This window comes from Haliotis rufescens, unplaced genomic scaffold (assembly GCF_023055435.1).
Source record: "Haliotis rufescens isolate VD_foot unplaced genomic scaffold, xgHalRufe1.0.p SCAF_8, whole genome shotgun sequence".
In the NCBI taxonomy this organism is placed as follows: domain Eukaryota; kingdom Metazoa; phylum Mollusca; class Gastropoda; order Lepetellida; family Haliotidae; genus Haliotis; species Haliotis rufescens.
The window spans coordinates 6,301,982-6,362,929 of record NW_025964372.1 but is presented as its reverse complement, the minus strand read 5'-3'; the positions used below and the strand labels follow the sequence as shown (position 1 = coordinate 6,362,929).

The following is a 60,948-nucleotide window of genomic DNA, read 5'->3' as shown; positions in this document are numbered from 1 at the left end:
TGGAATATTGCTGAGTGCGACGTTAACAACAACAAACAAACAAATAATATGTTGGTGTTGATGCTGTCCTTGTGCAGCCCTTATATTCATTTCGTCATTTGCCTTCTATACCATTGCAGAGCAACCATACCCACGTGACATACCAGCCAGTGGTAATTAAGAACATGTTTGTATTTTTAGCACAATTCGAAACATGTTTCGGCCACTGAACTCGTGATTCTGTTAGAAGTTAGAAAACGACAGGGGAAGACGGAGGCGTTCATCGTTTATTTTGATCCTGGATAATGCTACAGATAGCGACGTGGTTACACTGCTGTGGTAACACCCTGGGCAGCTTTAGCCTGGAGAATGTACAGGATTGTGAAGAGCTGAAATATAGACGAATGTCGCTTATAAACTCAACACCATGTGAACACAACACGCCGCCACAAAATAATTCAATCCAAAGGATTGCGCCGTTTTTAGCAATATTCCAGCAATATCACGGCAAGGTACGTAATCTGTGTATTCAGGCTGTTTGTTGACAAGGATGGATTGCATGTTAAATTTTTTTTTTCAACTGTAGTATCGGATGCATTTGGACAAAAAATGATGGACCGAACTGGATATACGAATTCCCCCATCTGTCCATTCGTCTGTCTATCCATTCCTCTGTCGTCTATCCATTCGTCTGTCTATCCATTCCCCCATCTATCCGTTCCTCTGTCTATCCATTCCCCCATCTATCCATTCCTCTGTCTATCCATCCGACAGTTTCTAGATTCAAAACGCATGTTCGGTACACATACAATGTGATTCTGTGATTCTGTGATTATACTACATGCACCACCTACCTACTACCCACCACGAGTGAGTGAGTGAGTGAGTATGGTTTTACGCCGCTTTAGCAATATTCCAGCAATGTCACGGCGGGGGACACCAGGAATGGGCTTCACACATTGTACCCATGTCGGGACATCCACATTGGTAATACTTCAGAGGCTTTGAACACACTAAACATTACAATGCTTCTACATACTGCTATTTTTAACTAACGAATCACGTCACGATCTGCTTCTAGCATGAGGCACACGGGCGACTGCTCTGACCACTCGTGACGAGGTGAGCAACACGGGGCACAAAACAGACACTCGTCATCACTACGCCGTACGAACGCATGTATTCACGGGTCAAAGAGTTGGTTGGTTGGTTGGTTGGTTTGTTGTTTAACGCCGCACTCAGCAATATTCCAGCTATATGACGGCGGTCTGTAAATAATCGAGTCTGGACCAGACAATCCAGTGATTAATATCATGAGCATCGATCCACGCAATTGGGATCGATGACATGCATCAACCAAGTCAGCGAGCCTGACCACCCGATCCCGTTAGTCGCCTTTTACGACAAGCATAGTCACCTTTTACGGCAAGCATGGGTTGCTGAAGACCTTTTCTACCCCGGAATCTTCACGGGTCCGGGTCAAAGAGAAACATTGTGGATACACATCCGTGAAATATTGGCGCTGGGATGCAGACACTGAATTCTGTTTGATCAGTACATGTCCTGACATAGCCGACGTGTTTATATTTACAACTCATGTTTTATATAACATACAACGTGTATCTATATGAGGCGCCGTTTGACTATTTATTCCCTATTTTATGATATTAATATTTCATTTACTCAGATGTCAATTAAAACATTTAGAAACCCTTAAGAGATATATAAAGTAGATTTTTTTTCAATAATACTAATTGTTATCTAAAAATACATCTGTTTTATTTGTATCTAAAATGGGGAATAAATAGTGAAGCGACGCTTTACATATCTGTTTTTATGGGTCATACCGAATTCTCTACCTACCTGGGTGAAATATTGCTCAAACTCATGCTTACTGACGTTACCATCATCTGAAACAATTGATAGCAGGTGACATAATGGAGCATATTCGTGGAAACACATGTACACACACACACACACACACACACACACACACACACACACACACACACACACACACACACACACACACACACACACACACACACACACACACACACAGAGAATACTTGACAGACACACAGACCTACTCATACCCCAAAATACCCACACATACACCCACCCGCCACCCCATACAAATAAAGACACAGGCACACAGACCACCACCCCACAAACACAGACACCTACACACACACACACACACACACACATATACACACACACACACATACACACGCACGCACGCACACACACACAGTCACACACACACACACACACACATATATATACCACCCCCTTCACACACAGAAACAGAGAAGGAACCTACAACGCATATACATACATTGCCCCACCTCCCGCACACACACACACACACACACACACACACACACACACACACACACACACACACACACACACACACACACACACACACACACACACACACACACACACTACTTGACAGACACACAGACCTACTCATACCCCAAAATACCCACACATACACCCACCCGCCACCCCATACAAATAAAGACACAGGCACACAGCCCCCCCCCCCACCCCCCCCCCCACACACACACACACACACAGACCTACTCAAACCCCAAAATACCCACACATACACCCACCCGCCACCCCATACACACAAAGACACAGGCACACAGACATCCCCCCCCCCCCCCCCCCCCCCACAGACCTACTCATACCCCAAAATACCCACACATACACCCACCCGCCACCCCATACAAATAAAGACACAGGCACACAGACCCCCCCCCCCCCCCCCCCCCCCACACACACACACACAAAGACCTACTCAAACCCCAAAATACCCACACATACACCCACCCGCCACCCCATACACACAAAGACACAGGCACACAGACATCCCCCCACACACACAGACCTACTCATACCCCAAAATACCCACACATACACTCACCCGCCACCCCATACACATAAAGACACAGGCACAGAGACACCCCCCACAAACACAGACACCTATACGCACACACACACACACATATACACACACACACACACATACACACGCACGCACACATACACACACACGCACACACACACACACACACACATATATATACCACCCCCTTCACACACAGAAACAGAGAAGGAACCTACAACGCATATACATACATTGCCCCACCTCCCGCACACACACACACACACACACACACACACACACACACACACACACACACACACACACACACACACACACACACACACACACACACACACACACAGTTGATTGTATCTCACTGAACAACTTCTGATCCAAACTTGCTTCACAGATATGACCGATTAGCAATATTAATATATTCCTGGAAGTAGAAAGAATCGTATTGGGTGTTTTTTAAATTTCATGTGGAACAAAAATTAATGATGATTTGAGAAGAGACTTTCTCCTTCTCGACGAGTCTTTTAACTCATTTCATTTCAACACGTGGGCAAGAAACCCTTTGAAGAAACTATTTTGCGATCAACCGTGTTTTGGTTAACTTATTCATATCTTAACAACCGACCCTATAAGCCAGAACCATGACAATTCCGTTTTAAAGTTCCAATAATGTAAGGAAGTGTTTTCCGAAACCGGAAGTGATATACTAGTAATCCATGGTAGAAGTGCTAATATCTATTTTATCAACTAAAATAGAACCAGGCGAATTTAAGATTTAGGGGTTTAGTGCAGTCAGAAAGTATTTCTGAAACCGGAGTTAGACAATTCAAACACTAACAGCTCTGCTGCAAACCGAGCTACAACCATAGACGTTTCAGGTTCATACTAAGGACATCAGGTCTTTGAAAGACATTTAGAAGTGATACACACAAGGAAGAGATTATGTGGAGGTCAGCTTCTTTATTCTGAGGAATACACAGGAATGAGTGTTCCTCATAATAAAGAAGTTGCCATTCATATATTCTCTTCCTTACTAAAAACATGTTTTCCAAACCGCAAATGACATAATAAAAACAAGAATTACTAATAATTTTGTGATAAACTAAGCTAGACTTATGAAAAAGAATAAGAAGCCTGATTTTTCGTACCGTTCTGGTCTATCTTCTTGAAGTAAAGGTTGATGTCGGACGCGGTGATGGCCTTGCTCTTGTCCATGTCCAGCTCCAGGAAGAGGCCTTTGCCGATGACAGAGAGGCCGCCCTGGCTCCCAGAGAAGCGGGTCTGGAATTCTTGTTCACTAACTGAGCCGTCCTCTACAAGTCAGAAAACTTTTATAAAACGGTAATCATGGTTACAGATGATGTGGTTGTTACAGCTAAGATAGTTGCCACAGATCAGACACTAACTTCTGAGAAAGTTGCCTCAACGGAGATAGTTGCCATGGTTGAGGTGGTTGCCCTTACGGAGATATTTGCCATGGTTGAGGAGTTTGCCCTAACGGAGATATTTGCCATGGTTGAGGTGGTTGTCCTAACGGAGATAGTTGCCATGGTTGAGGTGGTTGCCCTTACGGAGATATTTGCCATGGTTGAGGAGTTTGCCCTAACGGAGATATTTGCCATGGTTGAGGTGGTTGTCCTAACGGAGATAGTTGCCATGGTTGAGGTGGTTGCCCTTACGGAGATATTTGCCATGGTTGAGGAGGTTGCCCTAACGGAGATAGTTGCCACGGTTGAGGAATTTGTCCTAACGGAGATAGTTGCCATGGCTGAGAAGTTTGCCCTAACGGAGATAGTTGCCGTGGTTGAGGAGGTTGTCCTAACGGAGATAGTTGCCATGACTGAACTATTGAGAGTTGCTGTGCCTGAGATAATATTCATGGCTTCGACAGTTGAAGTAACTAAAATAATGGGTTATACGGTTGTATAACGGCTAGTGCTGACATTATATGAATTTGCTAGTGATGTCAGTACATAGCATATAATGGCTAGTCAATAACATCTGACAAGTACTGTTATAACGTCTAACGAAAAGTTACTGTAATACCGCCTAATGACAAGTACTGTAATAACTCCTTACTGTTGGCATCGTATTCAGTGAAGATGGAGGACATGTCAGCTTGGTCGAATTTTCCGTCCCCGTTGGTGTCGGAGGTTTTGAAAAGGACATCGACCTGGGCTTTGACGGTGGCCTGGAACTTGGCGACGGCAGCGTCAGTTTTGGCATCGCTGGTGTAGACAAGGTGAAGGTGTTTTTTTTCTCCAAAATGTGTACACATGAAGCGAGTTTGGGGACAACTGGGATATATATAGTTCGAGACACAAAATTGTTTTCGTAATTTGTCGAATCCGTTCCCTTTTTCCACACAATGTGTCATTGTGGAAATGTTGCTAAAGTAACTTGATCGCTTACGAAACTATTAATGGAAATAAGCCATTATTTGAAGGAAACGGGAAATGAAAACCTTTCCCCTTGGAATATGAAATACATTGAATGTAATGTACACTGTGAAACCCCGTTGATCCAGATGTAGCGTGAATACTTATTATTTGAATATATGTAAGTGTATCGGCAATAATCGTGCGGAAGATGTGTCTGGATAAACGGGGTCCCGACTCAGAAGGTATACACCATGATAATAACTACTAGTTCTCACCCTGCGGCGAGGGCAGCAGCCAGCAGCGAGGACAGGACCATCAATACCTTCATGGTTGACTGAAACAAGGAATATATAAATAGAGATTATCATACGAACTTGTGTGTCAATCTGATTTTACGAAACGAGTGGAAGAATTCTTGTATTTCCCGAGGGAGATCAATTAATTCAGTTTTCAAAAATCAGTATGTAATCATTTCTTTATTACCCATTATTTTCTCATCCGTTTCATGCTCCCTATTGAAAACCACAGTGTGACAGTTGTCGAATGGCGTTATGACATCTTCATCTATGACGTCGTTTCTGGGGTCATTCATAATATGATTTGAATAACGCCAACAATGCCGCCCGGATGATGTAAGCAATACACTGGTGCGCGGGAAGGGATATTTGCACTAGTGACTTACGAATTTTATGAATTCGGTTATTTTGACCCTATGGGGAATAAAATAAAATACGAGGTTGAGCTTAAAAGGCATGTAAACGATGAAACATATAATGGGATCGGGTGGATCTCTTCAAACAATGTGTAAACGTGCTAGGAACTCTTCAAACAGAGTGTAAACTGTTGGGAACTCTTCAAACAATTTGTTTACAGTAAGGAGCTCTTCAAACAATGTGTAAACGTGTTAGGAACTCTTCACACAAAGTGTAAACTTGTTAGGAACTCTTCGGACAATGTGTAAACTTGTTAGGAACTCTTCGAACAATGTCTAAACGTGTTAGGATCTCTTCAAACAAAGTGTAAACTTGTTAGGATCTCTTCAAACAAAGTGTAAACTTGTTAGGATCTCTTCAAACAATGTGTAAACGAGTTAGGAGCTTTTCACACAAAGTGTTAACTTGTAAGGATCTCTTCAAACAAAGTGTAAACTTGTTAGGAACTCTTCAAACAATGTGTAAACTTGTTAGGATCTCTTCAAACAAAGTGTAAACGTGTTAGGATCTCTTCAAGCAATGTGTAAACTTGTTAGGATCTCTTCAAACAAAGTGTAAACGTGTTAGGATCTCTTCAAGCAATGTGTAAACGTGTTAGGAGCTTTTCACACAAAGTGTAAACTTGTTAGGATCTCTTCAAACAAAGTGTAAACTTGTTAGGATCTCTTCAAACAAAGTGTAAACGTGTTAGGATCTCTTCAAACAAAGTGTAAACGTGTTAGGAACTCTTCAAACAATGTGTAAACGAGTTAGGATCTCTTCAAACAAAGTGTAAAAGTGTTAGGAGCTCTTCACATAAAGTGTCAACTGTTAGGAGCTCTTCACACGAAGTGTAAACTGTTAGGATCTCTTCAAACAATGTGAAAACCTGTAAGGAACTATTCGAACAATATGTAAACAAGTTAGGATCTCTTCAAACAATGTGAAAACTTGTTAGGAACTCTTCGAACAAAGTGTAAACTTGTTAGGAACTCTTCGAACAATGTCTAAACGTGTTAGGATCTCTTCAAACAAAGTGTAAACGTGTTAGGATCTCTTCAAACAAAGTGTAAACGTGTTAGGATCTCTTCAAACAAAGTGTAAACGAGTTAGGAGCTCTTCACACAAAGTGTAAACTTGTTAGGATCTCTTCAAACAAAGTGTAAACTTGTTAGGAACTCTTCGAACAATGTGTAAACGTGTTAGGATCTCTTCAAACAAAGTGTAAACGTGTTAGGATCTCTTCAAACAAAGTGTAAACGTGTTAGGATCTCTTCAAACATTGTGTAAACGAGTTAAGATCTCTTCACACAAAGTGTAAACTTGTTAGGATCTCTTCACATAAAGTGTCAACTGTTAGGATCTCTTCAAACAAAGTGAAAACTTGTTAGGAACTATTCGAACAATATATAAACAAGTTAGGATCTCTTCAAACAATGTGAAAACTTGTTAGGAACTCTTCGAACAATGTGTAAACGAGTTAGGAAATCTTCAAACAAGATGTAAACGTGTTAGGATCTCTTCACACAAAGTGTAAACGTGTTAGGAGCTCTTCAAACAATGTGTAAACGAGTTAGGAGCTCTTCGAACAAAGTGTAAACTTGTTAGGAACTCTTCGAACAATGTCTAAACGTGTTAGGATCTCTTCAAACAAAGTGTAAACGTGTTAGGATCTCTTCAAACAAAGTGTAAACGTGTTAGGATCTCTTCAAACAAAGTGTAAACGAGTTAGGAGCTCTTCACACAAAAGTGTAAACTTGTTAGGATCTCTTCAAACAAAGTGTAAACTTGTTAGGAACTCTTCGAACAATGTGTAAACGTGTTAGGATCTCTTCAAACAAAGTGTAAACGTGTTAGGATCTCTTCAAACAAAGTGTAAACGTGTTAGGATCTCTTCAAACATTGTGTAAACGAGTTAAGATCTCTTCACACAAAGTGTAAACTTGTTAGGATCTCTTCACATAAAGTGTCAACTGTTAGGATCTCTTCAAACAAAGTGAAAACTTGTTAGGAACTATTCGAACAATATATAAACAAGTTAGGATCTCTTCAAACAATGTGAAAACTTGTTAGGAACTCTTCGAACAATGTGTAAACGAGTTAGGAAATCTTCAAACAAGATGTAAACGTGTTAGGATCTCTTCACACAAAGTGTAAACGTGTTAGGAGCTCTTCAAACAATGTGTAAACGAGTTAGGAGCTCTTCGAACAATGTGTAAACGAGTTAGGATCTCTTTAAACAAGATGTAAACGTGTTAGGAGCTCTTCACACAAAGTGTAAACGAGTAAGGATCTCCTCACACAAAGTGTAAACTGTTAGGAGCTTTTCACACAATGTATAAACGTGTTAGGAACTCTTCACACAAAGTGTAAACTGTTAGGAACTCTTCACACAATGTGTAAACTGTTGTGAACTCTTCACACAATGTGTAAACGAGTAAGGAACTCTTCACACAAAGTGTAAACTGTTAGGAACTCTTCACACAAAGTGTAAACTGTTAGGGACTCTTCACACAAAGTGTAAACTGTTAGGAACTCTTCACACAATGTGTAAACGTGTTAGGAACTCTTCACACAAAGTGTAAACTGTTGTGAACTCTTCACAAAAATTGTAAACGAGTTAGGATCTCCTCACACAAAGTGTAAACTGTTATGAGCTTTTCACACAAAGTGTAAACTGTTAGGAACTCTTCACACAATGTGTAAACGAGTTAGGAACTCTTCACACAAAGTGTAAACTGCTGTGAACTCTTCACACAAAGTGTAAACGAGTAAGGATCTCCTCACACAAAGTGTAAACTGTTAGGAGCTTTTCACACAAAGTATAAACTGTTAGGAACTCTTCAAACAAGATGGAAACGTGTAAGGAACTCTTCGAACAATGTGTAAACGAGTTAGGAGCTCTTCGAACAATGTGTAGACGAGTTAGGAGCTCATCGAACAATGTGTAGACGAGTTAGGATCTCTTCAGAAAGGATGTAAACGTGTAAGGAAATCTTCACACAAAGTGTAAACTATTAGGATCTCTTCAAACAAGACGTAAACGTGTTAGGAGCTCTTCAAACAAAGTGTAAACTGTTGGGAACTCTTCCAACAAGGTGTAAACGTGTTAGGAACTCTTCAAACCAGAAGAAAACGTGTTAGGATCTCTTCAAACAAGACGTAAACGTGTAAGGAGCTCTTCAAACAAAGTGTAAACGTGTTAGGAACTCTTGAAACAGGATGTTAATGTGTTAGGAACTCTTCAAACAGGATGTAAACGTGTCAGGAGCTCTTCAAACAAGACGTAAACTTGTTAGGATCTCTTCAAACAATGTGTTAACTGTTACGAACTCTTCAAACAAAGTGTAAACGTGTTAGGACCTCTTCAAACAAGATGCTTTATGAATGCTTGGTGAGGTAAATAATAACCAATACTTATTTCATTATATTACCTCTTTCCATACGGAATTTTATCGCCCATGGACAATTGCTATACATAGGCAGGTCGATCAGTCGTTACTCCCAACTGCTCAGTACATGGGAGGTAATTACACATACCTCTGAACATGAATTCAAAGAATTGTGGTGGATTTTATCACTCATCATGAGTGTTTTTTAACTGCCTTTTCATTTTTTTATTTAGCGCCACATTTAGCAATATTCCAGCTATATGACGTCGCTATGTTAATAATCTGATCTGTATTATGAGCAACGATCCATGACCACGGAGTACGGTGAACGTGACGCAATGAACCAAGTCACCAAGCCGGAGCACCCGTACCATTAAGTCATCTCACCCGTGAAGATTAGGGTTAGAATAGGTCTTCAGCTACCCATGCTTGTCGTCAGAGGCGACTATACATGCTTGTCGTGAGAGGCGACTAACAGGATCGGGTGGTCAGGCTCGCTGACTTGGTTGATACATGTCATCGTGTACCAATTGCGTAGATCGATGCTCATGATGTCAATCACTGGATCGTCTGGTTCAGACTCAATTATTTCAGACCGCCGTCATATAGCTGGAATATTGCTGAGTGTGGCGTTAAACAACAAACAAACAAACATTAAGTAATCTGTTACGACAAGCATACTTTGTACGGCCTTATTCCAACCAGGAATTTACACAAGACTGTAATTTACTAACATCTACTCCTAAATTGTGTATATCACGGTATGTCGTCAGATCAGAAGAGCTGAAAAATTGACCTCACCTTGGAATCGGAACAGAGAAAGTGGGAAGAGCACTGAAGCACCCAGGTGTTAAATAGATAAAGGAGATACAACATGTAGCTCACCTGGATTGCCATATCTAAATAACTTTGAATTATTTCTGATTGTTGGGCAGGAATGGGCAGGACATCTCGCGGTTCGAGTTAAAGTTCATCATTTCTTCATCACGATAAATGAACTATGAGACGAACCATTCTTAACACTGAATATACCTGTCGGGAGTTGGACGTGTCCAAGTAACGAGCGTACACATTTTCTTTCGTTATCTAACATAACCTTAAGTAATTGGAGCCACTGGTACGAAGTCATGTATTGGGTTTCATGTAATTTAAGCGTAGAAATGTAAGCGTAGAAATGCACGTTTACTGCAGTGAGTGAGGTTATTCGACACATTTTGCAATATTCAATGAATTATATACCTGAGGTGACACGATCATACAAAACTTCTCATAATATTCCAGTCACTCTATTCCACCTAAAACGTTCACGTGTATGTTTGTGTATAGTGTTATAAAGTTATTTTTTCTCATCTCATAAATTAATTTGCTTCTACTGAGTGCAAAATCGATTTCACTGGAAGCGATCGTAAAGTCTCAATCATCACTACCAGCCCTTGGTTGGTTGGGGGAGGTCGGAGCTACGAAGGTCTTAGGCGTTTACTACCTTGTTGAAAGCAGACATTGTGCTGAAAAACTAAGAATCAGTATCAGGTCGAATCAAGGATTCGAACCCTAGACCCTGAACGGAAGCAACTGGGTACAGCAATAACTGAGACCGGGCCACCAATGCAGATCTCGGCTCCAGAGAGACAGACAGAAGGGTAACATGTGGTAATAACCATATGCCATGTCCATTATCTGCCTTATGACCCTTCGGGACATCCACACTTGTTTGTTTCTTATCTTTCAAAGGCTTGCGGTAACTGACATCTATCATTGAAAAAGATCTTGAAGCTCACCTGGAAAAGTGGTGTTAAGTGCGTGAATCATTTTCCGATCAAATTTGGCTTTTTTCTACAGCAATTAATTTGCATATTATGACAGAGAAACTAACCTGGTACATAAAACAGTACGACATGTAAAAGCGTCAATAGAATTACCCACCATAAGTATGACACATACAATGAGGAATCACAAGGACCACCCCCATTGGTGGTCAGTAGGACCACCCACCATTTGTATTATTAGAACCAGCGACCATTAGCATCATTAGGATGACCCACAAGTAGTACCACCAGGAACAGCATCATGCCCTAGTTTTAAATTATACCCGAACCACAGCCTGGCTGTCTTGGTGAATGATGATACCCTTACCATGAGCTTATCGCCTGGTGCGTAATTTACCCAAACCATGGCCTGGCTGCCATATCATGATTTTGCCAAACCCAAAGGATTCCTTTTATAAACTCAATGATACGTGTGTTTAAATCTTTAAAGGATGGGAAACGTGATCAGCTAACGCACTAGACCATAATGAATGCGAAAGATGGTGGCCTATCTTCCCGAGGCAAGTGAATTAACTGACTTTAAAAGTCCCACCCTTGACAAACTAGGCTGGGATTATGGAGTTATATTTTGACTGGACTAACGAGTGTAACATATTCCAATCAAAATCGCGTAACGAAATCGACATATGGTTCGTAAACACAGAGACCATATAAAAGAATGGTCGCTGATAAACTGCAGATATTTTGCAAATCTTTTCATGTTTTTAATCAAGGTGCTCACGTGATTTGATGGACTTCGAAGATCCATTATATTTACCAAAAAATAATTTTGATTATCAATCAGATCGTCTTGACTCGCCGCCATTTTGCTTACAACAATGCTAATGATATGAGAGGTGGAATCTGATTGGTCAATAGGAGGGACATAAAGGGGATATATCTCGCAATAGCCACTGGTGGCGTTACGATCGAGCCCAGAAATTCTAACTTCAGTAGAAATTCAGCCACACGAATTCAGTGTAGGTATTCGCGAACCTTTTCATTTTATTGAAAATATAACAAACACACTCAGATTGAGAACTTTGATAGAGATGAAGAATATTTATCTGTGACTTTTGTCACATCCTTTCAGGTTCAGAAGTACACCCATCTCCATCTTGAATATCTTCAGTGCTATCCTGTATTTGCAGCTGTTTAGAAGTACAGGTTGATCTGGAATTACTTAGCAAAAGATCAAACTCAGTAGTGTTGGAGAGGATTATTCAAGTATAAAGGATTCAGTGATTTATACCATATATTGGCGCATAATTACACAATTGGCAATCCTATTGGCTCAGTGAGGTCACCTTCCTGGTTGACTGACTATAAAAGTCCAGTTTCCACCCTTGCTGAACTAGGCTGAACCTTTTTAGTTGAATTTTAGCTGGCTGACGAGTCTATGCTTAGTCCAATCAATACAACGTACCGAGATAGAAATCCGTCTCAAAAGCAACATGGCGGTTGGTCGATTGCAGGATTTGCAAAGCATGTGTACCGACAACTTGGCGGCGGCAGATATTTCAAAATCTGTTCATGTTTTTAAACAAGGTGATCAAGTGCTTTTTATAACAATATAGATCTAGATTATAGTTTGAAGCAAATGCAAGTGGATGGAATCTGACTGGTGAATAGGAGGGACATAGGAGGACCTTATCTCCTAATAGCCACCGTTGACGCTTTGATCGAGCAACGAAATTTCAGCCTCGTTCGGCAAGGATAGAAACTGAACTTATATAGTCAGTTAATGCCTCTCCCAAAGGAAGATGTTATACATACAGACAGACATAGTTAGGAAATGTTAAATACAGATACTCGTAATGAAAGCCGATTTTCTGGCCAAGCTTGGTACTGAGATGACCCAAGCCTGGTATCCTCACGAACAAAGCTAGGGTTTCAATGATGATGACACGTAACTTGTTTATTTTGATTTATACATTCATTAAATTAATGATATAGAAATGAGCATGACAATGGTATTTATGTATTAAATTATTATTGTGAACAGTTTACAGAATGTTACACGTATATTCATATAATCACTGGTTTGTGATACAGACTCGATTAACTAGAATTCGCATTTCATGGCGTATATCAATCTAGCAATCTTGAAGACCTGAGTCGGTGGGTACCCGATATTGGATCATAGTAACACTACTACTACTACTACTACTACTACTACTACTACTACTGCTACTACTACTACTACTTCTACTACTGCTACTACTACTACTACTACTACTACTACTACTACTACTACTACTACTACTACTACTGCTACTAATACTACTACTACTGCTACTACTACTACCGCTACTACTACTACTGCTGCTACTACTACTACTACTACTACTGCTTCTTCTGCTACTGCTACTACTTCTTCTACAACGACAACTACAACTGCTGCTACAACTACTACTGCTATTGTTACTACTACTACTACTGCTACTTTTACTACTGCTGCTGCTACTACTGCTGCTACTACTACTACTACTACTGCTGCTGCTGCTACTACTGCTACTACTTCTACTACTGCTACAACTACAACTGCTGCTACAACTACTACTGCTACTGTTACTACTGCTGCTACTACTTCTACTACGACTACTGCTACTACTGCTACTGCTACTACTACTATTGGTGCTGCTACCACTACAACTGCTACTACTACTACTACTGCTACTACTAATGCTGGCGCTACTACTACTACTGCTACAACTACTATTGGTGCTGCTACCACTACAACTGCTACTACTACTACTACTGCTGCTACAACTTCTACTACTACTGCTACTTTTGCTACTATTACTACAGCTACTACTACTTCTACTACGACTACTGCTACTTCTGCTACTGCTACTACTTCTTCTACAACGACAACTACTTCTTCAACTGCTACTACTACTATTACTACTATTGTTACTACTACTACTACTGCTACTATTACTACTGCTACTACCACTTCTACTACGACAACTACTGCTTCTACTACTACTAATGCTGGCGCTACTACTACTACTACTACTACTGCTACTGCTACTATTGCTGCTACTACTACGCCTACTACGACTACTGCTACTGCTACTACTACTTCTACAACGACAACTACTACTACAACTGCTACTACTACTACTACTACTACTACTATTGCTACTACTACTGCTACTGCTATTACTACTGCTACTACTAATATTGCTACTGCTACTACTACTATTGCTACTACTACTACTACTATTGCTACTACTACTTCTACTGCTATTGCTACTGCTACTACTGCTACTACTACTATTGCTACTGCTACTACTACTATTGCTATTACTACTACTACTACTACTACTACTATTGCTACTACTACTGCTACTGCTATTGCTACTGCTACTACTGCTTCTACTACTATTGCTACTGCTACTACTACTTACTAGGGGGGCACGGGGGCCCAGTCGCCTAATGCGCCGCGATTCGCTGTGCACAGATGCGTCCCTTGGGCACGCCAGAAACCTATGATTGTGGGTTCGAATCCGCTACCATCCCATCCCATACCCGTGCTTGTGGGTTTCATCGAAGTGGTAAACGTCTGAGACCTGCATCACTTCGGGCTTTCCTCCCACATAAAGCTGACACGCCGTGATATAACTGAAATACTGTTAAAAGCGGCGATAAAAACAGCTCACTCTCACTCTCACTCTCACTCACGGCGGCTACTACTACTGCTATTGCTACTGCTACTACTACTACTGTTACTACTACTACTACTACTGCTACTACTACTGCTCTGTTTCTACTACCACAACTGCTACTACTACTACTACTGCTGCTGCTGCTGCTGCTGCTTCTACTTCTACTACTGCTGCTGCTACTACTACTATATGTATGCAAGTATTCGTGAATGATAAAAAGCATATCAAGACGCCGGGATTTCAGCATTACGATAATGTGAAGGAGATATTTTCTTAAACTGCCACTTTTTCTAGACGAATTCCTGACTATATTGTACGAACGCTTCAGTGACTATTGTGAAATATATACACTCTTCAAAGAAAGAAACGCACAGGTAGATTTTAAGTAAATTTATTATACCTGATAAAGTCGATATATTTATTTTAATACCATAGATACAGATAAGAAATTTTGGTGCTCGATAGTCACATGTTATCGTTGTACAAAGGCACTGAAAACTGTTCATTGTCATGTCACATAAGGCCACAAAGTGGCGCTGAACTCAGTATCTCGTGTGACAGCCCTGGGCAGCAATCACGGCTCTGCATCTCCTCGGCACTGACTGGATAAGTGTATGAATTCTGTCCTGCGGAATTCTGCGCCATTCTGCGCCATTCTGCTTCTAACGCGTTGGCCAGTTGTGGGGGTGTCTGCGGCGTGTTCTGACGTAAACGTCGATCGAGTTCATCCCAGAGGTGTTCGATTGGGTTGAGATCTGGAGATCTCGACGGCCAGGGCAAATCGCTGAGGGTAGCATTATGAAGGTAGTCTACCGTGACACGCGGTGTATGCGGAGTGGTCCCGTTGAAACAGCTCCATCTGGCGGTCAATGATTGGAAGAAGGTGAAGTTCAATAATTTGATTCATGTGGCAATTTGCTGTCAAATTTCCCTGATCCACAACCAAGTCAGATCTGGTGGTGTAGGATATGGCCCCCACACCATGACACTACCGTCACCGAATTTGTCGAATTCACGTATACAATGTGAGGCAAAACGCTCATGACGATAAACACGTTGTCTTCCATCTCACCGGTGAAGAAGAAATCGTGATTCATCGCTAAACCACACTCGTCTCCAGTTTCTCAAATTCCAAGGCTGTAAGGTATGACACCAACGCAAGCGTCGCCGTCGGTGGATCTGTTGCAAAACAGGGACGATAACTGGTCTTCTGGGTCGGATTCCAGCCTCGCGAAGATGGTTCCTGACAGTCTGGTCCGATATCCTCAAACCAGCTGCAGTGATGCGTCCTGCAGTCTCCGTAGCTGTGGCATTGCGATGATGTAGGTGGAACAGTCTTATGTAGCGATCCTGTGCAGGGGTGGTAACTCTTGGTCGGCCGGTTCTCGGACGGTCTGCAGTGGAATTGAACTGTGTGTATCGGTCCCAAAGGCGGCAAATGGTGCTGGGGTGGCGTGCAACAGAAGACTGCGATTCCCCTCTTTGGATACGTCCTATGGGGATGTTCCGATCGGCACCACTGAGTCTCGGCATTTTCGAACTTGAAAACTGTTGGCAATTGAATGACAAATTATTGCCTTTTTATAGCCACTACCACAAGTTACGAATGCCATAACTTGCACGCTTATTTTGCTTTACTGTTTTCCTCCATGACATTTTTGAACAAGTGTGAAAACAATGCCATTTAAGACATTGCAAATCGACAATGGCTGCGTTTTGACGCACCGTTTGTCGAATATCAGGCCACCAACATTTTTCCAATAACATATATCCAATTTATAATTCGGATTTTTTGTGTAGTCAGGTTCAATGAACTACATACTACCTGTACGGTTCTTTTTTTGAAGAGTATACTTCTACAGCGATATACTTGTGTTTGCATTATATTCCATATTTCCATGATTTTGTATATTTTGTATACATGGACCGGACACCACTTTTTACATTGCAAATACAATTGTTGCCCATGCAAACAATGTGATGTTTGTAACCTTAATAGTTGTATCCCTCTCTATCTCTCCTAAGTCGACTTAATGTTTTGCTGGTTCGAATCCCTACACGGGGTCCCCATTGGGGTTCATGTGCACCATGTTCAACCGATCAGACAAGGGACATAACTCGATGACCTATTTACCCCTTACCTACGGGAAAGCCTGGATAGGTTGAGTTTTGACCTGACAATTACCCACTGACCCACTGTCGGCCCACTGACGCGTACCATTGTGAAGAAAGGGGTAGCGGGTGGTCTGCGACAAGAAGTACGATGGGTATGTGCGTGTCCAGTCTTGGCTAACAACGAGTTCTAGTTGCTAGTTCAATGGCACATTATAGTACTTGATGATGGGATGTGATCATTCGACGATTCCGCGCCTTATTTGAGCTAATGTAATTACACCGAGGTATTATAACCCTATGAATACCCCGTTAACCCCTGTAAAAACCCGTATATCATGTGAATACCCCGTTTATCCTCGTGAATACCCGTATATCCCTGTGAATACCCCGTTTCTCCCTGTGAATACCCCATTTAGCCCTGCAAATACCCCGTTTATCCAAGCGAATACCCCGTTTCTCCTTCTGAATACCCAAATAACTCTGTAAATACCCCGTATATCCCTGTGAATACCCTGTTTCGCCCTGTGAATACCCCGTTTCTCCCCGTGAATACCCCATTTAACCCTGTAAATACCCCGTATCCCCATGTTAATACCCCATTTTAATCCTCAAATACGCATTTTATCCCCGTGAATACCCCTTTTACATTCGTGGATACCCATTTTATCCCAGTGAATACCCCTTTTATCACCGTGAATACCCCATGCTTGTCGCAAGACGTGTTTGAATAGGGTCGTGTGGTTGGAATGATTGTGTGTCTTCGTGTCCCGACGGCGACGATCATTACACATGCCCTGATTTGCCGATAATATACAGACTGCCGCGATAATATTGACTGCGTCACAAAACAATTAAACCAAATACAAAATTCAAAATCTGATTTTTCTGATGTTCAACGTCGTCAGCGTCAGGTAATGGGATCCTGTTTATAGAATTTGATCCATGTCGTGCGTGCGTGCGCATAGCATGCACATGATTATGATTCTAGGTTTGTCAACACAATACCCGTGCTCGTTGGTTTCACCAAAGTGGAAAAAAACCATCTGGTATCGTATTACTTCTGTCTTTCCTCTCATGTTATCCTGGAACACGTCAGATAACTATAATACTCTTCAACACCCGCGAAGATCCGGGTTAGAATAGGTCTTCAGCATCACATGCTTGCCATGAGAGGCGATCGGGTGGTCAGGCTCGCTGACTTGGATGATGCATGTCATCGTATCCAAATTGCATCGATCAATACTCATGATGTCAATCACTGGATTGTCCGGTCCAGACTCAACTGTCATATAGCTGGAATACTGCGAAGTTAAACACACAAACAATACTCTTCAAAGCGGCCCTAAACCCAACTCACTCACTCATTTGTTGAGGTCGACCTATTATTGACTGCAATGTGTTGAGACAGAGATCCATGTATTTTTTAATAATATGGAAATATCGCATTGTCAGCGAATTCTGAGTTGTTATTTTTCATACTGGCAACCCTTTTGATACAAATTTGTCAAAATGGTCGAAAAAATTAAATTAGGTTGTTCTGTGCAGTTGCGCATGAGATACTAAATACAACAATGTCATTGTACGAGTTCGAATCTCATTCACCGTGTTTCAAACTCTTTTGTGCGTTTTGATTGTGCGTCAGTACAAAAATAAACATTCGGCGCTGGGTATTTTCCGGACCATTACTTCATACATTTGTAAGACACATCTACACTACAGGGGACAAAAATAATCTAACAGGTCGTCTCTCTTTGTTATCAGTGTAAACGGGCTATCACAGATAACCACAAACGGACATCAAGCGGGCACCTTTGACTCGGACATTGTCTGCTCTCACGCAGATACACATAGCTGGCTATACGTATGCGTACTGGCGCATGTGTAGAACTGATGTAAGTCGTGCAGTGATGAGGCTACCACTCTGTGTTTGTGTGGTTGCAGTATTCAGACTGACCCATGGGCTGGACAACGGTCTCGCTCTAACGCCACCCATGGGCTTCCTGTCGTGGGAGAGATTCAGGTGTAACGTGGATTGCAAGCGGGACCCTGACAATTGTATCAGGTGAGTTATCAGCTTAATCGGTGGGAGGGGTGGGGGTGTGGGTGGGGGTGGGGGTGGGTGACGGTTAGGGGGGCGCGGAATGTTTTACTGTTCATCCACTGTCAAGGCGCAACTTTTGTTTTTTACTTGCTTAACCGGAACTTAAAACTTGTGTTTATTTGTTGTTTAACGCCGCACTCAGCAATATTCCAGCTATATGACGGCGGTATGTAAATAATCAAGTCTGAACCAGACATCATCATCATCATCATCATCATAATAATAATTCCTAGTTTGTTCAAGATTCGATCATCTTCGTCGGGGAGGTCGGGGTAACAACAAACAAACATTAAAATGTTTGGATCTACAGACCCATGTTTAATGCCCGGATGAGCGGCTTACTTAACGTTGAATCTCCCTCGGCGGAGTGTGTGTGTGTGTGTGTGTGTGTGTGTGTGTGTGTGTGTGTGTGTGTGTGTGTGTGTTTGTGCTAGTCCGGACTCATGCCGATTAATAGTGCATGCCGCAGTTTAACATGAAAACGTCACTCAGTCACAGTAAACCGACTCCTAGGCGACCAGTCCTTGTTTCATCCCCTTGATGACGAGCGCCAGAGGGGGTTACAACAAGTACCATATTTCAACGTCTTTTGGTATGAACCCCAGACCTTCCGCTCTCCGCATGGACGCTCTACCACGAGACCGCGGAGGTGGTCTTGTGACCTATGGAAAAATCGGTGTAATTTAATTTTTAATGATTTTAATTTGACCTTTGAAATAAACTGTCAGGAATGATTATATTTTTATAGTGTTTCCATGGGAACACGCCACACATAACTTGGGTTACTGGCAAAGCAATGACTAGCATCCGTCGTGGCAACCTGTTAAACTCGTGGTAAACATTTATCAGTCGCTGAGTTGGTATTGCCCGGGATGGCCCGGCATGGCCCGGCATGGAAATAAGCCGTCATGTTTTTGCCGGTGTGATAAGGCTCCTCGGTATAAGGCCTAAAACTGGAACTATTTTGTTCGTCGGACCCATAAACAAAACAACAACGTTTCACAACATATGAAAGAAACTGATAATCTTTTTCCGTTTTTTTTCCCAGTTGCATATCTTTATTTGTTGGTTGCCATGCAGTGAGAGGTTATACAGAAGTATCGCCGACGTCATGGTGTCGGACGGCTACCGTGACCTTGGTTACGTCTACGTCAACATCGACGACTGCTGGTCAGCCAAGTCACGTGACCCACAGGGAAACCTCCAGCCAGATCCTGACCGCTTCCCGAGTGGAATGCTGAATTTGTCGACTTACGTAAGGTCCATTTCCAGTTGTTATGGTCGGTCACGAATCTGGAAAAAAATATGTTCTAACACCTCCGACGTGTTGCCTTGCAGGCCGTCGTCATGTAGTTGGCAAATTGAATAGTGGACATATTTCCAGACACAAATGTAATGTTTTAGAAGTCAGGAAAATATTTAGCATAGTATGCATATCAATTATCTATGACTGAGAAACGATTTTAAGCATTGTGAAACGTTTTCACAGATCAATCTTGGTGCTTACCATACCTATTGCTGTATAGCCTATCATCAGAAAAAATGGCCCGTGAAGATCCGGGGTAGAATAGGTCTTCAGCAACCCGTGCTTGTCCTAAAAGGCAGCTATGCTTGTCGTGAGAGGCGAGTAACGGGATCGGGTGGTCAGGCTCGTGGACTTGGTTGATGCATGTCATCGATCCCATTTGGGTGGATCGATGCTCATGATATCAATCACTGGATTGTCTGGTCCAGACTCGGTTATTTACAGACCGCCGTCATATAGCTGGAATATTGCTGAGTGCGGCGTTAAACAACAAACCAACCAACCAACTAACCACACCAGACGTGCATGACGTCATAACATAGTTGATTGAGTATTATTTCGATTTTCTTTTCAAAGTGAGGAGCTATAAGTGTTTATAAAATGTCCACTCTATTTAATTGTAAAACAGAAGGTTCTCTTCGATTACTAGCTCGATTCTGTAAGTTAAAATCGAAGCGTTTTATGAGATCCCCAAAGCATGTGACCATGTATTTCAAGTTACTAGTTATTAGTTTAACATGTTTGTTTTTGTCTGTGTACATGTTGTATGCATTCAATATACCTCGTATACCTGCTTTGTTCTCACAAAAAAAACCATCTGACTTGTGTAGCGTACTATTAAGTGATGCCATCCAAACCTCCCACCCCACCCCCACTCCATGCCATCCAAACCCCCACCCCCACCCCTACTCCATGCCATCCAAGCCTCCCCCTATCCCCACTCCATGCAATCCAAGCCTCCCACCCCCACCCCTACTCCATGCCATCCAAACCCGCAACCCCCATCCACTCCATGCCATCCAACCCCCCACCCCCACTCCATGCCATCCAAACCCCCCACCCCACCCCAACTCCATGCCATCCAAACCCCCACCCCCACCCCTACTCCATGCCATCTAAACCTCACCCCCATCACCACTCCATGGGGCGGTCGGGTAGCCTAGTGGTTAAAGCGTTCGCTTGTGACGCCGAAGACCCGGGTTCGATTCCCGACGTGGGTACATTGTGTGAAGCCCATTTCTGGTGTCCCCCGCCGTGATATTGCTGGAATATTGCTAAAAGCGGCGTAAAACCATACTCACTCACTCACTCACTCACCACTCCATGCCATCCAAGCCCCCCACCCCCATCCCCACTCCATGCCATCCAAGCCTCCACCCCCCACCCCCACCCCCACTCCATGCCATCCAAGCCTCCACCCCCCACCCCCACCCGCATCCCCACTCCATGCCATCCAAGCCTCCAACCCCACCCCCCACCCCCATTCCATGCCATCCAACCCCCCAACCCCACCCCCATCCCCACTCCATGCCATCCAAGCCTCCAACCCCACCCGCATCCCCACTCCATGCCATCCAACCCCCCACCCCCACCCCCATCCCCACTCCATGCCATCCAAGCCTCCCGCCCCCAATCCCCATTCCATGCCATCCAAACCCCCCACCCCCATCCCCACTCCATGCCATCCAAACCCCCCACCCCCATCCCCACTCCATGCCATCCAAACCCCCCACCCCCATCCCCACTCCATGCCATCCAAACCCCCCACCCCCATCCCCACTCCATGCCATCCAAGCCCCCCACCCCCACTCCATGCCATCCAACCCCCCACCCCCATCCCCACTCCATGCCATCCAAACCCCCCACCCCCATCCCCACTCCATGCCATCCAAGCCCCCCACCCCCACTCCATGCCATCCAACCCCCCACCCCCATCCCCACTCCATGCCATCCAAACCCCCCACCCCCATCCCCACTCCATGCCATCCAAGCCCCCCACCCCCATCCTCACTCCATGCCATCCAAGCCCCCCGCCCCCAATCCCCATTCCATGCCATCCAAACCCCCAACCCCTATCCCCACTCCATGCCATCCAAGCCTCCACCCCCCACCCCCCACCCCCATTCCCACTCCATGCCATCCAAACCCCCAACCCCATCCCCACTCCATGCCACCCAAGTCCACCACCCCCATCCCCACTCAATGCCATCCAAGCCCCCCACCCCCACTCAATGCCATCCAAACCCCCAACCCCCAACCCCTCTCCATGCATCCCTCCATCTCCCACCCCCATCCCCACTCCATGCCATCCAAACCCCAAACCCCCATCCCAACTCCATGCCATCCAAGCCTCCACCCCCACCCCCATCCAAGCCTCCACCCCCACCCCCACCCCACCCGCTTGTGACGCCGAAGACCCGGGTTCGATTCCCGACGTGGGTACATTGTGTGAAGCCCATTTCTGGTGTCCCCCGCCGTGATATTGCTGGAATATTGCTAAAAGCGGCGTAAAACCATACTCACTCACTCACTCACCACTCCATGCCATCCAAGCCCCCCACCCCCATCCCCACTCCATGCCATCCAAGCCTCCACCCCCCCACCCCCACCCCCATCCCCACTCCATGCCATCCAAGCCTCCACCCCCCCACCCCCACCCCCACACCCACTCCATATCATCCAACCCCCCACCCCCACCCCCACCCCCACCCCCATCCCCACTCCATGCCATCCAAGCCTCCAACCCCACCCCCCACCCCCACTCCATGCCATCCAAACCCACACCCCCACCCCCATTCCAGTAACTAAACTTCATTGAATCTGAAGTAATGACAAATGAATAGATATTTACGCCGGTTTTTGTATTCAAGCAAAATCACATAGGGAGATTTGGGAAATGAGCTCCAAACATTGTAGGGAATTGAACCGTCGACGTGACGAGCAAACGGTTTAACAACCAGGCTACCTCACAACGAAGAAGTGAATCTCGAAAACAAGATTGCATTGATTACAAAAACCCACGATCATAGAATGCCAGTACACCTAACGGAGGCAACTATGCACTGTGGATTGTACCGCGTTTGAGGACTGGAGCACCTGTGTCCACTAGATGTTTATGTGTGATTGTTAATAGAAGTCGGTACAGCATATATATGCTCAAATCCAGTCCGTTGACCTTCTGTTTCGTTATAGATGCATTCGCGAGGACTGAAGCTGGGCATCTACGGAGATGTGGGGACTGAAACTTGTGGTGGTTATCCCGGAAGTCAAAACTTCTTGCAACAAGACGCACGCACCTTCGCCAAGTGGGGAATAGATCTTCTCAAGTTTGATGGTTGCCATAGCAGCCGTGAGAACTTGGCCAAATGTAAGATGATAATAATGATAAAAAAATTGACGTCCATAAATTTCCCTCCCTTTTAAGTATCACTTCTAAATGCCTTTCAAAGACTTGATCATATTGAATGTTCATTTTATTTAGATTATCCAGAAATGAGCAGACAACTTAACCAGACTGGTCGGTCCATACTTTATTCTTGCGAATGGGCGAGTTATGACATACTTAACACCGAGGTATGACTGAATATTGCTATTCATATATTCTTGAGGTAAAGCCAGTCTCGTGGTTGCGTCTTTCCTGGCCATTGGGTAGCATTGCGTTCAATCTCTTTAAAATCAGATCTAAGGTCTCTAAACAAAGATCTGAGGACATCCCATTACGGGTTACGTCAGAACGACCTTTCGCGAACCTTAACCGACCAGCCAATTAGAAAGCAGCATTCTCGAACTTTACGGTACTCGTTTCAACCTGGCGACTTCCATTTTGACTACGCTTGAAAAATATGTTGACACAGTTCTCGATTAAAATTTTGAAAACTGAACAAACGAACATTCTGGAAGGTCTAATATATGGTTTCGATTGTACGGCAGTACTTCCCACATACTGTGCAACACCTCCTCCGTAAGACAAGTTCTATGGATGAACAACTTCTTTATTACAATAAGTGCGACGTTTCGGTGTAGATCCTAACACCTTTATCAAGCAAGAGTAAATCGTCTAATGGACACAGAGTCAGCAAGCAGATTAATTGTCCATTAGACAATTTGATGGCTTCTAATTTACTGGCTTCACAAACATCCCAATCAGCTTCCGAGGTTGTTTACCCTGTCCCATTAGTCATCCACTGGCTTCCAATTACCTTAATCAGCTCTCTGTGTCCATCAATCAATTTACTGTATAAACATTGATGGTAATAAGTATATATACATGTACCTATGTTGTTTAGCACTCGGAGTCCATACCACACAACCAACTAAAACCACACAATCCTTCCGACTCCCAAACAACCAATCAACATTCACGGCAGAACTAATGGGCATGGCCTCAGCCCTCCATAATCAAGAAACCAAAAACCACAAAAAAATCCGAAAAACCGACTCCCTAAGTGGACTGCAAGCCCTCCAAAACAAAAATACCAAAAACCGACCTAAATTAATAAATCAAATACTTAAAAGCTCCAACGACCTAACTAAGGCAGGCAAACAAATAACCTTCTTGTGGATACCCGCCCACGTAGGAATATACGGTAATGAAAATCCCAGAAATAAGCTTAAACTTACCCATCTCAAAATCAGAAATTAAAAGTGTAAACAAGCAAAGAATCACAAAAAAATGGCATAACCTATATCTAAACTCAAATAGCCAAATCAAAAAAGTGCTCAGCAAACCACTAACCAAACCAAAAATTCTCCATCCATCCAAAAAAATCGACAGAGTAATCACTAAACTCCAAACAGGACACACCAACCTAAATAACCACCTACATTTTAAAAAAAAACACACTACAGGTAACTGCCCACACTGCAAACAACCAGAAACCCCAGAACACGCACTCATCCACTGCACACACTACCTAACACTTCGAACCGCATTACAAACCACCCTCAATCTAAACAAGGCTCTAACTCTAGAAGCAATACTAAACCCACAAAATAAACTAGAAAACTTCAAGGCCTTAGGCGTATTCTTAATAAAAACGGAACTAATAAAACGCATCTAAAAACACAATAACCTACCAAATCAAAATCACATAAACAAACAAACATCCACCATACCCAGCTCCCTTAGTTCTCCTCCCCAATCCCATCGGCATCTATTCCAAATCTCAAAATTCCCAAATTCTATATAAGCAACCCCTAAAACCCCCCTCTTGGGTTGCACAGACCACCTTCGCCCCTTTCGGAAACACATTAAATGGCCTGGCCGGGCCCGTGTGCGAAATACGCATCAGTCGGAAAGCGCACGTTAAATCTCCAAAGTAAGTAAGTAAGTAAATGTTTAGCACTATCCATCACTTGCTTGATAAAGGTGTTAGGATCTACACCGAAACGTCGCACTAATTGTAATAAAGAAGTTGTTCATCCATAGAACTTGTCTTACTTCATCACACCAACTTCTAAATGCCACTTAAAGAAGTTACCTCCTCCGTTCAAATGTTTATCCCACGGAACCGAGAGATAGACGATAATTTTGACGGAATCAGTCGTACGGGCCGTAACTGACGTTCGGAATACCCCGTTTTAACGTTCTCGAGATTGCATGATTAGAAAACACATTCCGACTGTCACTTTCATGATCTGGTACGCATTGATTGGTCGGATGAAAGGTCGTTTTGACGTGACCCGTAATGGGATGTCCTCAGATCTTTGTTTAGCGGCAGCGAGAACTAAGATCTGATTTTAATGAGATTGCATTGCGTTTGAACGCGTTTACTTCCTGCGTTATTTGGGCTCATCCTAAAGAGCGCAAAAGCTTTGACCATTTCTAATTTAAAAAAAATAAATTCATAATACCAACATCCGGGATAGTTTGGTTTGAACATTATTTTCGTTGTATACAAGTTTCAGAATAAACCCCGAAGTTATGCAATTCTTAGGGGTAGATGTAGATGTGGACGTGGGATTAGGTGTAGAGGTAGTGGAAGGTGTGGATGTAGGTGTAGATGCAGAGGAAGGTGTGGATGTCGAGGTAGATGCAGCGATAGGTGTGGATGAAGGTGTAGATGTGGAGGAAGATGTGGATGTCGAGGTAGATGTAGCGATAGGTGTGGATGTAGGTGTAGATGTAGAGGAAGGTGTGGATGTCGAGGTAGATGAAGCGATAGGTGTGGATGTAGTTGTAGATGCAGAGGAATGTGTGGATGTCGAGGTAGATGTAGCGATAGGTGTGGATGTAGGTGTAGATGTAGAGGAAGGTGTGGATGTCGAGGTAGATGTAGCGATAGGTGTGGATGTAGGTGTAGATGTAGAGGAAGGTGTGGATGTCGAGGTAGATGTAGCGATAGGTGTGGATGTAGGTGTAGATGTAGAGGAAGGTGTGGATGTCGAGGTAGATGTAGCGATAGGTCTGGATGTAGGTGTGGATGCAGAGGAAGGTGTGGATGTCGAGGTAGATGTAGCGATAGGTGTGGATGTAGTTGTAGATGCAGAAGAAGGTGTACATGTCGAGGTAGATGTAGAGGAAGATGTGCATGTAGAGGTAGGCATAGAAGAAGCATATTACTAGTAACCAAAATTCCAATTTGGATTGAGGGTCGCTCGAACGTTCTTATTAAATGAAACGCATCCATACTGAACACGTTCATTTCGTCCCGTGTGCCAAATACGGAGGAATATGACGAGATCGTCATCACTCAAGGAGTGAGTGAGTTTAGTTTTACGCCGCTTTTAGCAATATTCCAGAAATATCACGTCGGAAGACACCAGAAATGGGCTTCACATATGGTTACAATGTGGGGAATCGATCCGGGTCTTCGGCGTGACGAGCGAACGCTTTACCCACTAGACTACCCCACCGCCCCAATCACTCCTGGACCGATAGCAATCAGTATGTGGTGGTTACGACATGTGATCTGAAGCTTGTTGATTGTATGTCACCATACCCCGACGGCGATGATCGTTGCTCACATTATCAGAAACTGATTTGAAGGATGCTGACCCAGATTATGTACAGGTCGCCGTGATATAGATGGAATATTGTTGACTACGGTTTAAAACAACATTCATATTTTATAAACAGCTCAATAACGTGTCAGTTTTTGACACTGCACAATGTCTGTTTTTTTGTTTCGTCTAGCGCATGTATGAAGTCAACAAGAAGTACTGCAACACTTGGAGAAACTTCTTTGACATCCAAGACAGCTGGCGGAATGTTCTAGAGGTCATTATCTATTATAGGATAGATCTTGGCAACTTTTCTGGAGTAGCTGGACCTGGTGGCTTCAACGATCCGGACCAGGTGAGCTTCGTGATGACGGGTTCTTGGGCAAGGTGCTTATATAGTCAGATAATGTTTCAAAATAATGCGAATATACAGCAGAAAATATTTATAACGAACACGGATATAACATCCTAATGGTTATAACGATATAACATCCTAATGGTTATAACGAACTATTTAATAAGTTCAACTGCTTTACTGAATACTATGGTATTAATATTCATCATCATTAATTCACAGGACCAACGAATTCCGTAGTAAACTGAATTTTGCACCCTAAAGTACGGAAGCCTTTTAGGGCCATTTTTTCGATACTATCTTGACATTTCAAGATCATAGGTTGAAATTTCAAGATACTAAGTAGAAATTTCAAGTTATCATCTTTAAAGTTCGAGATGATTATCTTGAAATTTCAAGATGATCATCTTGCAAGGTTAGTATCTTCAAATTTCAAGAAAAAAATAAAAACAAACAAACGGCCCTTCCGGCCCTTCCAAAAGGCTTCCGTTAAGAGAATTCCATGTCAAAATGATGAGATCTGATTGGTCCACGTCATCTTTATGTAATACTATGTCTCCTGCATCAGTCGCCATGGGTGAATAAAACAACGAATTATTATCTCATTCTCAATTCACTACACCGAGATAAGTGAACGTCAGTTAGAATCCATCGCGATCAGAGGTGAATCAATACTCACACCAGTCAAGAGCGGCATAGCGCAAGAGCGTAACTATTTCCGTGGCATTAAGATATAACGTCGACAAACATTGTCTCCGAGTCAGACCTGATCACTATTTCCGAATTATGAACTGTAATCACACATGCATTTTCGAACACCTGGTGTCATCACTGATTTTGAATGACCCATATTTTCCCCGCTATTTATTTTTACTTCCAAAAGTATCTGTTTCGGCTGAGGATCGAGATCCTTATTCTCTGGTGTGGACGGCTGATGCGTATTTCAAGCAACGTCTAACGGAGAGGTGCGAAACTACCATTGTAGCTTACACCGAAAAAAGTACAATTTTTGTTTACACCTAAAAAAACAACAATTCTTTTATAAGTTATCCTCAATTTACCATCTATGCAGTAAAGTATTAATTCAAACTCAACACGGTCGAATGTGGTATTTATTGTCTAACTTGAAAATCGGAATCTTTCGCACTTTAGTATTTAAGTGGCAGATGGTTTGTGACCTGCCCTCACACAATTAGGTTCATTATTATAATAGGTCTGCTCGCGTTAATATATGAAAAAATAAATAACCATCACATAATACGAATGAACATGTAAAAACACATAAAAGAAATATTATCATTTCGTTTTTATGTCCAAATTTCATTAGTCATCATAGATGTTTCTCGAATGAAAGTCGAAAATGTGATGGTGAAACACGTTTATACATAACTAATGAAACATTATTATAAAAATTACCAACATTTGTTGCATGCAAGATCTAACATAAACGGTCCAAAAATGAAAAAAAATAGCTTTTAAGCGCATCTAATTTTAGTGAAATTAGATTTGCTAACACTTAAAATTAGCCTTTTTGCGCCCCTAACGGACTTACTAGTTAGTCGACTCTCATTTTTTCGAAACGGTATTGTCGATCGTTATTGTTTTTCAGTTCGACAATTATCATAATTCCAATGATAGGATTTAAAAAAAGGATCAATTTCTCATGCAAAATCCCCCTTTACAAAGTCGTTGAGTGGTCAATCAAAACTCACTGCTTACAGCTGATCATTGGGGACTTCAGTCTGAGTTATGACCAGGAGAAGGTTCAGTTCGGGATGTGGGCGATGTTTGCCGCCCCACTCTACATATCCGCTGATCTGAGGACCATGAGACCACAGGCCAAGTCCATTCTACAGAACAGGGGCGTCATTGCCATCAACCAGGACCCACTGGGACAGCAAGCGAAGCTCCTGACAAAGGCACGTTATATTATTGTCTCTAATATTTAATCTACGACATCCGTGTGAACTATTGGTGCAAAGTAACCAAAGTTTGTCGTGAGGTGAGGTGAGGTGAGGTGAAACGTCGCGTCCAAGATTATTGCACGAACATAGCGACGTGCATGCACGTGTGGGCGCGCGCGTGTGTGTGTGTGTGGCTGCTTGTACTAGTCCGGACTAATGCCAACTTGTGTAGTGCTATCCCACTGAGACACATTATACTGACTCCGAGCCGACCAGTCTTTGTTTTAGCCCCTTAATGCCGAGCGCCAGGTAGGGTAACAACCAGTACCATCTTCTTAAGTCGTTTTGTATGACACGGCCGGGGTACGAATCCCAGACCTTCCGCTCTCCGGGCGGACGCTCCACCACTAGACCACGGAGGCGGTCGCTTGTCGTAAGAGGCAACTATCCATTGTTTCGTGGCAACTATAATGATCGGACGGTCAGGCTCGGTGATTTCGTTGATTGTATGTCATCTATGACAGTGAATGGGTACCCGGTAGGATGAGATGGTAAGTGGCTGATAACCTAGCGCCTCACAGGCAGTTTAGATTGTGTACTCTCCAGGCAGCTGAGAATTAAAAAATCGAGTGCACACACTGATCCGTTGACCGGGGTAATAATGTTAGAGCTTTGAACATACACCTTGCGTGAGGAGGGTAGCGCAATATAAGTATACACATGATTATTATTATTATTTATCTACCCCGAGCCTTTGCAGTTAGTAAATCACTGGTTAATCTGGTCCAGAGGCGATGCTGCTATATTACTGGTTCCAGCGTTAAACAACAAACAAACAATAATATTTTGAACTATATTTAAGATGTAATACATTACCCTAAGAACTTTATTCTACTATGAAAACCGTATCAAGTAACCATATCAACTGACATATCGATTAGATTTACCTGAGACAATTACCTTTTTCACCTCCAGATCGCAAATATTCAAGTGTGGACCAAAGCATTGGCTTTTCCTCGAAGTTATGCAGTTGCGTTTTTCAATCCGGATCTTGGTGGAACACCCACACTCGTGACCTTGACCTTGTCGCACATCCAATTGACCAATCAAAATGGGTACAACATCACGGACGTATTCGACGACATCAACATTGGGACATACAATCTTACAGATAAATTCAGTATTTCAGTTAATCCAGAGGGAATTGTTCTTCTCAAGATCGTTCCACTGTGATATCCCTGGAGAACATTCAAAAAGTCTTTTGTTTCACGATTTGTCCGAACACATATTCCAGTTTTGATGTTGAATAAAATAACAATGAAAAGTGGACATCAAAGTATGTGGCAATTTGATTGGTCAATCCTGAAATGTGGTTCCCGAAACTAGAAACCATACTACCAAATCAAATTGTGTAGCAGTTCATGAATGCTGGTGATTTTTTTTTTAAAACAACAAAATTTTAAAAAATCCAGACAAATATAGGTGCATTCATAACAGATGTCATATACATTATGGTTTTTCAAAAATCTCATGAAATAGAAAATTATGAGAAGTTCCGCTTGGGCTGGAGTGAAGATAGGTGAAATATATAAAACGAAAGAAATATCTTCGCCTCTGATTTTACACAGACAGTTTGTTAGCTGGACATGCTGCACGTCCAGGAGAAACAACTGTACAGCACCAATGGGCTCATGGCAGCTCTGAATATCAACTCGCCTGGATCCCTTAAATTCGTAAACCAGAATGATCTCATACAATAATACACCTGTAACTACAGGTAGGAACAGAACAGAACTTTATTACGCTCAGGCCGAGATCCTCGGCATATGAGGTACAAAATGACAGCAAAACACACATTATAATAGCGGATATGTGGTTAGCCGGAAGATTTTACAATTTGCATTACATATTTACAGAATTTACTAAGGTTTTCTAATACAGATATCTCTTTACAAGTGAAAAGTCTTTGAAATTTAATCATATTAGGTCTTTTAGAATATGTAGGTGGAATATACAAAATTCTTTCTTTAGTAAAATATGGACATTTAAAAATATAGTGAAATTCATCTCCAATATCATCAATAAAACACAGTTTACATTTTCTTTCACAAATAGGTATCCTATTCCATCTTCCTTTTTCAATTGGTAAGTGGTGGCATGAAGTACGAAATAAAAGTAGAGGGATAGCTTTATTTAGGGGTAGGGACGTCAGATAATTTTCTAATTCAAATTGTGGTTTCAAGAGAGAATAGACTACACTTTTTTTGGAATTTTCCACCTCAGAGCTCCAGGTTTGTTTAGCATGGTCAGTTAAAATAGAGTGAGCTGTTGCTTTGAGCCAGGAAGATGAAACAGGAGACTGTGACAACCATACATAACTTAAACCAATATTGTTTAGAACATTTTGAATACATGAAATCCAGTCATAGTTGTAAACACCTGTATTATGGATGTTATATACAATAGAGTAAATGATTGAAGATATTTTGCTGGATTTATCTGTAAGTAATTTCGACCAAAAGGTTAACATACGGGTTTTAACATCAACAGATAACGGAACTCTACCTAGTTCACCGTAAAGCATGCATAAAGGGGTACTCTTTTTAACAGGTAGTAATTTTCTCATGAAACAAATATGTACATTTTCAATTTGTTTTAGATTAACAAAACCCCATAATTCACAACCATATAATAAGATTGGTTTTACCATTGTGTCAAAAAGATATAATTGGCATTGAATTGATAAATTAAGGTTTCGGCTTTTACGTAGTACGAAATACATGGATTTTGTAGCCTGTTGACATAGATTAGCAATGGATGCTTTAAAAGAACACTTTTTATCAATTATCAGGGTTACATGTTTTTTTGCTTGTTGTTTGACCTACACTCAGCAACATTCCAGCTACATGACGGTGGCCTGAAACAATCGAGTCTGGATCAGACAAAACGAGTGAGCAACGATTCACGCCTTTGAGGGAAAGCTGACATGTAATCAAGTCACTGAACCTGACCCAGATCCATTAAGCCGCCTCGGACGACAAGCTTAAGCATTGGTAGCAGTCACTGTATCCTTCTTGCTGGGAACCTATTCTAACCCGCATCAACACGTGGTGGCCACATTGTTTGATAGACATTACTTAGAAGTTGACGAATGACAAAGTAGACACAATTTATTTACTGTAAATAAAGAAGTTGTTATCCATAAACTGTCTACTTTGTGGTAGGCCGCGTTGTAAATGATTCTGAAGCAAACTACATGTATCTCCTTCTGGCCCCAATCTATAACGATGTTGGAGTCGATCAAGGTTATCCTCTTGTAGACGGCTGTTACCATCACAACAAAACTCCAGCTGACCTTTTATGTTTTTAGTAAAACGTTTCAAAGTTCTGTATACATATAGTTACTGCATATAGTTGATCATTTCTTCACACACATACGTTATTCATTAAGACACAAATCTATAGCGATATGTAAAGGCTTTAAGATATTGGTTGATAGTATATATAGAACAATTTTGGAAAAACTACATAGCAAAAGCTAACATACATGCCTCAAGCAAGTTCAAGAAAAAGTCATAACTGTGGGGGTAATTATCGTCTTTCATCGCTGTAGCGGCAGTGACGTTAGACCAAGTAAAAATTGTCTGCATGAAGCCAAGCGTGAAAGCGTGAGATTCAAATGTTCAGTTGTTTCAAATGTATGTATGTATGTATGTATGTATGTATGTATGTATGTATGTATGTATGTATGTATGTATGTATGTATGTATGTATGTATGTATGTATGTAATGTATGTATGTATGTATGTATGTATGTATGTATGTATGTATGTATGTATGTATGTATGTATGTAAGTAACAAAAACCTAAAAATCCTGTCAGGTGGGTTGAGTTAAGCAGTATATTATTGTTTCCCATAGTTGCAGAGTAATAGTTTTCCGTCGAAAACATATTTCTGATTGAATAGAATGACACAATATATTCTTTAGAAATTCAAAGGTTTGGAAATAAACAATATTTCAAACCAAAAAGACTCAAACATAGCATGTAGCAACAGAGAGCTAAAAATCAAATGCTTAGAATAAAAGTAACCATTTTTTGTTAAAGTTATTTTTGTCATGCTTTTTATAGCAATAATTTTCTCGATTGAATATGTTTTAAGTAGTTTTAAAAGTATATCTATTTTCGGTTTGGTTCCTTTGATTCCATATACATGAATATGCCTTTCCCCCAATAAAAGTATATGATTAAAGTATCAGTTACAACCAAACCAAATAAGATATTTTGTCAATTTATTTTTTTGAGAAAGATGTTTGTTGAGCCAAAGATTAAAATCAGTCCCAAAGTGTTTAGTGACATACATTCCCAAAAGATTTCCTCATTGACAGGATTACAAAAGCTACAAACACTGTTGTCTTCAAGATTCAGTGTTAATAGTTCCTTCTTTGTGTTGATAATTCAATGTAGAAATCTGTACTGAAAATCTAAAACTTTTACATCATTCAGTTTACATCTATAAACAGTAAATATCTTTTTCCAATTAAAATCACAGTGAAATGTTGATTGCCATTTATCACAAACTTTAAGATTATTTTCATTCCATATAAATTTATCAAAAAATGATTCTAGCGCCTCTGAATGCTTCATCAGATCACTTCAGCAACTTCAGCAACTGTTTAGATACAAGTTCTGTAAAAGTATTTTTCTAGTTTTCTTGATTGTTATTTTCTATGAGTCTGGTATAATGAAAAATAAATATCTATAGTCTAATATTGTACCTTTAATCGGATATTTATTTTCTGTTCTTCAAATGACATCAATCCGTTTTCATTGCATATATCTTTAATTGAGAAAATTTCATTATTGCCCCATTGCTTTACGTAGTATGTTGCTTGTTTGAAGTTGTGATTAAGTCATAACGGTTGGGACAAAATGTCTTCGATATTATCAACATTGATAATAATTCTTTTTACAAAAGTTGTTCCAAGCTTTCAATATATCTTTCCAGTAGGGGTTTTAACAAAAGATTGCTTGTCAACATTAGCACCCAGAGAGAGTTTATCATTAATTGGGATATTACAAGGTAGACTGTATGTTGTTTTTTCGCAATATTATCTGAGCGTATACGTAGGTAGTTTCAGTGCGTCAATAAAGGTACTAATGATAATCACGTGTAATCCACCTTCCTCATTTTTTCTTGTCAAAGTGGTCCTTTTGATATTGTCTTTTTTATTATTCCAGACAAAATTGTAAAATATTTGTCAAGTGATAAGACATAGTCCTGAAGAGGGTTTGGTAGTGTCGAAAATATGTGAACTAGTTGGCAATGCTAAAGTTTTTATGACTGTAATTTTTCCTATTATCGTTAGTTTCCTTTTTCTCCAATTTGCAAGCAATCTATTTATTTCTTCTAGCTTTCTCTTTGTATTGATTACCCCGAGTTCACTTAAGTTTTAATTAAGTTCCTAATACTTGAAATTCCTTATCGTGCCATTCTATTTGTAAATCTTGACATAATCGACCATTACTACCCGCTTTTGGGCCTATCCATATTGCTTTTGTCTTGTCTACATTAATCTTTAAACCAGAGTGAGTGAGTGAGTTGGGTTTAACTCCGCTTTTAACAGTATTCCAGTTATATCGTGGCGTGTCAGCTTAATGTGTGAGGAAAGCCAGAAGTGATGCAAGTCTCAGACGTTTACCACTTCGGTGAAACCCACGAGCACGGGTATGGTGCTGACAAACCTAGAAACATAATCGGGGCGAACCGGGATTCGAACCAACAATCATAGGTTTCTGGCATGCCCAAGAAACGCAACTCTGCATAGCGAATCGCGGCGCCTCAGACGACTGGGCCAGCCGTGCCCCCTTTAAACCAGACATTTTGTAGAATTTAAAAAGTGTTTCTATAGCTACATATAAGCTTTCATCTTTGCCATTTAAAAATAATTCAGTATCATCAGCATACAGCCAAAGATTGTATTCTTTGTCATTTACAGTAATCCCTTCAATTTTATTATTATTTCTTATCATACATCCAAGGATTTCAGCTACTAGGAGGGAAATGGGTCTCCTTGTCGACAGCCTCTTTCATTTGTAAAACAATCTGATAAATGACCGTTTTGTATTATGCTTAATGTAGTATCGTAAGTTAATATATTTATTCACCCTATCATTTCTGGTCCAAATTCGTATTTTTGTAAAACTTTATTTATAAATTGTTTTGATCAAATGCCTTTTCAAAATCGATCAGCAGAAGTAATGCTGGTTTATTTTGTCTTGTTGATTCAAAGATAATATCATATAACAACCTAGTGTTTTCTAAAATAGATCTTCCTGGAATAAATACTGTTTGATTATTATGAATGAGCAATTCCAATGTCGATTTTATACGGGTTGCAATACAAGTACTTATTATTTTAGAGAGTGCATTCATTATTATTTATCATAAGTTATTGGTCTCTAGTGTTTTTATCAATGTTCTGTCTTTATTGGATTTTGGTATACAAGTTATAACGCCTCTTTTCATTGTCATACAAATGTTGTTACTAGCATAAGTACTATTTACAAATCTGTATATCCAGAATTTTAGTTCTTTCCAGAAAAAAATCAGGAAAGCCATCAATGCCGGGACTTTGATTGTATTTCATGTTTTTTACTGCCAATGAAATTTCTTCAATCTCAATTTCTAGTTTTTAATTTGGTTGTCTCATGTTGGAGTCTCTAAATTTGTTAAAACTTCTGACATTGCCATAAGATGTACATAATATTTGATAAAAGTTTCTTAATTCATCTAATATGCAATTACCGTCTGTTGTTATTCTATTTTTAATTAGTATTCCTCTTATTTCCTCTTCTTTTATATGTTCCATTTCTAATTTGTATTTTGATAACTCTGGTAGATGTTTTTAGTCTATTTGTTGAAAATTTCGCCTTATGTCATCTTCTAAATCGCTTATCGTACTTTCTAATCTTTTCTGTTTGATTCTGTCTTGCTTTAGTTTCATATATATCTTTATATAATTTTCTAAATAAACTGCAGGATTAAGAATAAGGTTCCAGTCACCAACAATAACTAATGAATCATTTTCGAAGTTGTCCATATTGTCAAATAGATTTTTATAAAAATCAGTGTCATAACTATCAGGTCCATAGAGATTAGTTAATGTTAGTCTTGTACCTTCTAGAGTTATATCATCTATTATATCATTGCCATTTTCATTTATTTTAGAGCTATGAATTGTAATGTCTACATTATTGTTAAACATTATAGCAACACCTCTAACATTAGATTTATATGGTGCAATTATGCTTTGTATACCCCATTCATTCCTCATAAGAGTAACATCATTTTTTGAAATGTGAATGTCTTGCAATCAAACAATAGAGACCTTTCTTTTTCTCCAAATATTCAGTACTTCCTTCCTCTTATTTATATCTGCCCAGCCTCTGCAATTAGCCGAAATCACTTTTATTTATTTAATATTGGCCATTATCTACTATTACAAATTGTAATGTACAACAATGAGCTGCAACGGGTATTTGACTTCGATAAACTACAGGGAAATTTTTTTTCTTTGCAAACTAAAAAAAATTAGATGAACATAGAAATATAAAAACATAAATACAGGCGTTCCACAATGGACGAAGGAATCCGCCTTTAAATTAATCTGAAAGAGACCCATATCATATATTTAAATGTTATGTATCTTTTCATTTTATCTGTATTGTCAATCTACAAGATGAATTGACCTAGAGGACCTGAATTAAATACAGGAACTCGAAGATACACACATTCCTCTCTGGCCTATTATTATTAAGTCATCATCCGAAAAATGCTGAATATGGGGTTAAGCCAAAAAATGTGAAACTAAAATTAAGTATTTAGATTTCCCTGTAAGAAAACCCCAACCAACAAGCAAATACACCATAAGAATAGCAACAAAACCAGCTGAATCTATTTCAAGTGGTCAAGCCATGGGTATGTGTGTGTGTGTGACACAGTTCAAAATATTGACATTGCACATGTCACGACTTCAACGTTCTATAGGTTTGTATTTATAATTTAATTCAACTATATCTATATTAAGTTAACTAAACTGATTCAGTTGGCATCACAACCTCAACATCACCGGTAAGATACCTTTAACTCATTTTACATTACAAAAGGGGTGGTGGTGGTGGTGTGTATGTACCGAACGCTAAAGTTCGGTTAAATTGCTATCCAAGTGACCGAAACCCAAGAACCCTTTATAGTTAAATATCCCCACGTCAGCTCATTTATTCAATGTACAGTGGGTCGCAGGAACCGTCGAGCACATAGATGTTCACAAGCCTAATTGATACTCCTTGCCCAGCCCCTTTCCCGTTGATCAGACAACAGGTTTTGAATGAAATTATATTTACATTTATCTGAACCTAGAACATAAAATGTTATAATAAATGTGTATCTATGAAATGATTCATAAACATAATTTGGTTTCCATGAATAAACCTTCACCAATTCGTGTTTACTTTTGTTATCAATCGTGTGTATGATTGAATACATTGAGATATGTATTACAAAAGAAATTTCTCCCTGATTCTTGAGAAAGGTAAGACTTAAACTTGAAGGGATGTAAAAATATATCTTTTCTGTTATACACGTCCATATATTTGTCCCTATTATCCCAAAGGCTGCCATCTTTTACAAAATGAATGTCTTTCCTCATCTGAAGGCCATGGGCAATATTTGCAAATCCTATTTCCGTCATGACGTCATGTTTCAACAACAGGTCAGCCACAAATGTGAAATTGTTTTCAAAAGAAGCTGGTACGTACATAAAATCACAGCCTTGAATAAATATATTTGAAAAATTGTTTGAGTTATGCTGAAAATTGTGAAGAAAGCGATGTGCAAAAGATCTTGTTGACTTTGGCTTTGACATGTTCCGTATTTCATCAATGACGGCTAGTATCCTTGGTTTACCCCCTCTCCACCAATTCCACATGGGATTAATCTCTTTGTCAGAGACGTTTTCACGCCTGATTCCCGTATGCAGCCAGATCTTATCACGTGGTAGCGTGTAGATGTTCCAAGGGTTAATCAGAGTGTCATCTCCAATCTGTAAGAATCCTTTCACATCGACATTGAGCTTCATGGCCTCAACGGTGCATTCATACATGTAGTACCAACCTCTCTTCAAGAGTTCCATGTATATGAAATACCCTGTGCTTGTTTTATGAACAGAGGATGTGAACGTATTGATCTTTGGTCCACAGAAAATGATGCTATGAAAATAAGGGCGGTATATGGCTTCTAATATTGGAATATTTGCATACAATGATGGCTCATTAAAGGATATTATAAGTACTATATCATTTATAGTCATATTAGGGAATGCCATGGCAGTTTTTGGACATACAGTGCCAAGAATGTCCTTTGTCTCTTTGCTCATAGATGTGGAGATTGTCGGCAAAGAAATAATTCCAGCTGTAAGATTTTTCTTCAAATGAATAATTCTCTTTTGAGCAGTCCGTTTTGGAAGTTGATAATGGATAGACCTTAAATCAGAGATCCATCCATCCACTAAATGTATGTCTCGTAAAGTAAGGAGTTTATTTTCTTTCAGGAGTTTTACTAAGTCACTCATACATTGTAACACATCGAGATCCCCTTTACATTGCCAAAACTGCAAAACGTCAATCAAAGGTTTTGAAGAAGTGGTGTTCAATGTATCCGACTCTAGTTCCACAGAAAGAGGATAAATACCAGTCCTGCCCCTAACATCCCATAAGACACGTTGCACTATAATATCCCCTCTGATGACACTCATCAAAGGAAGAGCCCAGAAGGCATTGTACTGGAACATCATCAAATCTGAACTTAAGGAGGTGAATGTTTTACATGGAAGAAATATTGGGGGACGTTGGCTAATGGATTTAGAATATGTGTCATGTTCTTGTAGTGAGCCTGTATGTCTTTTAAGCATTTGGGGATAGAATACTGACAGAATCAAAGGGTTTAAATGTTCTTCAATGTAAAATTCATTAGATGATGACTTTTCTTCCAAGAGATTTCTTGATTTGTTCCCAGTTGTGATTGGTGTCATGTTGGGTTCAAAGAACGTTTTGTTTGTCATAAGAACTAAGCCAGATTGGGGAAGATTATCTGTAATTCTTTTCAACATTTCCAACACATGTATGTTCAAGTGATGGATGAGACATATGAGACTTGCCCCATGAGATATGGCATAGAGATAAGCACGGTTCCCATCTTCAACAGCGTCATGTGACGTGTTTATTGTGTTCCAAGTAACACACCACGGTGACCTGTAAATAGAGAGAACATTGAGGGTAGGAATGGTTTCTGGTTTTGTTTCTGACTGACATCATGTCCATCGATCTAAGAAATCATACAGTTTATTCAGTATCTAAGGAGATGTGGCCCATGTCACTGTTCAGTTTTACCAAATACATGAACACCAACGTGAAAATGAACATAGCATAATATATATATATATATATATATATATATATATATATATATATATATATATATATATATATATATATATATATTCATTCATCTCAGTCTAAATACATGTTTTAAGTACATTGTAAAGTTTTGATAACATCTTCCTTGTTGGAATTCAACCAAAAATTGGTAATTAATTGATTGTCTTTGTAGGTAATTATCTGAAACTTTGGTCTTCAATCTCAAACTTTTAACAGAATCAATACGACATTTATTGACATGGAAGTTATGGAGAGATTTTCTAAATTTACAAAGGGTACCTATGAGCTTCAATTTTTAATACTTTTATCCAATAGTTAACAACACGCAGCTGGCTATGTACATATATACTACAGCGACCAGGTAAGTATTGCTTTAATTGAAGCATATTTACCAATACATAAAAATCGCTTAAAAAACAAAGTATGAACCTTTTCAATGGATTCCAAATATTTAATGCCCCAACTTTACGAACCAAGTAACAAAATAGGTACAATTTTACCATCAAATATCGAATTTGCTGTGGAAAATGAGATTAATTTGTTTTCCTTAAATAATGTATAAACAGGAAACATTGCCTCAGATGCCTGAAGATCTATGGTCTTACAAGCCTTGGACCAATCAGCAGGCAGCAAGCAAGCAAGCAAGGGTTGGAGAAGACTATTTCTAACCAAGGACTACACGGGAGGCTGATATTGCAGAGAGTTCCATTAAAAAAATAACTTCTAAAAATCATTTTTTTAAATTCCTGTATAAATGTGTATTGGACATACGTTATTATCAAATATCACAAAGATATTAATTCCTCATTTCTTTGGTCAAGGATTTCGAAAATCGTAATTAACTCAATTTTGACGGTGAATAAAATCAGTGTAAGTTCCCTTAGTTACAAGGCAGCCCAAGATAAACACCACTGCTGAATTGTTCAAAGTGAAGTGAGGTATGCTGGTATTTAATGAGGACATATAAGTAATAGATTTGTGCAAAACAAACATTACTGCAGAAATGTTCGGTTTGTGCACGTCTAACTCGCGGGAAATTAGAAATCAAGGCTTGTGAGGAAAACGAGGTGATTCGGGTCGACGACCTTTACCACTCTGCTGAAACCATCGAGCAGGGGTATTGTTCTGTGACAAAACCAGAGTCACAATCAGGGTTAATCTTTGGATCCACACCCGCGATCACAGGATTCTTGCATACCTAAGGGAAATAACTCTTCACGGCGAACTGACCAGGCGTCTTAGACAATAGGGTCCTTTGAGAGCCCTGGTAGACAGTGAAAATGAGCTTCTACCATTGATATTGTATCGACTCAACAGACGAAGTTAGATAACATGGGGAGAAGTAGAACAATAGGGGTTCCGGATCAGCCCTGATTGTTGGATGGATGTAAAGCCTTGGATTGAGGGGAGATTCCAGACTGGAGGATACAAAGAGGACTACAGTCCATGTTCTCAAGGCAATGGCAAAATATCCTTATCTAAAAGATAATTTAAGAGTGAGAAAAGAACCCCCATTTTTATTCCTATATAGGGAAACAGTTCCTAAATATTTTACCTGCAAACTGATTTAGATTTCGTTGTACTTGTTAGCAACAGTACTCTCCATCCCGCCACTCTGATGTCGTTATTCTCAGCAAATGATGATAGGATGAGCCATTTGTCATATGTACCAGATGTGTTCTGACTTACAGTATTGGTGACATTCCTATAACATACAGAGACAAATGCTTGACCGTACGCTCGCTTTCGTCCATACATAGGAGATCATTACACCATATTGAAATCATGATTTGAAAACTGGCTACCTACCAGGGAACTGGTCTCTCAAACTGTACAAAACAGAACCAAACACGTCATGTTTTCGCGAGCTGTTTACACTCGGATATTATGCATGCTAAAATTTAAAGTCACATTTTTTAAAAGTCATGTGCTGTTGTCATACAGTTTGAATTTTGCTTCGTGCCATGTTAAACAAACCCAATCATGTTTGTTTGAATGAATTTACTTAGCGATCTTTTCATATATGAATTCATGAATTGCCGCATTATTAATATCTGTATTTGCATTCAAAAACGATTGGTAATGAGGCTCACAGTTTTAAACAAACCTCTATTCAGGAATTAAATAAAGGGGGTTATTTTGTTAGGTTCGAAGGATGGAGATACTCAGGGTTTTAGGGGTATGTAGACTCGATATTATACCCCCGACCTAAAAGAACAGGGGCATGCAGTTATACTAATTCTGTCCGTCCTTCTGAGGACATATTTTGTGTGAACTATCGCACAACCTTCACTTTTCCGATCTTAGGCAAATTTACATCAGAAAAAAAACCCTCGGCATCCAATGGTTACCGTAGTACGTTATCACGTGCTCGTGTCCCTATGGCGACTGTCTTAGACTTGGACTTAGCTAAGATTTTGCTAAGACCGTTTCAAGATCCAGTCTTAGACCGAATCTTAGCTAAGCAAAATCTTAAAAACTTAAGACAAAATTCATACTTAGCAAAATTTGAGCTAAGACCACTTTCATGATCCCGGGGCCAGTTTCGATTCCCCACTTGGGGACAAAGCCCATTTCCGTGATATTGCTGGAAAATTGCTAAAAGCGGTGTAAATCCATTTCATCCGTTCATGATGCTATGATATTGTATAATGATGGCTCCTTTACTGACTAAAGAACTCATTAGAGTTACTTGGCATGACAAACGGTCAGAAGATGTATAATTTCAAACTAATTCAATTGAAATGAATTTGGCCACAAAATTACCCTTTCCTCGCGAATGGCTGGGTGGAGACAGACATTGATCCTTGTGTGTTTTTTATAAATGATTATTTCTTTAAATAGTGCGCGATAACGCTTTGTACTTACTCCCTATCTTTACCAATTAGAGACGTTGTGGGAAGCCGTCCAATGGCATGCGTTGACAAATCACCAGCCCAAAGAAACTGGTACACAAGAACCACCAGCGTAATCGCCAAAGTCGGAAGGAAGATGCTCTTCACTGTCAATGCATAAATCAATCAAAGTTTATACAACATTTATATGGAGTGAGTTCGTGAATGAGTGAGGTGACGATTACCTTCACTTATGCCGCGTGTATATTGCTATCGCACAGACACCATACCATGCGATAATTTAACATGGATACTCCACTCGGATACATGAAAGTGAGTGAGTGAGTGAGTGAGTGAGTGAGTGAGTATGGTTTACGCCGCTTTTAGCAATATTCCAGCAATATCACGACGGGGGACACCAGAAATGGGTTTCACACATTGTACCCATGTCAGGAATCGAACCCGGGTCTTCGGCGAGTCGAGCTAACGCTTAAACCACCAGCACCGCATCGTGAAACCCATGAACACTGTTGTGGTGCCGACATACCAAGAATCATAATCAACGATTATAAAGGTATAGCGAACACATGGTTAGGTACCGACAATTTGCTTTATATATGCTGTACATATGCTTATAACGAACTTCGGTTATAACGAACTAAACTTAGTAGCCGCTTTGAGTTCGTTGAAACAGTTTACTGTATTTGATACCCGGTACTATTAGCAGCAAAACGGAATGAAATACATTCGGTAATATTCAGTCCTTGTAGGTCGTCAGTATAAGGTCTGTTTGCCAGTCAGATTGGTGAATATAAACATTTCTAGGGGACGTTCTATTTTTTCATTATATTGCAAAAGTTGTCAAAGACTGGTCGATAATCATAGTGGACAAACTACTAAAATAAATGGATGCTGCCACCAGTCACAAAATGTGACAAATAAATACCAGACCTTGGAGACGAGGTTTAGCGAAAATATATCACGAAGATCTATAAAGTTACGAATGTCGAAACTAGCGAAATGCAGAAGAATCACACAACAAGTAGGTTTAGTTCAATAAAGAGTTTATAAATTATTCAATGAACTGAAATATCATGTACATGGACATTGACAGACGCGATACCGGATGTCAACTGTACTGGAAACATTCGTCTTACGGCATTGTCTGTCACACCGTAGCTCTACTTGTCTTTATCCCTCCCACGATTGATATATCTGAACTGTTACAACAATTAAACTGTACAATAAACTTTGAAACTTGAAAGTGTACGAACTTGGCTGCAACCGGAACCGGATCCATGTAATGTAAACAATATATTCCGGAAAGTCACGTGACCCAGAATGAATAACAATGAGGCCACATCTCCGAGAGCTGTCAAAATGCGATTGAAGTCAGGATGAAGTCAAAACCTAATTAAAGCTTGGAATTAAATATATAGGCTCCACTCCAGAATGATCCCTGTAAACATCGGCAGATGACTGACGGCGTCATCGCGCAAATGATCATAATGTAAACAATCCGGTCGGAATGACCTCGGACCCCCAGTATCGCGATGACAATCGACGACTGTCAAAACATCTAAATATAGACTGTCAACTGTAATATTTTATACGGACGACAAATCGCTTGCGACTTGTGATAACTGTAACTGTAACTGTGTATTTACACCTTAGAAAAAAATACCTGCAAGCTTATTATTACAGGTACACTAATATTATTAAATTTGTTACATTGCTGTCAAACACAAAAAGAAGTATCTTACAAAATGTGTCCATGTTCATATATTATGCCTCTTTATACCGACAGAACCTTATGAAAGAATAATCTTAGCTGCTTGGTATTAGGAAACAATTGTCTATATACATTAAGTACATATTTATAGATATTTTCCATCTGAATAAACTACAAACAAAAGAGTTAGAAATGGTATTAAACTACTAGGCTGTCATATGATATTGTGGGACGTGATATTACAAATGGTTAAGTATAGTTATATGTGTATGAAATGATATGATGTGACATGACATGATGTGATATGATATGAAGTGATGTGGTGTGATATGATACATGAGGGGATATGATGCAATATATTATGTGTATTATAGAAATTGTGTAAATACTGTTTTTTAGTGTACATATTATATGCCTTGCGGTCTTCCAGTGTTGAATAAATACTGATTGATTGATATGAAATAAATTGGCATGGAATGACATGGCATTATATGGTATGATAAGATATGATGGGACAAGCTATGACATTGCTAATGTGTTGTGTGATATGACATGTTGAAATGTGATACAATATAGTTGTGATATATGGTACGATGGTATGTATAGTATGTTATGATAATGTTATATGAAATAATACTATATAGTATGATCTTATAATAATGATACAATATGATATGATGTTATAGAATATGTTGTATGATATAACAAGTTGTGATATGGTAATATAGAAATTATGAAATTACAGGCTATGGTATTGTACTGAATGTGTGAAACTATGTGACTGCGTTGAAATGCGAGGTGGAATGACGTGAGGTGATCTGGTGAGATATGTGCATAAATTGTATAAAACTGTATATTCTTCAAATTGTACTATATGTCTCTGGCCTCTTCAGTATGTGAATATAAAGATCAGAACTGTAACTGTAACTTGTATGCTTGAATCATTACAATCTTGGAATATTCCGTCAGAATAAATCCGGAATGGCTGTCGGAATCTCGGAACTGTCATACGTTAACCGGAGGTCAAGAAGATGTCATTCGGATGTCCACAAAAGTAAATAATCACTTATCCGCGATCAAATACTTAGGGAGCAGAACAAGTATTAATATTTGCCATTTAAATTAAAAGCTCTACAATAAAATGCTCTTAGAATGCGAAAAATAGAATTTATCTGTTACTAAACCTGGAACCCTACCTTCCTGGTCAAAGTCAAAATTGCCGCCCCGAAGTTATGTTGTTCTTGCATTAAGTGTTTCGGAGGTCGCCTTCTGCCTAGGCAATTTCGGCTGATCTGTCCCTCTTTGGGAATCCTGTGTGTGAGTAGGGTACACCTATCTATTGTGAGTTTGGTGTTCACATAATTTCTGTTTTTGTATTGATATGATTTCTATTTTCTTATATTGATATGATTTCATTTCTATCCTTGGCAGCTCTGTTTATTACGTTCGAGTAGCTGTCAGAAATAGAGTTAGTTTGGCCTTCGCTATTGCATCTCTTGGCTTTAGGAGGTCTATGACAGATAGCGGATCTAACTGCAATTCTTGTTTTAACCTAGCCCGGGCTGGGGCATGGTCTTGACATTCTAGTAACACGTGATCAATGGTTCAGCCTGATTGCAAGATGGACAAACCTTGTCATAGTGTTTTTGTGACCGAGTCTGAGGCGTGAGATAGCAATTTCAATTTTCCTTTCATTTGAGTATGAGTTTGGCTTTTGTTGGACCTTGGGTTGAATTTTGTAAAGCCATCTGCCGATCATGCTTCCGTCCCATTGGCCTTGCCATCTTTCTGCGATGGAGGCTTTGATTTTGCTTTATATCTCTAGTTTACTAAAGGGAATAGGTTGTATATCCGCTTTGTCTAGAGCTAACTTCGCCAGTGAGTCTGCTTTTTCATTTTTATTTTTTTTCATTTCCCGAGGTTAACCTTGACAGGACTATTTATAGGTGACCTTAAGGTCACATGATACGCAAACGTGACGTCCGAAAATCCAAGATGGCGACCGTAAACATGACTGACGTGAGTGACTCAAGTTAGAATTTACACAGCACTTGACTTATGTCAGCTGTAAATTTGTTTTGATAACGGTGTAGGCGAAATGAGGTGTAGGCGAAATGAGGACAGGCCATACTTGATTCTGTAACTTGGGAAATCTTTGAAATATTGATATGACAAGTATGGGAGGCATTACACATTGGTTTCTACCTCGAACTTCAAGAGGAAGTTTAAAAGGCACAAGTTCATGGTCCAAGATCTCCTGCGAAAATCAGCTTGGGTGAAAGATTTGCCCTTGCTAAAGTACGCTAACTGAACCTGTAAAAAGCTTCGGACACATTGTATCTTTATATCTACCTAATTCATTTAGAGTTGTTACAAGTCACAAATATGCTAATATTTCACAAAAATGAACAAAGTCTCAATCTCATTCATATGGTCACACATAATAATTTAATGGTTAGTAAAGTGCTGTTTGTTGTTTGTATTCCAACTGTGTGACGACGGCTTGTAAAAAACCGAGGCTTGGTCAGACAAAGAAGTTAGTGATTTTGTTGGCAGCGATCCAGGCCATCGGGGAACAAAGGCAACCATGTCAACCCGACATTTCTAACCCGGAATCAACACGAAGGACCCTTCTCATTCCTTGTCCTTGTGGTAGTGATATCAATGAAGTAAATATTGTATCTAATACACATATCCTGCTGCCACAGCCCATGAATTGAAGCTAGGGTAATGGTTGCTTTTTTACCATATGACACAATAACCTAACCGATTGAGCACTTGGATGTTAATAACTAAACATTTGGCAGACCCATAATATTCCAACGGAAAAGAATAACTGTCCTTCGCATAAAGTTGAGTAAATGTTCTGTTATATATATATATATATATGAAGCAGAGTTTCCTTTTTCTGTTTGTATATACCGTGTTCCTAAAAGACACCAGTGTTCCCAAAAGACACCAGTCAAAGGCCTATAGAGTTACTGATCATCCCAATGGCTGTACACGCCAGACGAACTCTTCATAGGTGACGGTTTGATAATACACATACCCCAGTGGGAATTCCATGTTAGACTTGGTCCCCAGGAACCTGCTTGTCGTTAGAGCATATGCGTAACGAAAGGATCTTGATCTGATAGGCGGTCGTAATTTAGGTCACGCGTAGTATGCGCGACAGTTCCTTTTTGTTGCGGCGGCTATGGATCAGCCTCGCTATCTAGATTTATTGGGTTTCCTTATATCCCGTTTGCGTTTATCGTTGTTCACTGGTTTGTCTGGCCCAGACTCGATTATATACAGACTGCTGACATAGCAGGAATATTACAAGTAGCTTCAGTAGGCCGGTGATGGAATAATATTGGACTTTGTGAGTGACTGGGTGACTTTAACGCTGCTTTGAGTGGGTGATTTAGTATGGCTTTACCACGCTTTAAGGCAATATTCCAGTAATATCACGGCGGGGGACACCAGAAAGTGGCTTCTAACATTGTACCAATATGGGGAATCGAACCCGGGTATTCGGCGTGACGAGCGAACGCTTTTACCACTAGGCTACCGCAACGCCTCAACTCTGCTTTGAACAGTATTTCAGTTGTATGACAGCGTGACAGCGTAAAACAGTCCTTTAAAAGATAATACCTAAAGTAACAGCTGATATTGATCTAAAAACAACGCAAAAGAAACCCTTTCAACACACGACTTGCAGTTAAGATCCATGTGTATACAATTCCAGTGGTGTTAAAACTAGCACAGCAATGCAAGCTGCGCAAGACATGTGCTCTCAGTGGCTACCTTTAGCAGGCGTTTACAACTGTGGCGAAAGCCACGAGTACGATCGTGGCACCGAGAAACCAAGAATGTAGGATTCAAAACGACAACAGGATTCTGCCAACCTTTAGGCAACCGTGTCACCGGCATTGCAAGCTGTTTCATGTGATTTACAAAGGTCCCAAAATTATACTGCATATAATAAAGAGAAAATTTATTTTCATTAATGATTATTATATTTCATTCGCTTGGTTACATTCGCATGTCATCAAAGCGCTAGTGTTGGTTTCGATCCGATCTGTTTCCTCTGTCATTATTATTAGACTTTAACTCCACCACATTTGTTGTACCAACTGTTCACAGAGCAGTATTGTTATCTCGATATTCTCAGGGTAACCTATTATCGAATAACCTATAAACGTCAAGATAAAGGTGATATCATACGGTTGCTTCCTATCGCTGATACAGTCATCCAGTATCGGGTGTCCCCGTGAACATCAGACTCACAAAAACACTTAAAGGCTTGGTTTAATAAAATGGTTTACATATTCTGCCTACTGTAAGAATAATTGGAAGTGGACGAAACATAAATAGTAAAAGAAATATATTTTTGGTTCACAAATTATTGCGAATACAACTAGTTAAATTGCAAGACGATAGGTTAGAATGCATGCAGGTTAAACAATGGGAAATGCTAACCTAATACTACACAATTGGCAACATATTCAGATAATTCTAAATTGTTAAAACAAAAAAATAATCTGAAAGTTTTCCAAATCTACCGGTCTGGAAATTCAGTAAAACAAAGAATTTATTTTAAAAAGTTTGCATTATCTTAATTTTTTGGCTGACAAGCGGTAAACCTCCATCTGCCACACACTCCAGCATCAGACAACACACCAGGCATAAATACTCAAAGTTGCATGACAACTTCCGAACTTGTCATGTACGAATCATATTATGATGATACTGAGCAGCATGGGGAAATTAAGAAGAAAGTTCACAACTTGGAACGGGAGGAGCGTAAAATCACAAAAGGACCCTCATACGCCGACGTTACTCGACAGACCCCACAGAAACATACACAGCCTACACAAGATCAACCGACAACCAATCATAAAGAGGTTCCTGGTACAAATGAATCTACTGAATCAAGAACAGAACCCCCTATCAAACCAAACAATTCTGAAATAACCACCCGTCATAATTTTGATTGTAATCAGTCACAGGAGAGTAGTACTATACATGAAAGATCATGTGGACCAAAGATTCAGTTAAATGAACGTGTTGTCCTGCCAGCACATTATATACCCGTTATATTATACCGTTAACTACTCATGATGTCTCTACCAGTATAACAGGATGAGAATGGAATCTCCGTAGATTGATTTGCCGCTTGGATGAAAGGAAAGAGCATACAATTTGAACTATTTAAAGGGACCTACATGTACTATGTCTCACTGGTAGAAACTATATTCTCATTTTGGTGCCTTCAGCACAACGGACGTTGCACTATGTGTTCCAAAGAATGTGGTAACAATTGAAACATTCATATTACAGGTTGAAAATATTGAGAATAATGACGCTTCATTGCTGCCCGTTGAAGTAAGAATTTATCAGTTTTACTGCGATGAATAATCTTAGCTCAAGAGACCCGTGAAGATACGAGTAGAGAATAAGTCTTCAGCGACCCATGCCGTAAGAGGCGACTAACGGGATCGGGTGGTCTGGCTCGCTTACTTGGTTGATGCATGTCATCGTATCCCAATTGCGTAGATCGATGCTCATGATGTCAGTCACTGGATTGTCTGGTCCTGATTCGATTATTTACAGGCCGCCGTCACATAGATTGAACATTGCTGAGTTCGGCGTCAGACAACAGACAAATAAACATATCTTAGCTGAAGTAATACAATAACCCAATGTCATTGGCTAAATGCATAACAATGCCAAATGGTCAAACCATACAGGTGTGTGAATGAGAAGAAATATCTAGTACCTGTATGTCTCAACATGATGGTCCAAACGTCTGTGTGTAAACGGAGGTTACAAATGGTGCTAAGTATCCGTCGCTGCAGACATGTGACGAGACAACGACACGGGGGGGGGGGGGGGGGGAGAATTGTTTGTCGGCCGAGTACCGCTGTAGCCAGCTACCGTGTCACCTCATCCGTTCTTCTTTCGATATCAGTGTTAGTCTGGAGATAAAGCTACTCACGTCAAGATAAAAGTGATATGACACGTTTGCTATATTCCACTGACATGGTTATCCAGTATTGAGTGTTCCTGTGTACACCAGAGTAAAACAAATTGTTTTAATTAAATGGTTTCTGCCTACTGTAAGAATAATTGGAAGTGGTCGAAACACAAATAGAAAAAGACATAGATGTTTGGTTCACAAAATATTGTGAATACAACTTGTTAAATTGCAAGACGATAGGTTATATAGGATGCATGCATGTTAAACAATAGGAAATGTCAACCTAATACAACACAATTGGCAACATATTCAGATAATTCTAAAATGTTAAAACAAACAAAAATAATCTGAAAGTTTTCCAAATCTACCGGTCTGGAAAATCAGAAAAACAAAAAAGCAAAAAAGTTTGCCTTATGTTTGGGCTGACAGGCGGTGAACCTCCACCTGTTACACACTCCAGTATCAGACTACACACCTTGCATAAATACTCAAAGTAACATGACAACTTCCCTTCTTTTCATGTGCGAACCATAGTTTGATGCAGGTTATACAATGGGGTACGCTAACATGATACGCTAACCTGATACTATGGGAAACATTTCAGATGATTCTAAATTGCTAAAACAAAAAATATGTTTTTGCTGACAGACGGTAAACCTACATCTGCCGTATACTCCAGCATTTGATTACACACCAGGCATGAATACTCAAAGTAACGTGAAAACTTCCGTACTATCGTGAAAAGGATAAACATCACAATTCAAAATTTTGAATTTCAGATTGCTTGTCACTTGTCAGTAAGATTCCATATACGCAGAACCTTATCGTGGTTATCGCCATTGCAAGGCCCCCCCTCCTTGAATGTGCTAGGTCATCGTGACAAAAGCGTGCAGGTATACACATGAAATTATCCATTCTGATCTCCCGCTCTGGCGAAGCAATAATTTGTTCACAGTATTACCGACCTGTCTGGCATGGACATGCGCTACTAAACAACAGCATAATTTGCCTTCATTGTCAATATAGCTCAGGTGGATTTTAGCTTTTTATTTCATTTTCAATTTTTTTTACAGTAACTGAGATAAAGTTCTAATTTTATTTCATGTTTAACTCCTCTGTATGTCCTAAGGTAGTTAGTTGCAATAGCATCTGAAGAGTTTCCCTAGTTTAGACTTTATTTTCTCTTTGAATGTTGGTGATAGGAAATCTGAATTACTTATTATATTGTGTTTTCTAAGAATAGATTGATTGGGTTGGTTTACCCACCCGACAATGTTTGTATTTGGTTTGTTGTATTTGCAACATGAAAATTTTCGACAAACGACATATGTAACTGTAAGACTGTGTTGAACATAGGTGAAACGGGGATCAGCAGAAAATTGAAACTCCAGTCAATATCCTCTGAGTTCTAGTGGTGTGAAATCCAAATCAAATAATATATTCTCGAAAAGAAGATCCAGGAGAAATGGAGAAATATGTATATATGCGATTCGGGTCTCAGACGTTTAGCACTTCGGTAAAACCCACGAGCACGGGTATGGTGCTGACAAACCTTGAAACATAATCGGGGCGAACCGGGATTGAAAACTGCCCAATAATTATGTATGACAGGCTTGTCGGGTATTTCTACATGTATATGTGAAAACAAAGTTATTAAAATGAAGAGCAAAACTGATGAAAGTTACCAATAAACGTATATAATAGTTATATCGTCACTGCAAAAATAACGTGTGTTTGTCTTTCGCATTAACATTCAAATAGGTTATATCTGTATAAGCGTTATTGTCTACGTTCCACCGGTGAGTACGCGTTAGCCTTACTATCTCGTAGTATAAATATTGAAAGAAATTGTATTTCTGAAGACATCACGATACAGTTTGGGTGGCAGCCTAGATAGCCATAGAATAGGTTCATCTCGGAATCTCCAAAATCACTGGGGATCCTCCTCAATTTAATTGGAGTTACTTGTTTCTTTCAAAACTATACAGTTTTAGAGACTAAGCATTTGTCTGAATAGACATCATCAGTTTGGAATTGTACGATTCCGAACATTCACGAGACTGTGTTTAAGAATCATTGTGAAATAGTGGTGACATGAAATCTCGGAAACAAAACGCGAAATCGCGCATGCTCAGAACGGAAAATTTGGACAAGGCATTAAGTAATCCGCATGCGCAGAACGATTGATTTCAATACTTCCACTAAGCGCTTCGACTGCAGCGTCAAACGCGGGCCTGTAATCTAACACGCGAGAACTGACCAATGAAATCTGAGAAGTAGAAATACCGGTAGACGCTGTTGCTTGATTGACAATGTCAATCAAGAAAGGGAGGAGCTTGATGATATCGTTCTCTCCCAGTAAATTCCGATGTCAAATAACGACGTTATTTGGACGAAAAAACGATCGTTTGAAAACGTCGAAATAACGTCGTTTTCCCGTCCAATGACCATATACGGAAAAAAACGACGTTTTCGTGTTTGCAGTGTGTTTACGACTTTTTAGAGGCTGATGTATGTTTTTCTTTACAAAAGATAGCTGAGATTTTTACGTCCCATTTCAAATTCAACATGTTGAAAGAAAAAATTTAAAATTTCACCGTTCACTAAAACAGTACAGACGTAGGTGATTTTTAAACAGAACAACGAAAATATCAGTGTAATAAAGCATTTTTTATAGAAACACATTTGTACAACACTTTGTGTAGCACAAGCACAGTGTGTGGTTTTTCTCAAATTGACAGAAAACTGGTCAGTTTGACATGTTGGTACTCACAACTGCTTGACCCCCTGTCACCACCACCAAATATCTCAGTGCAACAATATTAACTGTTTCTCAAATTATCGTGCGAAATGTCTAAACATGCTTGATATCTTTAATAAATAGACATGTATGATTCACATTAAAACCAAAAGTTGACAACACACTTAAGTGTGAATATATTGACAATGCAACTATTTCCAATTTTCTTAACCATACGCCATCACTGATATTTTATCCAAATATCTAAATATCTAAATATAATGTGCAATGAAAAAACCCAGATGGTTGGGTGGGTGAAATTTGGCTTAACGTCGCGTCCAAGATTATTGCACTTATATAGCGATGTGCATGTACGTGTTATGTTTGTGTGGCTGCTTGTACTAGTCCTTACTGATGCCGATTTATAGTGCTAGCTCACTGAGATACCATGCCGCAGTTTAAGTATACACAGTATACTAACTCCGAGCCGTTAGCCCCTTAATGCCGAACGCCAGACAGGGTAACAACAAGTACCATCTTTTAACGTTTGGTATGACGCGGCCGGGGATCGAACCCCGGACCTTCCGCTCTCCGGGCGAACGCTCTACCACTAGACCACGGAGGCGGTCCCCAGATGGTTGGAGTTGTTAGTGAGTAAGTGAATATGGTTTTACTCCGCTTTAGCAATATTCAAACAAATATTAGGGCGACTAACACCAGAAACCTGGCTTCACACATTGCATCCATGTGGGGTATGGAGCCCGGGCCTTCGGCGTGAAGAGCGAACGCTTTAACCACAAGGCTAGCCGACCACCCATACAAACATGACAAAATATTAAAGTGGAAGATGAAACACTTACTTAATCGTTTCAGCATGATCCAGAATTTTCTTTGCAACTGTCTTTCTTTGATATACCAAGAAACTCCTCAGGAAGTCATATGATGTAAATCCACAAACAAAGTGTAGAAACAAGCAATGACAAACCTAACAGCAGCGAGCAGCCATGCAATGCGGTATCTATGTCCTGCTGTGCAATCTGACTATAACAGACTGTTCAATACATGCCATTTATCCCGTGGTTGCCGGGCAGAGCTATAGAGCGACCTGTCATTAAACAAGTGTTAAGTTTGAGTTAAATGGCACTTTGAACTGTATTCCAGTTAGATCACACAGATTGGTGCATGTCAACTTAATGTGGGAGGAAAGCGCAATGTGATACAGGTCTCAACTCTATACAGTGTATTGTGGGGCCCAAGGCGACTGGGCCACCCGTGACCCCGTTAGTTTTGATGATGACCTACACCAGAATATGTCCATATAGTGTTAACCAAGGTTGATTACCAATGCTAGCTAACATGGCTGTGTATTATCATTCTCATTATTTTTCAAAAATAGATAAAACATATATATATATATAATTACCATACCAATTACTCATTCCGAATCCTATAATCACATTTCATTAATTCCTGTTCCAATGTTATTCCTATGTTCCTATCTCTTTCCCCTTTTTTCTGTTATTTCCAAATTTGACAGTTTCACGTCCCAGAGGCAACAGATCTATGATTCTAGGTTCAGTTCACAGTTTGGCAAAGTCTTTGATCCTGTGTTTCTGTTTTACCAAAATAGTAAACGTGTTAGACCTCCGTCACCTGTGGCTTTCTTTCGATGAGACATAAATGAAATACTGAAAACAACTGCATTAAATTCACAATTTCCTTTCGCAAACTCTAAATTTTATTATTAGCTAAAGGTGTGTGTGTAAGGGACTGTGTATGTGGAGGAAGTGGTCGTGTATTTAACTCATTTGTGATGACATAGAGACGTGGGTTGACTATGTATGTGGAGGAAGTGGTCGTGTATTGTATCCCTGTGTGATGACATAGAGATGTGGGTTGACCGTGTATGTGGAGGAAGTGGTCGTGGATTGTATCCCTGCGTGGTGTAATAGAGGCATGGGTTGACTGTGTATGTGGAGGAAGTGGTCGTGTATTGTATACCTGTGTTATGACATAGAGACGTGGGTTGACTTTGTATGTGGAGGAAGTGGTTATGTATTGTATCCCTTTGTGATGACATAGAGACGTGGGTAGACTGTATGTTGAGGAAGAGGTCGTGTATTGTATCCCTGCGTGATGACATAGAGGCGTGGCTTGACTGTGTATGTGAAGGGAGTGGTCGTGTATTGTGCCCCTGTGTGGTGACATAGAGGCGTTGGTTGACTGTGTATGTGGAGGAAGTGGTGGTGTATTGTATCCCTGTGTGGCGACACAGGGACGTGGCTTGACTGTGTATATAAAGTGGTTGTGTATTGTTTACCTGTGTGATCACAGAGACGTGGGTTGACTTTGAATGTGGAGGGGTAGTGTATTGTATCACGGTGTGATGACATAGATACTTGGGTTGACTGTGTTTGTGGAGGAAGTGGTCGTGTATTGTATCCCTGTGGGATCATAGAGACGTGGGTTGACTTTGAATGTGGAGGGGTAGTGTATTGTATCACGGTGTGATGACATAGAGACGTGGGTTGACTGTGTATGTGCAGGAAGTGGTGGTGTATTGTATCCCTGTGTGATGACATAGAGACGTGGCTTGACTGTGTATGTGCAGGAAGTGGTGGTGTATTGTATCCCTGTGTGATGACAAAGAGACGTGGGTTGACTGTGTATGTGGAGGAAGTGGTGGTGTATTGTATCCCTTTGTGATGACATAGAGACGTGGGTTGACTGTGTATGTGGAGGAAGTGGTCGTGTATTGTATCCGTTTGTGATGACATAGAGACGTGGGTAGACTGTGTATGTGCAGGAAGTGGTTATGTATTGTATCCCTTTGTGATGACATAGAGACGTGGGTAGACTGTATGTTGAGGAAGAGGTCATGTATTGCATCCCTGCGTGATGACATAGAGTCGTTGGTTGACTGTGTATGTGGAGGAAGTGGTGGTGTATTGTATCCCTGTGTGGTGACACAGGGACGTGGCTTGACTGTGTATATAAAGTGGTTGTGTATTGTATACCTGTGTGATCACAGAGACGTGGGTTGACTTTGAATGTGGAGGGGTAGTGTATTGTATCACGGTGTGATGACATAGATACTTAGGTTGACTGTGTATGTGGAGGAAGTGGTCGTGTTTTGTTTCCCTGTGGGATCATAGAGACGTGGGTTGACTTTGAATGTGGAGGGGTAGTGTATTGTATCACGGTGTGATGACATAGATATTTGGGTTGACTGTGTTTGTGGAGGAAGTGATCGTGTATTGTATCCCTGTGTGATCACAGAGACGTGGGTTGACTTTGAATGTGGAGGGGTAGTGTATTGTATCACGGTGTGATGACATAGATACTTAGGTTGACTGTGTATGTGGAGGAAGTGGTGGTGTATTGTATCCCTGTGGGATCATAGAGACGTGGGTTGACTTTGAATGTGGAGGGGTAGTGTATTGTATCACGGTGTGATGACATAGATATTAGGGTTGACTGTGTTTGTGGAGGAAGTGATCGTGTATTGTATCCCTGTGTGATCACAGAGACGTGGGTTGACTTTGAATGTGGAGGGGTAGTGTATTGTATCACGGTGTGATGACATAGAGACGTGGGTTGACTGTGTATGTGCAGGAAGTGGTGGTGTATTGTATCCCTGTGTGATGACATAGAGACGTGGCTTGACTGTATGTGGAGGAAGTGGTCGTGTATTGTATCCCTGTGTGGTGACATAGAGACATCGGTTGACTGTGTAAGAGGAGGAAGTGGTCGTGTATTGTATCCATAAGTGGTGTCATAGAGACGTGGGTTGACTGTGTATGTGGAGGAAGTGGTCGTGTATTGTATCCATGTGTGGTGACATAAAGGCGTGGGTTGACTGTGTATGTGAAGTGGTTGTGTATTGTATCCCTGCGTGGTGACATAGAGGCGTGGCTTCACTGTGTATGTGGAGGAAGTCGTCGTGTATTGTATTCCTGTGTGGTGACCTAGAGGCGTGGGTTGACTGTGTATGTGGAGGAAGTGGTCGTGTATTGTAACCCTGTGTGATGACATAGAGACGTGGGTTGACTGTGTATGTGGAGGAAGTGGTCGTGGATTGTATCCCTGTGTAGTGCATGGGAGACGTGGGTTGACCGTGTATGTGGAGGAAGTGGTCGTGTATTGTATCCCTTTGTGATGACATAGAGGTGTGGCTTCACTGTGTATGTGGAGGAAGTGGTCGTGTATTGTATCCCTGTGTGGTGACATAAAGGCGTGGGTTGACTGTGTATGTGGAGGAAGTGGTCGTGTATTGTATCCCTGCGTGATGACAAAGAGACGTGGGTTGACTGTGTATGTGGAGGAAGTGGTCGTGTATTGTATCCCTGTGTGATGACATAGAGACGTGGGTTGACCGTGTATGTGGAGGAAGTGGTCGTGGATTGTATCCCTGCGTGGTGTAATAGAGACATGGGTTGACTGTGTATGTGGAGGAAGTGGTCGTGTATTGTATCCGTTTGTGATGACATAGAGACGTGGGTTGACTGTGTTTGTGGAGGAAGTGGTCGTGTATTGTATCCCTGTGGGATCTAGAGACGTGGCTCGACTTTGAATGTGGAGGGGTAGTGTATTGTATCACGGTGTGATGACATAGAGGCGTGGGGTGACTGTGTATGTGAAGTGGTTGTGTATTGTATCCCTGCGTGGTGACATAGAGGCGTGGCTTCACTGTGTATGTGGAGGAAGTGGTCGTGTATTGTATTCTTGTGTGGTGACCTAGAGGCGTGGGTTGACTGTGTATGTGGTGGAAGTGGTCGTGTATTGTATCCATGTGTGATGACATAGAGACGTGGGTTGACTGTGTATGTGGAGGAAGTGGTCGTGTATTGTATCCATGTGTGATGACATAGAGGCGTGGGTTGACTGTGTATGTGGAGGAAGAGGTTATGTATTGTATCCATGTGTGATGACATAGAGGCGTGGGTTGACTGTATGTGGAGGAAGTGGTCGTGTATTGTATCCCTGTGTGATGACATAGAGACGTGGGTTGACTGTGTATGTGGAGGAAGTGGTTATGTATTGTATCCATGTGTGATGACATAGAGGCGTGGGTTGACTGTATGTGGAGGAAGTGGTCGTGTATTGTATCCATGTGTGATGACATAGAGACGTGGGTTGACTGTATGTGATGGGGTTCTGTATTGTATCCATGTGTGATGACAGAGACGTGGGTTGGCTGTGTATGTGGAGGAAATGGTCGTGCATTGTATCCATGTGTGATGTCTGAGACGTGTGTTGATTGTATGTGATTGGGTTGTGTATTGTATCCCTGTGTGATGACAAAGAGGCGTGGGTTGACTGTATGTGGAGGAAATGGTCGTGTATTGTATCCATGTGTGATGACATAGAGACGTGGGTTGACTGTATGTGATGGGGTTGTGTATTGTATCCCTGCGTGATGACATAGAGGCGTAGGTTGACTGTGTATGTGGAGGAAGTGGTCGTGTATTTTATCCATGTGTGATGACATAGAGACGTGGGTTGATTGTATGTGATTGGGTTGTGTAGTGTATCCCTGTGTGGTGTCATAGAGACGTGGGTTGACTGTATGTGAAGAGGTAGTGTATTGTATCCCTTTGTGATGACAGAGACGTGGGTTGACTGTGTATGTGGAGGAAGTCGTCGTGTATTGTATCTATGTGTGGTGTCAAAGAGACGTGGGTTGACTGTATGTGGAGGAAGTGGTCGTGTTTTGTATTCCTGTGTGGTGACATAGAGGCGTGGGTTGACTGTGTATGTGGAGGAAGTGGTCGTGTATTGTATCCATGTGTGATGACATAGAGACGTGGGTTGACTGTGTATGTGGAGGAAGTGGTCGTGTATTGTAACCCTGTGTGGTGACATAGAGGCGTTGGTTGACGGCCTCAGATCATTCAGTATCCTAAACATTGCACTTCCAGTACTATGATGAGGGTGATAGGTTGACGGGAATTCGTCCAGGAGTTTATTCTTGGAAATGTGTACGACGTCATAATAACATTACATCAACATAATATCGAAACACACAGGGTGAGGTTAATAATCATAAAAGATAATACAATGGGTCAAATATGTGGCAGCAACAATAATTTATTGATGTCTGTGCACTCAGGAATGTCCAAAATTTGTCACACTCGAATGTCTTGAATGAAAGGAAACAGTGTTGGCAGTAGGCATCATGTCGATGTTTTCCGATAGGTATCCCTTCCGCACTGGGCAGGTACAATAGGTAGATACGTTATGTCAGATAGTAAAGGGCTTCGAATTGCCATCGACTTGCTCTTATATAGGTACAGCCAGCCTTTTAGAAATTTCGCAAATAGTGTAGTCTATCCCAGTGTCAATACACAAGGGCGGATAACCCAAGTGCTCTTGTTGTCACAAACCGTCAACAAAATCTAGAAACGCTAGCACTTGACATTTTAAGTACGCTTCAATAAACTACCTGTACCAATCACCAAAAATGAACTTACACTGCATACTGCCACAATGTATTTTATGGAAAAAAACACTAACAGAAGGTGCTGTGATCATTTTTGAAGGCGGATAATTGAATATTTGAATTCAATAGTGTCAAACATAATTTTGCAGAATTAAACCCTTCGGATTTATAATTAACATTCACTTCAAGTTCCTGGAAAGTATTTTGCTTTTGTATTCATTGTTTACTTTCAGTTATTCAATATGAATGCAGTTTTAAAAAACAATTGAGGTGCATAACACAATTTGAATTGAGAACAGAGAGCGAGTATAATTCATTAATTCTTTGTTATCCGACTTCAGGACAGGTACATGTACATGTCCATTTAGTTGGCAATAATACTGAGACACGAGCTCTTGAAGTACAACAGCCAGTTAGTGAAATACACACACGCACATTGTATGTGCAAGTATATCCTTTCACCCTACTCTAGCTGATGCATTGAGATATGTGCCTCAGAAGAACTGTCTTCCTTCTTCTTCAGAAAGGTCATACCTAAGTTTGAAAGGATGTAAAAAAATATCTTTGGTGTTATAAAGTTTTATATATTGTTCCCTATTATGCCAAAGGCTGCCATCTTTCACAAAATGAATGTCTTTCCACATTTGAAGTCCATAAGCAACGTTGGCAAATCCTATTTCCACCATGACATCATGTTTCAACAACAAGTTAGCAACAAGTGTAAAATTATCTTTAAAGGAAGCAGGTACGTACATAAAATCACAGCCTTGAATGGTCAAAGTTGTAAAATTGTAAGAGTTGTTCATATAATTGTGAAGAAAACGATTTGCAAAAGATCTTGTTGAGTTCAACAGTGACATGTTTCTTATGTCATCAATGACCGCTAGTATCCTCGGTTTACCATCCTTCCACCAAATCCACATGGGATTGATATCCTTTTGAGAAACATTCTCGCGCCTGCCACCTGTATGCAGCCAGATCTTATCACGTGGCAGTGTGTCAATGTTCCAAGGGTTAATCAGAGTGTCATCTCCAATCTGTAAGAATCCTTTCACATCGACATTAAGCTTCATTGCTTCAATGATACATTCATACATATAGTGCCAGTCTCTCTTGAAGAGTTCCATGTATATGAAATACCCCGTGGTTGCATTCTGAACATAGGATGTGAA

At 40.5% G+C, this 60,948-nt stretch overlaps 3 protein-coding genes across 3 annotated transcripts; 1 reads left to right on the top strand and 2 right to left on the bottom strand.

Moving 5' to 3' along the window:
* Positions 1-252: 252 nt before the first annotated feature.
* On the bottom strand, positions 253-10,216 carry LOC124148941. Its single transcript, XM_048389937.1, has 6 exons — positions 10,166-10,216; positions 5,556-5,614; positions 4,979-5,127; positions 4,048-4,212; positions 1,843-1,889; positions 253-368 (listed from the first exon to the last, which is right to left on the bottom strand). The coding sequence occupies exons 2-6, from the start codon at positions 5,606-5,608 to the stop codon at positions 306-308; spliced, it is 477 nt and encodes a 158-aa protein (XP_048245894.1). The 5' UTR covers positions 5,609-5,614; positions 10,166-10,216; the 3' UTR covers positions 253-305.
* Positions 10,217-18,834: 8,618 nt separating this feature from the next.
* On the top strand, positions 18,835-30,922 carry LOC124148942 (alpha-N-acetylgalactosaminidase-like). The gene is made up of 7 exons (XM_046520235.2): positions 18,835-19,020; positions 20,140-20,314; positions 23,558-23,732; positions 23,847-23,938; positions 27,501-27,662; positions 29,384-29,581; positions 30,542-30,922. The coding sequence occupies exons 1-7, from the start codon at positions 18,836-18,838 to the stop codon at positions 30,797-30,799; spliced, it is 1,245 nt and encodes a 414-aa protein (XP_046376191.2). The 5' UTR covers position 18,835; the 3' UTR covers positions 30,800-30,922.
* A 6,309-nt stretch (positions 30,923-37,231) lies between these two features.
* Positions 37,232-41,738, bottom strand: LOC125376881. Its single transcript, XM_048389278.1, has 3 exons — positions 41,619-41,738; positions 38,535-39,877; positions 37,232-37,236 (listed from the first exon to the last, which is right to left on the bottom strand). The coding sequence occupies exons 2-3, from the start codon at positions 39,733-39,735 to the stop codon at positions 37,232-37,234; spliced, it is 1,206 nt and encodes a 401-aa protein (XP_048245235.1). The 5' UTR covers positions 39,736-39,877; positions 41,619-41,738.
* Positions 41,739-60,948: the final 19,210 nt, after the last annotated feature.

Excerpts from the sequence above, each read along its gene's own strand:
- LOC124148941 (XM_048389937.1), bottom strand. The coding sequence starts at position 5,608 with ATGAAGGTATTGATGGTCCTGTCCTCGCTGCTGGCTGCTGCCCTCGCC. Across the intron at positions 4,213-4,978 it reads CACTGAATACGATGCCAACA|AGGACGGCTCAGTTAGTGAA; the intron begins GTAAGGAGTTAT and ends TCTGACTTGTAG. Across the intron at positions 369-1,842 it reads TTGAGCAATATTTCACCCAG|CTCTTCACAATCCTGTACAT; the intron begins GTAGGTAGAGAA and ends TCTATATTTCAG.
- LOC124148942 (XM_046520235.2), top strand. The coding sequence starts at position 18,836 with ATGTGTAGAACTGATGTAAGTCGTGCAGTGATGAGGCTACCACTCTGT. Across the intron at positions 23,733-23,846 it reads CCGTGAGAACTTGGCCAAAT|ATTATCCAGAAATGAGCAGA; the intron begins GTAAGATGATAA and ends CATTTTATTTAG. Across the intron at positions 23,939-27,500 it reads ATGACATACTTAACACCGAG|CGCATGTATGAAGTCAACAA; the intron begins GTATGACTGAAT and ends TGTTTCGTCTAG.
- LOC125376881 (XM_048389278.1), bottom strand. The coding sequence starts at position 39,735 with ATGTTGAAAAGAATTACAGATAATCTTCCCCAATCTGGCTTAGTTCTT.